Genomic DNA, 72,089 nt, shown 5'->3' with positions numbered 1-72,089 from the left:
TAAAGGGTATACAAGAAAGAGGCGCAGCCACGGAACTACATGACTCGGCAGGGAACAATATTTGCAGTCATAATAATGTAACATTGATTCTGATTCAATAAAGTTATGATACATGGGAGGGAGCAGAGGGAGGGAAATAAGGGTGCAGTGGAGTTAGAAAGCTAAGCTTTTTCTTGCTAGGACAGGAAGTCAGTAGATAGTGTTAAACATTACGTTGGTTATCATGTCTTTGTTAAAAAATAAGTTTAAAAATTAGGGCAAAACACAAAAAGGCAGATATTTATATCACAACCATCTTACTGAAATCTTGCCCAGCCTGGCCAGTGTGGCTCAGTAGTTGAGCATAGGCCCATGCACCAGGAGGTGAGCAGTTCAATTCCCAGTCGGGGCAATGCCAGGGCTGTGGCTTCATCCCCAGAAGGATACGTGCGGGAGGCAGCCAATTGATGTTGATGTTGATGTTTCTCTCTCATCAAAGTTTTTGTTTTTATCTCTCCTCCCTTCCTCTCTCACTAAAATTGATATAACCATTTTTTTTTAATAGAAAAAAGAAATTTAACCTAAATGTGAAAAAACTTCAAACAAAAAAGGGCATTACTAAGCCAAAGACATTCCTGAATATGCATGTTTGAACATTAGAAAAACAGAAGACATTTAGAAAATCAACAAAAAGAAGTCCATTATATTTTTTAGAAATCATGACAGATGTTGAAATCAAACCACTAATTTCTTAACTTTTCAACTGTTCACTTACATGAATTACATCATTGGTCTTCTTCTTCTCTTGCTCTAAGAATAGAAAAAATGTAACTGATCAATTCTGATACAAATTTCACAGAAAAATAAAAGTTGCTGATTACGACAGATTGATTACTAACATACAAAATGATACAAAATTTTATTCAATTGTTTATGATATCCAACAAAATTTATAATTTAAATTACCTGGAAAGATGAGTTCCATAAAGTAAAATCTAAAAACTAGGTTTTACTTTCTGACCAAACAGATATTCTCTATTAGATGCAAATGAAAGAACATCCAAGTACAGAAGAAAACAGCAAAGCCCATCAGAGCAGGGGAGGGACTTACCTAATAGAAAAGTTTGCCTCTTGCATATCTGGGCCTCACACCAGTAGTGGTTTCTAATCCTACATTGATTTCTACCCACCTCACTTGAGTCACCAGGACCTCACAGTTGGCAGCTCTGAGAACCAGTTTCTGGCCAGGCACTAACCCCTAGATGCACCAGTATCCCTGGCTGCATCCCGAACCACTTATTGGTAATCAACTAAAATACCTTAATAAAAACATAAGAGAGTTTCTGCTCCATTGAAAAGTGACCTCTTTAAATTTGAATTTGAAATGAGTGTGGTCACCTGAGTGAACACGCCTGCAGCACACAAGTCATCCTGCTCTCACAAAGGCCAGAAGAGTAAAAGCGCCACGAGGGTCTGGGCTGATCTTTGTTTCCCATGCTCCTCCTGTAACGTGGGCTGGGCATCGCAGGCGCACATCCCTCATGACTGCAGAGAGGGGGCATGGGGTAGCTTTCCCTGCCCTGTCTCCCCTCTCTCAATGAGTTGGCTGTTGTCATGTGTTTAATTTGGCAATATAAGGGAAAAGAGGTCAATGTCCCATCTAAATAGTCAGGTACTGCAAGTTTGAAAAGTTCTTGCAGCACACGAGTTGAAAATTGCCAGTTAGGCTAATTCTAACTATATTCAACAAACAAGCTTATTTGGTGAGCCATGGTTTACTTTGGGGCTATTCAACATGGCACATTTAAATGCTAGCATGGAACCTCACTTCTAATCCACAGCACACTTCCAAGATAGTGATTTTTAATACTTTCGAAGAAGTGGTTTTTAACTCTTGCCTTGTATTTCCAAAGCTAAGGTGTCACTTCTTTCTTCCATGCCACATGATTAATTTGGGGCTTCAAATAGAAGGCTTTCTGGAGCTAATCATAGGGCTATGTGTAAAAAGTGTTTGCTATACCAATGTAGAGGGTGGTCAGCCTGCAGCCCACCTTACACCCAGGTGGGATAATCTTCTGTTTAGGCAGAAATAAAAAGCAGGCAGATATATGTTCATAAAACAAAGTATAGACCATGTGGAATAATAAAGGTGTAATTTTAAAAAATAACCCTCTCTAATGATTAGCGAAGTAGAGCATTTTCTCATGTGTCTCTTGGCCATCCGTATGGCCTCTTTGGAGAAGTGTGTATTTAAGTCTTTGCCCATTTCTTAACTGGGCTGTTTGTCTTCCTCTTGCTGAGTGCTATGAGTTCTTTGTACACTTTGGAAATTAGCCCCTTATCAGATACATCCTTGGAAAGTATGTTTTCCCAGACCATGGGGTTCCTTTGTATTTTGAGGCTGTTTTCTTTTGCTGTGCAAAAGCTTTTTAGTTTGATGTAGTCCCATATGTTTATTTTTTCATTTGTTTCTCTTGCCCTAGGAGATGTATCAGTGAAAACTCCACCACGTGGGGTGTCTGTGACTTTACTGCCTATGTTTTCTTCCAGGGTTTTTGTGGTTTCATAACTTACATTTAAGTCTTTTATCCATTTTGGGTTTATTTTTGTGCATGGAGAAAGTTGGTGGTCTAGTTTCATTCTTTTGTATGTATCTGTCCAATTTTCCCAGCACCACTTACTGAAGAGACTGTCCTTACTCCATTGGATGCTCTTGCCTCCTTTGTCAAATATTAACTGACCATAGTGTCGTGGGTCTATTTCTGGGGTCTTTGTTCTGTTCCATCAATCTATATGCCTGTTGTTGTACCAATACCAAGCCGTTTTGATTACAGTGTCTTTTTAATATAGTTTGAAGTCTGGTAATGTGATCCCTCCCACAATGAGGTATCACTTCACACCTGTGAGAATGGCTGCCATCAACAAATCAACAAACATGTGCTGGCGAGGGTGTGGAGAAAGGGGAACCCTAGTACACTGCTGGTGGGAATGCAGATTGGTGCAGCCACTATGGAAAACAGTATGGAGGTTCCTCAAAAAATTAAAAATGGAGCTGCCGTTTGACCCAGTGATTCCACTCCTAGGAATGTATCCTAAGAATCCTGAAACATATATCAGAAAAGATATATGTACCCCGATGTTCATAGCAGCACAGTTTACAATAGCTAAGATCTGGAAACAGCCCAAGTGCCCGTCAGTAGGTGAGTGGATAAAAAAGCTGTGGGACACTGACACCATGGAATACTATGCAGTTGTAAAGAAGAAGAACCTCATAGCCTTTGGGACAGTATGGATGGACCTGGAGAATATTACGCTAAGTGAAGTAAGCCAGGCAATGAAAGACAAATATCGCATGATCTCGCTTATACATGGAATCTAAAGAACTTAACAAACTGATGAACAAATAGATTCAGTGACATGGAGGCATAGATGAGACTGATGAATGTCAGAGGGATGGACAAGGGAGGGTGGGTGGAGGGGGAGAGAGTAACCAAAGAATTTATTTGCATATATGCACAACCCAAGGACTCGGACAATGGTGGGGAGAGGGACTGGGGAGGGGGAAGGGATGGGGTAAATGGGTCACTGGGGAGAAAAAGGGACATTTGTAATATTTTAAACAAAAGTAAAATTATAAAATAATAATAATAATAAATAAAATAAAATAGCCCTATGATTCTCCTCAGTAATCTCCATCTCAAACCACTTAGCCCATCTTTAAGAAAGCGGAGCAACACCCTGCTAGATTAATGGCTAAGGCACTATTTTCCAGACCACACAATAATGCTTCTATTTTTCAAAGGGAATTTGCCCGACTGGGCATGGTTCAGCAGTTGAGCATCAACCTAGGAACCAGGAGATCGAGGTTCAATTCCCACATACCCGGGCTGGGGGCTCGATCCCCATTTGGGAGCATGCAGGAGGCAGTCGATCAATGACTCTCCCATCATTGATGTTTCTATCTCTCTCTCTCTTCCTGTCCCTTTCTTTCTATGAAATCAATAAAAATATATTTTTAAAAAGGGGGGTTGTTGGTCAAATCTAAATATGCTCTATCTCTGGTTCTTATCGGACCTAAATGCACCCTGATGTTAAAAATTAATCAATCAAGTAATGAATAATATCTACCAGCACTTCACAAATTTATCTACCTAGAATCCTTTTTTTCCTCCAAGTAATAGTTAGATTCCTGCACAAACCTAATGGGTGGCTCTCTGGTTCACAAGAATCTGAATGATTCATTTGAACAGAATCACCAGCATTAGATATGTACACACCAAACCAACTGCTTTGCTCTCCAAGGAAATCCCTGCACTGAATTTCAACTTTTTTAAACTGCTTGTGGAGAAATTTTTCTAGTCAAAATTTTTATGTAAAAGTCACAGAAAATTATTTTAAAGGTTCTTCCCACATACTTGAAAAGTGAAACCATGTAATCTATTTTGCAAATGGAATTAATTCAGTTGTACAAAAAGTGACAGCTGCCTTCTAAGTTCAGACTAATGAAGGGACTCAAGAATATTCCCTATAGAAAATAAAGCCAATATATTGCATTTGAATCTAAAAGAGATCTAGCAGAATCCTTGCCATTGCAGCCATATTATGGATCAGTGCCTATGCATGAAAAAGTTTCATTAAAATTCTTCAATGGGAAGTGCAGGAAAAGTAAGTATGAAAATCCAAAAAGAAGTAGGCCTGCCCCTAGCAAGTTTGGCTCAGTGAGTAGAGTGGCTGCCCATGGACTCAGGGGTCTTGGGTTCAATTCCAGCCAAGGGCACATGCCTGGGTTGCAGGTTTGATCTGATCCGTTCTCTGACACGTTTGGGAAACAACATATCAATATGTCCCTCTCACATCTATGTTTTGTTCTTTTTCTCCCCCTCCTTCCTCCCTTCCTCTCTCTCTAAAACAAAACAAAACAAAACAAGACAAGACAAGACAAAACAAAACAAAACAAAACAAAACAAAACAAGACAAGACAAGACAAGACAAAACAAAACAAAACAAAACAACCTCTAAGGAAAAAGTATCCTCAGGTGAGTGTTAACAAAATACCTTGAAAATCAGATGACTAAACCAAAAGGTTAAATCATTTTTTGTGGCTGAATATATAATACTAACGTGCTTCCTAACTAAGGTGCAGGCATATTAGTGTAAAATACAACCTATCATACCAGTTTCAGGTTCTACTCCAGCTTTGGATCGTGAAAAAATGTCCTAGTGACATGAATCAGGAACCTGACAATACCTGCATTTGTGACTCTTTGATCACAGTTTGACCACAGCTCACAGTGCGTTTCCCCTTTGGTGAGTTGCCTGTCACTTGTATACAGCGGATGTATCCCACCCACTAGTGTCCTAGTATCTTCAGGTCACATGAGGCTTTCAGGAAATATTTTTTGTTTAAAGCCTACAGCAATCTTATCTATAACTGGCACTCTTTGCTAAGGACAAATATTGCACCATCACTTTTTATAGAATGGATTTAAGAAGCATATTTCAGAAAGACACTGATTTCAACATCGATTCTAATATATTCCCATTGAAATGTCAGCATGTCCTGGGGCAACAGCTGAGCCCCTTTTTAAGGTCCCTGCCTTTACTGAACGGCTCAATCATCCCCATACTATTCATGGTATGGACTATACATTGTATTAGTTTCATGACCCATAACACAAAATTCAGAATCTAAAGATTACCATATACACTGATGATTTTATCTGAGTCCACACTTTTGGCCCAGCCAGTTAATTTCCACTTGATGGCCTTGAGCTGGCCTCTGCCTCAGCAGAGGGGCACAGCTCACTCCTGCAGCCCCCAGGCTGCTGCTGCTCCAGCCTCCACTCTGCTCTCCTGGCCTCTGACCATCCCGACTCTGGCTTTGCTCTGAGGGCAGATGCTCAGGCAGACTGAGGACCTGATGCAGATTTTTCCATCTTGTAAACAGACATAACCCTACAGTATCTATAGGTACGTACAGTGCTGTGTGTTGTTCCTTCCTTGTGATGTTTTTAAGATTTTTTAAATTCATTTTTACAGAGAGGAAGGGAGATGGAGAGGGGGAGAGAGAAACTCTAATCGATCAGCTGCCTCCTGCACAGCACCTGCCAGGGATCCAGCCGCAGCCGGGTCTGCGCCTGACCAGGAACAGAACCCGCAACCCTCTGTGCGTGGGCGGTGCCCAACCCACTGAGCGGCCCTGCCAGGGCTGACTTTCATAATGTGTTCTTTTCTCTAGCTTACTTTATTGCGAGAATATAGTATGTAATACATATAACATACAAAATATGAGTTAATTGACTGTATATGTTCTTGGTGAAGGCTTCTGGTCAACAGTAGGCTATTAGTAGTTAAATCTGAGAGAGTAAAAAGTTGTATGTCAATATTTGGCTGCAGGGGGCTGGGGGTTCCCTAACCTCTGCACTGTTCAAGAGTCAAGTGCATATTCAAACACCAAATCATGATGTTGTACCCCTGAAAGTAATATACTGCTGTATGTCAATATTTACTCAATAAAACAAAAATATAAATAAATACAATAAGAACAACGATTTAAAAAATAGTCAATCGGTTAATTAGACATTAGTGGTAAATATTAAGAAAGGTGTGATAAAGATAAAAAGTTAAGAAAACAGAAGCATATATCAGGTTGTACATATTTTAGGGTCCTGTTGGGAAGTATTTTAGTTAGATTGAGACTTTCTTGGTGAACTCACAGAAGAGAATCGATCACAACAAAGGGAACAAGTGAAAACTGGTTGCTTTAAAGGAATGGTTTTAGAACTGTAATCATTTGATCTACAGAGGGGAAAGCTAACAATGCTAGTTATTATAAGTAGGTTTAATTATAATAACATAAAAGCCCCAATGATTTCCTTCTTTTACAAATTTCTCTTAGTCAAAGTAAAATATTTACTTAGTTTCTAACGGAAAAAAAAAAACAAAAAACCTAAAAAAAACCCTCAAGAAGCCCTGTTAAAACAGGGAATACATTCATTACCTGGTAGTAGAGCACACTGGTCAACAGCAGCTACTCACAGTTCAGTAGGAAGCAGATCACAGACCCACCAGGAAGCCGCTTCAGGGCTCCCTGGAAACAAGCCAGGGTGAGTCTTTTCCACAGGGAAGGCTGCGAGGGCAGTGGCAAAGATGGCAAAGGTCTGGCAGCAGGGCTCTGCCCAGCAGGGCATTCCTGGGGGCAGAGAGGGAACAGTGAGATGCTGCAGACCAGTGCCCAGGAAAGGGGGCCTCTGGCAAAGTATACTCTCCTCACCTACCAAGGTAAGGCCTTGACTCATCTGCAGCATCACTGTTTCCCCTCCTGCCCAGCTGCCTGGGGACAGCTGCACAGGATGGAAGCACTAGGCTGGGAGTGGGCTTGAAAAAATTCTACTTCCCATTCTTTCCTAAGATAAACCCAAGGCAACAGTCCTCAAAGGGATGATGCCAACCTATTCTTTGACATTGCGGTGTAGTGTTCCTAGAATGCTCTTTTACTCAAGCCAGGAGGTGCCTGGAGCCCAAGGGAGAACTTCATTGTGTCTTTTCCAACTTGGTCTTGAGATTTCTGGCAGGGCTGTGGTCCCATACAAGCTGCCTTCTGGAACAGTGACGCTTTAGATGTCAACACGGGGCTCTCTTGGAGAGATGAGGGGCCAGTCAGCCTGCACATGGCATCTGGGCATCTGGAAATGCCTTTGCAGATACTGCTAAGCTTTCTGGATGCCTTTATTTTTAGTAAGACATTTCTCAGTCATCCCGGTGTGCAAATTCCAACTAAACTTTCATCCACTACCTACCCTCAGAACCCAGGCTCAGGCATTCAAAAGAGCGCATCCTTAGTTGTAAGGCAGTGAGATAACAGTGCCTGACTCCCAGAGACAGGACGAGATGAGGTGCGGTTTCCAGAAATCTACAACCCGGGAGTCTGCTCTCTATGGCTCTCATGGTACATGGCCTTTGAGTAACCATTTCTGGCTCACTTTTCTCAAAGGCAAAGTAATAACAATAATTCAAGGGGATGCCATTTTGCTTTATTTCATTTTTCAATGCTTATGTTTATGTACTGTTTCCAAGCCCCTCAATGTTGAGGGAAACAAGTGCATTAAAATGAGAATTGCAATGATAATAAAACCTTGTTCAATAACACATGGAAAATAGAAGGGTGTAGGCAATTGGTGAGGCTTCCTCATAGCTCATCAGGGTGCAGCCCACACCCATTCAACACGTAATAAGACCAGGCCTTTGAACATTTGTACCAAATCTCTGTCTCTGTCCATGTACAAATTCCAGACTAGTGCGGGGCAATCTCTGCAAAGTGACTGTGCTTTTCTCATAATTTATGTTATCTTTTCACTCTGTGTGGGATGAACACAGATGTTTGCAGGAGTATGAGTTTGATGAAGTCACTACAGACTCTGGCCTGTGTGGGTGGCTCTGTGCGGTTCCTGCCTGGGCTGGTGTTTCCAGATCCCGCTGGTCAGAAGGGCTGAAGGAGGGAAGCTCTCAGTCTGTGCACCAAAAAGAGTGTGACAGCCCAGCTCCCAACCCCAATAACCAGGGATAAGAGTGATCCTACATTCCCTTAACCACAGCAAGCTCTTTTATATTCCTCTGTATGTCTCCATCTCTCTCTCTCTCTTCTGTACATACAAGCATTGTTCAAACAGAGCAATGTTTGAAAAGCTACTTACCAAATGTTAACTTTTGGTAATTTCCAGGTAGTAGGATTTTGAGTGTTAATTATTATCTTGGACTTTAAATTTTTTATATGAGCAGATATCATTTTTATAAACATAAACTTTTACTTCTAAAAAGGCAATGAACTCTGTTAGTACCAATTTCACATATGTCATATATAGCTACAGAGTAATAAAAACTTCATTCTATTGAGTGTGTATGTCAGTCTGTAAAGAATAATTAAAATCCATTCAACATGCTCAACTCACCAGGAAGTGCCGCATTACTGATAAGACTCCGTGAGCAGAGCCAGTTCCTGGCAGACCCGGCGCTGACATCCTCGCAACACAGAATGGCTTGTGTGGCATCGGAATGTGAAATGATAACTGCAACACCTGAGCCAAGAACAAAGGAGGAGCAAAGACACAGAGGCAAGAGAGTAGAACATTATAAATTCTGAAGCAAGAAATTCAATGTAATGAAGACGAATATTAGACAAGCAATTGTCTTTTGTGCTCACATAGTTCATTTCTTCAAGTAGCAAACATTTACCTAAAATTCTTAAGGGGTTATTTCAGAGTCAAATAATTTAGCGTAGCTCAGTTGGTTAGAGTGTCGTCCCAATATGCCGAGGTTGTGGGTTTGATCCCGTTAGAGCACACATGGGATCAAATGAACACGTAAATAAGTGCAATCACAAATCAATGTCTCACTCCCCCCATCTCTCTAAAAGTCAATCAATAAATTTTAAAAATTGATATAGAGGCTACTATATAAGAATATAACTTAGAGCTAGTATATGAAAAATATCATTTGACCCTTATTTATTTTTGTCCAAATGGAACTAGAACATGAGTTTTAAATAAGCAGATACTAAAATGAGTTATTGAAGTTGCTCTATGACAGCCTGACTAGTGCGACCTGTGGACAATCACATAAAAGCTTTTGTTTACTTCTCCTTTGGATAAAGGGACTGCAATAAAAACTCTGACCTTTGAACTCTGCCCTTCCACCTGGCATTCACAGTGAACCACCATGGAGGATGCCAGTTGTTTTCACATACTAGTCTCAACTTTTTCATAAATGCTTCACAGAGATGATGACCAAACAAGCTGAACATCTGAATCACTCAGGAATTGTGGCCCCTTTATTTTTTAAATTCAGAGTCCTGGTCTTGGCTGATAATTACTGGACGTGGAACACATTAATCTGTATTTTTCAAAGACGCTCCTTAGGAGATTATGCTATAGTCAGTAAAAAACTGGTATTAGGGAACCAATGTCTTATACCGCAATGGCTAACTTCTACTAAAACATGTTAATCTTAGAATAGAAGGCAAGGGAAGTCTTTGAGTTTCAAAGAACTGGCTTGAAAGCCCGGTATGAAAGGGGAAGGCTGCCACCTAGACTGATGGAGTATAAAATAAAGTGCCATGTCAGACACAGCAGCGCTCCATCTTGGCGAGGTCAGCCTCACCTAATGGCAGGAGAAGCAGACAAAACTACCATAAATTACTCAGAGACATTTGCTGAGAGTATCACAGTTATAGAGCAATAAACTAAGGCTGTAGGTTCATAATGATGAGCCTAATTAATCTGTGAAAGGCTAAAAGAGATATTGTATTATTAGTTTAAAGAAATAAAGAAATACAGGTGTCCCCCAAAAATGTATACACACTGGAATAGCTGAGAGCTCAATTTTAAAAATGAAATGCATTTAAAAAAACACCTCCCTTTATACTTATTCAAAGTGTGTGTATATAGATTTTGGAGGGATACCCTATATATGTATTTTTGAAGGTTTCACCAAAAAACAATGAAAATAAAACTAATATCTGGTGCTCAAAACTTTTTCATGAGTTCAAAAATTCACTTACTTAAATCCGTTCAATCTCTAAATAACAAAATGTGGTGTATCATCTATCTTTTGTATTTTCTGCCAGGCCTAACGTAGTGTATAGCCTCCTATCAATAAATACTGGTTAAATTACATTTTAGAAGCCAACTTATTCCTATAACGGCAACAGCTCCCTTTTACTGAAGAACAAATTCAGATCTCCTGCTTTCTATCTAACTGCTCTATTTATTAGCTGTGGTGTTCCATTCAAACGGAAGTATAAAAACAGGCTGATGAAGTGCAGAGTAAAGTACAGCAGCCTGCTTTCGATACCGGGGTGGGCCACAAACAGGTAACTATGGTAAATTCACTCCTGCTGCCTAGGTCTAGGCTTTCTGCATTTGCAACATGAGGATTTGGCACAAGCCTATTTCTATGCTAAGGTTCCCCTTACCTGCTCGGCTGCCTGCAAGTGCTGGGCCATGCTAGACGTGAGGACGACCTGGCACAAGCAGAGAGCTGGAAGAAGAACCTGATGGTACCGGTCAACCGGAGTTGAGCTGAACACGGGGGGGGGGGGGGCAAACATGCTTCATTCCTTTCCAACAAACAAGAAGAGAGCAACAGTGCAAGGGTTAAGGCACACTCAAACGTCGCTGACCGTCATCTCCATGGTAAACCATCGCAGGTGGCTGGTTAAGGTACAGAGCTACTGATGAGTACTCTGCATCCCATAGACACACAAAAAGCACAGAAGTTACTTACATTTTGAAAAATCTTAGGAAGAAAATCTGCTTAATTTTTAAAGACAATGCTTGAAATTTCCTAAAAATATTTATCCTATTCTAAATGTTCCTTTGGGCCATACAGACTACAAGTAAGAAATGGATAAAAACAAGTCCTTCCCCAAATTCCCCTCTCCTGTACCCAAAGCTACAAAGGAATCTACATTTGTAGTCCATTTTATTTTATTTTAAAAAAACTTTAAGTTAAAATGTGGTTGTAAAAATCACTTAGCTTTTAAGATTAAGTCTCAGGTCATTCTATTAGTAAAACTATTACTTACTGTAAATGTTTACATTTGGAGTTTTAGACTAAAGAAATTGGTTGCCTGCTGAAGAGAAGGGAATAATAGAAGCAGAATATGAAAATAAAGGGAAATAAAATAAGAGAAAGGCTTTGCACAGACAAGTGCCATGATCTCAGCAATAAAATGAACTCAATGCTCTTCACATAAGGTAAAAATAATAACTCTCATGTTTAAAACTTAAAAGCAATATTAAAAAAATTTTGGAGGTAAAATAGTTCTACAGTTAATCCTGAAAACCTCAAATATTCAACTTGACACTGGATTTTTTGAAGAAAATTAGCGAAACTGACCTAAGCATTGTTTGCTATAAGGAGGGCAGGCTATTTGCCTAGTAATGTTGCAGCCACATAGACAAAAAATAAAACCCATATTCAAACTGAACTGGGAAGTCTGCTAAGCAGCCTGAAACTTAAAATAATTTGATCGGAAGCTTTCAAATTAGCAAGCAGCTGGTAAAATGAGAAGATGAGAAAAATATAAACTGCTATTCCAGTCATCAGGAATACAAAATCCACAACAAATTATAATTTCATGATGGTACTTTAAAACTGAAAACATGTATTTCTACTGAGCAAAACAAAGTTGGGGGGCATTTACTAACAAAATTGTCTCCCATTTCCCTCTTACATCACTGCTCTGAAATGGAAAGCTTTTAGGTCCCGGACCACTTTTACCCTCATTAGCAACTTGCATTCATTAGTAAATGGCAGGGATGTATGATCCCCCAGCCCACCCAAAAGTCATGAAGATAAAAGAGCACTGCTCAGACAGAATTATAAACCAGTAGTAATTACAGATGCTGTAAATCGGTACAACCTACAATTTGGAAAATGATTTGGCACCACATGGCCAAGGTGAATATGCATGTACTCGAGAGGCTGGGGGACATACATAAGGATTTCTTTAAAGTGTTGTTTACTAGAAGAACAGCAGAAACAACACAAACAACCTTAGTGACTGGTAAATAGTAAAGGTTTTGGTATCACTAGACAATGTAATACCATGTAGCAGTGAGTGAGGAAACAAGAGCCTCACATCCACAAAGGTAAATCTACATGGTGTCCTTTACATCAAAATTCAAAACAAGGAAAAACCAAACAATTCGCTCTTCAGTGATACATACAAAATTGTAAAACAATGAGTAATAAAAATAAGAGACTGATTTACTGCAAAAACCTGGACCGTGTCTATCTGGGAGAGGTGGGGATATGAAGATACAGTCAGGAAAGAACACCCAGGACAGAAAGGGGACTAGCAGCACCTATTTTTTAACCTGGGTCCAGCTAACATGAATATTCTAATCATTATTCCTCACACTGTGTCTATGTGTTTAAATTTCATAATTTAAATTTATGACACTTACATTACTCTTATATAAATTTCACAACTGATAAAAGAGTCAGCCAACACAGTACACATTTAATATAATGAAACTTTACAAAAATTTGAGACTTAACTAAGCTACGACTATATAAAATTCAAAAGTACATCATTTGTAAAACTTTAGATTCACCCTTTTTTAAATCTATCTACCCCTACTCATTAAAGGTTCCCCATCTGTGCTGGGTTCCCAGTGGCAATCAACAGAATGGCAGTGAGTCCTAGACCTCCAACTTAGGGCCACCAACCTAAACTGGAGACTTCATTTTCAACTCTTAGAAAAAACCTTCTGCCAAAGCCTACAGACAAGAAGTAATAAATATTAAATATCAAACTAAAGCAACATTACAAAATCGTACCTAAGGAGGCAGCCCTACAAAAGCACCAAAGGCTGCTTCTTACTTATCCGAACCGCTCCTGTGTCCAGCACCAGGTTTCCACTGCCTTCCAGGACAGCATGGTGTCTATCTTCTAAAACAGGGCACAGATTTTATTTTACAGTCTGTGCAATTTACAAAGTGTAACGATTTTCAATTTCTCAAAAAAAGTGATTGCATTTACCTCCACTGGTGCTGCATCCTTTGCCTGTATGTTGGTGATGGAGCCAAAAATGACCTGGGTCTTATCATTACTCTCTTGAAAGTTTACACAGCTAAAAATTAAATTGAAAAAAACACCAAATATTGACACATGCAACAACTTGTACTGATCTCAAGGGTATTGTGCTGACTGCAAAAAGCCCATCCTAAAAGGTTTCATACTGTAGCATTCCACTTATATAACACCTTCAAATGACAAAATTATAGAAATGGAGAATAGATTAGTGGTTGTGAAGAATTAGTGATGGAGTGGGTGTGGTGTATGTGACTATAAAGAAGCGCAAGGGAGATCCTTGAGGAATAAAGTAGTTTTGTACCTTGATTGTGATGCATGCAGAAATCTATACACATGAGAAAACTTCCTGGAATCAATCAATCAATCAATCAATCTCTCTCTCTCTCTCTCTCTCACACACACACACACACACACACACACACACACGAGTACATGTAAAACTGATAAAACCTGAATAATGTGTGTAGATTGTAATGGTGTCTATTTCCTAGTTTTTCTTATGTACTAAATCATTTGCTAAAGTTATGTAAGATGTTACCTCTGGAGCAAAGAGTGCAGGGTACACAGGACGCTCAACTATGTTGCAATTTCCTCTGATTTATAATTATTTCAAAATAAAATGAAAAATAATTGGGCAAAAACATAAATACATATTTCACCTAAAAAGATGAATAAATGGACAGTAAGAACGTGAGAAAACGTTTAACTTCGTAAGTCATTAATGCAATGCACATTAAAACCCCTTCACACCTAGGAGAATGGCTATAACCAGAGACTGACAATATCCAAACTTGTCCCTCAAACGTGGCTGGTGGGAATGTAAAATAGTTCAACCTATTTTGAAATCATCTGGCAATTCATTAAAAAGTTAAAAATGAATTTACCACTGACCCAACCATTCCACTCCTAAGTATCTACCCAAGGACAAAAAAGTCATGTATGTCTATACAAAGATTTTAGACCCAAGGTTCATAGCACAGCAACTCACAATGGTCAAAAAGTGGAAACAGACCAAATATCCATCAACTGCTGAGGGATAAACCACACATGGTGCATCTGCACAATGGACGACACACAGAGAGGACTATAGCATTAACACATGTGATGACATGGTGGGTCCTAGCAAACATTATGCTAAGTGAAAGAAGCCAGCCACAAAATGCTACATTTTGTATGATTCTATAAAATGTCCAGGAAAGGCAAATCCACAAAGGCCAAAAGCCCACAAAGCAGATGCCTGAGTTCGGGAATGAGACTGACTGCACATCATGCACAAGGGATCTTTTTAAGATGAGAGAAATTTTAAAAACTGGATTGTGGTGGCCCTGACCAGTGTGGCTCAGTTGGTTAGAGCATCATCCCATGAACCAAAAGGTTGCTGGTTCAATTTCCAGTCAGGGCACATGCCCGAATTCCAAACTCGATCCCTAATAGGAGGCATCCAGGAGACAGCAGATCAATGTTCTGCTCTCACATTGATGTTTCTCTTTCTCTCTCACTCTCCCTTCCAGTCTCTCTAAAAAAATCAATAAAATATTTTTTTAAAAACTTGGACTGTGATGATGGCTGCACTCTTCTGTAAATTTACTAAAAGTTGTTTAATTTTACACTTAAACATCTCAACTTTACGGTATGCATATTATTGCAATAAAGCTGGGAATGAATAAAGGGAGGGAGAGAGAGAGAGAGGGAGGGAGGGTGGGAGGGAGGGAGGGAGGGAGGGAGGGTGGGAGGGTGGGAGCGAGGGAGGATGATTGAGCAGCCCTACATTTATGCAGTATCAATGGGAATATGCACTTACCTTTAACCGGAGATAGGTCTCTACTAAAAAGCAGAATTTTTGCTCACAGAGGTCAGATGTAATGAACACTTTTGAGGCCTGTGAATTTTTCTCCCTGCAATAGATACATAAATGCAGTAACTGTCAGCACTGGTTCAAAAATCTACCAAGGTAACTATCAGAAGTATTACAGTATTCTGTAAAAAAACCCTAAAAACTACATGGGCCAAGCAATAACCTTGAAGACCCAAAAACACTTCTAGGATTTCAATTTCATGATGCTGAGATTCCTTTCAGCTATTTGCATCTGAGTCCACTCCACAGCTTTTGGGGGATGAAAATCACAATAAATTTAATCAACATTAATCCACTTTCCACTTCCATAGTACGAAAGTCACCTGCTGCTCAAGTAACACAGATGTGAATTCCTATCCCTTCAAGGAATCAGACCTTCCCCAGCATGCCCTTCCTATCTCTCCTCTCTCTCAGATTGGGTTCTACTTCCTTACTCTTTGTCAAGCCATACCTCTAACTGCCAAAGATGTCTTCCTAGAATGGTGCAGAAAGCCAGAAATCTGTAAAATAGGGATCTGCAGTATATTCAACTTACCAATAGGTCTTAAAAGGTTGGAAATTTTTATTTTATATATGAGGACCGAAACAGAGAATCTACTTCAACAGTGTATTCTCACCTCTACTTTCATCCAAATCCCCTCTAAGAACATGCATTTGCCTCTGTCTCAGACAAGAGGCTCAGCCCCTGCCTGTCTGATAAACATTGCCTTTTCTCCCCAGGCCAACCTCTCCACCTGTGCCCCTTGCTGGTTCCTTACCCATCGGCCATTTCCTCTCCTCTGTATGTTCAATGCTTTCCCTACTTTGGGTATGCTCCTTAAAAGCTACTCTCTCATATTCAGATAAAAGTCTTAAAATATGAAGATGGGCTATTAGATGACATGAAGGACTTACTGTTAATTCACTAGGTGTAACAATGGTATTATGGTTGGGTAAGGAATTGTCCTTACATTTTAGACACACACACGGAGGTACCTAGTCATCAAGACAAACTTTCTGTAAGTTGGTCAGCATAAACAAAGCTCTCCCTTGACCCAAAGACTCTGGCTGGCTGGTTTTGTATCCCCATGGCCATTCAAAGGCAATCTCCTTAAAACAGTACCTACGTCTATGTTCACTTCCTCAGCCCCACTTACTTCCTCCACCCCATTCAACTCTACCACCTTGCTCCCCAAGTGTTCTAGCCAAAGTCACCAGTGAAATCACTGCCCTCCAGGTATGTCTTAAGCCACACTTCACCAGCAACAAGCAATATTGGCACTTTCTTTGTAAAGCCTCTTTTCTTGGGTTCCATGACATTTCTCTCCTGCTGCTTCTCCCACCTGACCTCTCTTGCTTTGCTCTCTGCAACAACTCTCTCTTTTCTTTTTTTCATCTCCAGAAGTTTAAGTCTCTAAGCCTTCAGTCCCTAGCTCTCTTCTGATTCCACATCACCAGGTTTTAACTATATGGAGGTCACAGACCCACTATGAGATTCTAATGAATGTGAAACTCTATCCTTAGGAAAAGGCCTACACACTACACATACACACAACTACTATGCACAGTTCTAGGGGTTTACCAGACCTTCTGCAACCCCAACCTCATCCACAGGCCCCCAGGAACCTGACCCCTACAAGTAGCCTCCATCCCCAGTAGGGGGCATGCAGGAGGCAGCCTGCCAATCAATGACTCTCACCATTGATGTTTTTCTCTCTCTCTCTCTCTCTGAAATCAACAAAAACTTTTTTTTTTTTTTTTTAAAAAACACCTTCCTACAGCTCTTATCAAAGGGAACAGCCCTAAAGGGAATCTCTTTCTGAGTATCTCCTCTTTCTCTCGGCGCTGGCACAAGCAGCGTGAACACATCTGTGGTTTCCTGAACATTCCAAACACTCCTCCTTCTGAACTTCTGTTCTGATGCCCTCTGACCTCTGTGCCTTCTCCATCTTTCCAAAGCCCTACCTGCAGAATAGGGAATGTCTCCTGTGTCACCAACCTTCCATGTCTGAGGACATGGACAGTGACTAATCTGCCTGCTAACCCACAGCCACTAGCACACACACTGAGACTGGCAGAATTAAAAAATGCATAGTTAACGAGAACATAAAAAGAGAAAGGTCACACGGAACAGAGATCTGAACTGTGTTTCCTAAAAGGAACAGCCAATTCTCAACTAACATATTTTTGTTTTTAATGCTTTTTAACTGCCAATAATAAAAAAAATGTTTAATGTATTGTTCAGTCATAGCCAATGTTTTCAAATGATGCTGTTTTGCTGTGCCCACCAAACATCAGAAAATGAGGAAGCATTTTCCAAAGGGAGACTTTTGGTTCTGAATTTCTATAAACCTTGCTGCCTTTTTTGCCCCTGTGTTTTCTCAAAGGTGCTTTCATATCCCTACATTCCTTGGTCTGTATCTGATTCTTGTGAACTCAGCAAAGATTCTTGAGCAGTGCTAGGATTTAAAAGGGGCCTTAAATAGCTGAATATAACATAGCCTCCTACTTGAAGGGGCTTAGGCTTCAGAAAGTATGGATAAAACAAGCACATTATATCTATGGCAGAAATATAAATTATGGAAGACATGAGCATGGCCCAGTGTGGTGTTGGGAATTTGGAACTAAAATGACAGCACACCTATTTGGGGAAGATTGCAGAGAACTTTGTGGAGGAAAAAAAAAACATTTGAGACGGGCTTTGAATGACAGTGTGTCGTGGCTTGTTAATAAATGCTTAGTGAATGTCTAAAAAAAAAAATGTTACCAAAACCCCAAGTTCCCTACTCTACAGAAATTAGTTGGTTCTCCCTATACCATCAAACACCTCCATCTGAGAGATTATCACTAAGTTAAAAAAATAACAAAAAAAATTATTTTTAAGATCACTTTAATATAATTTATGACCTCTACTGAAAAAGAGGTGACTTCAATACATGTCTATATGTTTTTAAAAGTATTAATAACTGAATATACTAAGAGAGAGTTTAAGCAAAATACCAAGTATGTTCTAAAACTTTTAGCAACATTTTTCTTTGAATATAAAAATATGTACTCCAAACCTTGTATTAGTAATCGCCTCTGTCCATAAATGGTCAATACAAAGTTCAGGGACAATTCGCTCAGTTTCTGGTGCAAGAAGAGAGCTATTTGAATTACCATCTAGAGAACGAGAAATACTGTGTCTCCATGGAGATTGATTGTCTTGAAAGGTTGAAGCTTTGCACCCTGGTGAAAGAGTGGACTCCTAAGGCAGGGGAATGATCACAACTACAAAACAAACAGAGAGAGAGCATCACAGCCAATATAAAAATATTTCTGCAACCAATATTCATCAAACTGCTGCCACTTAGTACAAATGAGATAACCAATTTTATGACAAACGCAGGCAGCCTCCAAATATGACTCCTTGAAAAAGAGTAACAGTACAGACCTGGAAGTCTTACTAATACAACTGGAGTAACAGGTATCTTCCCCATAAGCTACCCAAGGGCAAGCTACAGAAATTTCAAATCCCTCAAATCTAAGAGAAAGTTTCAAAAAGGTTATCTTCTTCTTGGGCTATCTTGGTAAAACTAGGAAACACCCCACACTGGATTCCCACATTGGAGCCACCATGTTGTAGATAGAAGGAGAGAGAGAGTGCAGACGGGGAGAGGAGGTGGAGCGACTCTGACTGGATGTTGGAGTCATTCTGGAAAGGGGAGGTCACGGGGAATCTCCTTTGAAGAGGCTGCTGAGGTTCCCTGTAAGGGAGCTACTCAGGGCCACATTCTGAGGAGTTCACCCAGGTTCAGAGAATTTTAAAACAGCATTCTCCTCAAGACAAAATGATAAGGGAGAAAAGATAATAATTAGATAAAAAGGGCAATTTCCTTGTGAAAGTTACAGGTAGATTCGAGTTGTTACAGACGCAATATTTCTTTTTCCCTAAGAAGCTCTATTTCAAAAAAATATGCCAAGGGTTTCAGTATTAACTACCATTTATCCTTACCTCTGCTTTGACTCTCCGGAGAACCCACGCAGAATGCAGACTCTAAACAGTGTCATAGGTCATTACAATGGAGGGGTCAGTGCTGAGATAAACTATTTTCATCGCATGGTCTACAACATATCGCACCCGTGATGAACCAAAAAGACCTTAAAGATAAAATAGAAATGGTCAGATTTTGAACAATGGACTTTACAAAACTTTCTTTATAAGAAGACTTCTTGCAATTCCTAAAGATCAAGAGAAACCAGGCCAATGAAGGCACAATATCCACTACTATATTAATTCATTAACCCTGTATTGTTAATATATGTACTTTGGACATCAACTTCTTCAGAATACACTAAAGATGAGAGTGCTACCAGTTTCAATTTCACATACACGCTATTAAAAGGTGAAGATGTGTGCTCATCCACCATCAAATTTATGAGCCATGGGTAAACGATCCACAACTCCAATAACCAACTTATTTACCAATTTCAATCAACTATTCTTCAAATTTTGACTTCCTTTACTGGTTCTCTTCTTCTGTATGAAGTCTGTCCTCTATAATCACCATTCGAACAGTGCTGAATAGTACACCTGTTCCTGCTTTTGTGACTATACACGCAAAATAAGGCTTTCCTAGTGAGCTCAGTTTATCCCTCTATAGTACCATGAATTGACTTCTCTGTCCCTATCTGACAACCTAAATGTTCCCCTTTTAGTTAAATTAGAAAATAAAAATATACAATTATTTTATAAAACTAAGTATTTCATTAAAAAGCTTAAAATCACTCATAATCCCACCATCTCAAAATAGCCACTTCTTAGGTCTTTACAAAATCAAAATCGATTTGTATTGTTTTATATCCTACTTAACATTATGAATAAGCAATTCCTAAGGATATTAAATGTTATTCAAAAACATGATCAATAATGGCTACATACAATTCAGTCACAGGTGCTAACATGTTTATTTAGTTTGTCTATAACAGTTAGCAATATAATATAGAATTATCAAACTATTTTCTTTAAAAGACCAAAGAGTGATAACTAGTTTAGGCTTTGTGGACCACATACTGACTCTGCTGCAGAATCTTTTCTGTTGTTTTCTACACCCTTTAAAAAGGCAAAAAACAATCTCAGCTCTTAAGCCTTACAGGCCACGGTTTGCAAGCCCTGACATAGAAGACAAACACCTCTGTCATATTCCAGAATATGTGCTTGGGATAAAGTCCTAAAAGTAAGAGTAAAAACATGAATTTTTTTTAGCTTTCTATCCTTGTTAGCCATGATTATCTATCATATTTGGCAACAATGAAAATTTTAAAATACACATCCAAAAATACCTGCAGCAAATATTGAAAGTTCTGAGCCCTAGGAAATCAGGGTATTATGAGCAGGGAAAATGAAGTATTAACATTTACACACTATAGGCCTAAGAATCTATTTCTTCAAAAAAAGTAACAAAGAATTTTAATTTGTCTAAGTATCATTCATTCACTTATTAATCACTGAAGAACTGAGTCTAGCAATCAGAAACCTTCCCTCTCAAAAAGAAAACCTCTATACTTTCTACATACTGTTTTTCACAGTCTCTTCTACTTCATTCCTAGAAATCCCTCTTATGCAAGAGATTCTACACATACACACACCCAGGGGAATCAATGCAGCCCAGGGAACAGCAGAACCAATGGGGTAATGGGCATAAGGCCGTCTGTTTTTTGTAACTTCTCTTAGGAGCACTGTGTGTTTGGAAGCTAAGAGACCAATTTTGTCTCCTATACCTATTTACACAGGAGTGCATTTAAAAAGAAAAAAAAAAAAATTCAAGTCAATAAAGAGTGTGCATGTTTTTAAGGAGTGGTTGAAAAAGGGAAAGGGGCAGGCCTTCTACCTAAACACAGAAAGAAATTAAAGTCTGTAAGCAATTTTGTAAAAATATAGCATGACACTGTTAATGAGGCACTGTATGCCCCTCCCTTCAGTGACCTCATAACTGATTCCAGAGGCAGGAAAACATACCATCAATGAGCACCTACCATTTCTTGTGCTTATAATGCCTACTAAGCCCCGTATCAAAGGTTATACACATTAGCTCATTGAATCCTTCATAAATTCTAAGAGTTGAGTGATAGTATTTCTTCTTTTTTTTTAATCCTCACCCAAGGACCTTTGTCCATTTACTTTTTAGAGTGTGGAAGCAAGGAAGGGGGCGGGGGAGAGACATCAATATGAGAGACACTGTGCCAAACAGGCCAAGACAATGATAGTATTTCTGTAACAGATAATGAAACTAAAGCCAACAAAGCTCTAATGTTTTACTCAAAGCAGCACAAGATGGCAGAACAAGAACTGAGTATTGTTACCTTTAAGCCTTATGCTTGTTCAATTTTGCAACTTGTTGGGAAAAGCTGTAGATGGCTCAGTATCAAGTGAGGAATAGAACTCAAGAGTGTGCATCACTGAGATGAGGGAAAATGGCATAGGTCTACTTTGGTACCATGGAAATTATCATCATCTCACACTCATAGGGAAGCATTTTCACCTCAAAACCAACACAAAAAAGCCCAAGTAATAATACTGAGAAATGAGTAAACTGGATACCTGGGTGGACCTGGAGGTACCTCGTGTGCAGAATTGCTTCGTTCGAACAACAATCCATATCTGGTGGGTCAAACATTTGCAACCTGCCAGGTAAAAGGGTGGGAAAAACAGAAGTAAAGAAAGTTACTCTTTGTAACATGTTTTCAGGAAACAATATAGAACATTAAATGTTCTTCCAATTTAATAAGAGCTTCACAAAATAACATGACCATTAACTATAGCATTTTTAAAAAGTAATTCTAATGAGCAAATGTAAGACAAAATCAAATCTAAGGAAAAATTCAATCTAAATTTCCTGCCAGAGTCAGCAAGTATCAGAAACAAAGTGACAATGTGATAAAACTTCAACATTAGCCCTAGGTATGAAAAAGGTGATGAGAAAGAGGAAAAAGACGAATACTGTCATGTGCTTACTATAACCAAACTTATTTCCTATGAATCACTTCAGATGAAAAGAAACCTCAGAAAAGACTTCATAATTCACACCACTAAATTACTTTTTCTGCAAATGGAAAAATGGTAAGCACTAAATCTGCTAAATTTCGTTAGAGAAAAATTACATTCTTGATAAGACATAATACTAGCAAAACTTCTGAAATCAATTAATTCAAGAATATTCTCCAACCAAACACAAAAACATGGAAACACTCAAGTTTACCTGAAAACGTAAAGAAGCTACGTAATCCTTTCCTTCTATGCTATGCATGTTGATACATGAGCTTTGCAATACACATATACATTTTTCTACTTCAGCACTACCTGCAAGAAAGGATATAACAAGGTGTATGCTTTTTCCCCCCTCACAAAATCCCAGCAATCACAAAATACACTTCCCAATAACACAAATTCTTTAATAAGCAATAAAAAATGCTTTGGCAAAACCACTATTATTAGTGGCTACTTATTTTGAACAAACAAATAAAAAAATGAGATACACATTGGGAATCAAAAAGTACAATAAAATTTCAAAAAGAAACTTACTGTAGGCTTTTTCAGACTTATCCAGTGATATAATGAAGTAACACCACAATGCCTAAAATTAAAACAAAATTCTTACCTAAGAAATCTGTATATAAATAATAACCTATTAATGAATGATATCTAAATAATAATGACAACTACATAAAAACTGTCTCCTCATCAGCTCAACACATGCACATAGGAACAAAAAAGAGCAAGATTAAATAAAGTTAGACTAATTAATAATAATATAAGGAAAGATAAACTATGTGTGCAATAAATTTTATGAAAAGGGAAGGCTTCTGTGTAGTAGATAAAAATCTACAAATGTGACCTCAAACAGTGGATCAACCTGTATTAGACTGTATGTCTTATATAAAACTAAAGATTATCAGATGAGCTATTTTATAATCTCCAGACTTACTTAATGGTCTTATCATTCTTAGACATTCCTAGGCTCACTTTAGAAAAATATTTAGAGAAACTAACCTTTCCCTTTCACCTTACAAAATATAAACTGGGAGATGCCATTCACTTTCACTGGCATGCCTGACAAGCAATTACTAGTTATTTCATGGCATTTTATGGGGGGTTTTTAATTGTGGTTAAAGATACATAACATAAAATTTACCATTTTAACCATTTAGGTGTACAAATTCAGTAGCATTAAGTACATTCACGAAGTTGTGCAACCTGTTTGCTATCCATTTCCAGAACTTTTGACTGGCTGAAAATACTAATAAAATAATAAAAGCCTTTTAAACATTGATTCCTCTCTAGAAGAGTTCTGATCAATGATTTAATGGACCACTTTGTCTCATTCCCTGGAGACTCCTCCACCAGGAAGCAGTAACCTTCTCTAGAAGGACAAGCATAGTAAAAGGCAATGCAAATGAGCATCTCACTTTGTTTCTACCAAGTAACAGCAGTCTGACACCGGGTAGTTTACCTAACCCTTCTCAGGGTTACATCTGGTTCCCAGCCATATATAACCAACAGCCTTACCTCCTGAGGACCAGATGGCTTATACCATGGAAACGGATTTGCCCAAAGTAGTTTAGCTGGTTCCATAATCGCCTATGCTATGGTTTACAGACAGAATTAACCTAGTTATTGCTAGAAGTAGGACACTTTGGCCCTGTAGCTTCTTTGAGCATCCATCCTTCAGCATCCTCCAGCTTAGATCAAGGACCCTGAGCTGAAAACCACAGGGAGCAAGTTGTCACCTCCCTGTGAGGAAGGGGTCTGTAACAGGGCCAACTTAAAGTCCACGGGTGCTGGTTGATCCCGAGTTTACAAGAATGAACCCAAAACCTAAAGACCTTCTAGGGGCTCTTACTGAAGGCTGTTGCTGTCAATCAGTTTCTAAGACATCCCGACATATTCATTCTTTGGATGAGATACTTGAGGTTCCTGTCCTTCCCCAACAAATCCCCTACTGTCTGGATCGTCCCCTTTCCAATAGTTGCATAACAAATGACCACAACTAGTGGCTTAAAACATTTACTACCTCACAGTCACCCCGGGTGATACGTCCAGCTTGGTTTTACCTGGTTCTCTGCTGGGGGTCTAATACAGCTGAAATATAGGGGTGTCCAGCCAGCTCGTACTGGAGGGTCTATGTCAGAAGCCACCTCCAAGATCCTGAGCTGCGGGCAGGGTTCAGCTCCCGGTCAGAACTGAGGTCGGCACTGCTGGACCTGACGACTGCCCACCTTTCTCGCCATCATGGCCCCTCCATCTAAAAGACAGCTTCAGGGCCCCCTGGCGTGTCACAGATCCTCATGGCATGGCAACCCCTCCCGGGGTGGCACCTCCCAGTGGGTCAGAGCTCTGACCTCCTCTGGAGCCCGCCAGGGAAACCCCGCTTCTGAAGGCCCCCCGGTCCTGGCTCAGGGCCACCCAGGGAACCCCTGTACCTCAAGCTGAACGCATTTGGGACTTTAAGCTTTCAAAACCTTCCGCAGCAGGTTTCTGTGCAGCGCCGCCTCAAGGACGCCCCCCCTCAGCTCACGGGTGGGGCACGCCGCTCCTTCCCCGGCGTGATTTCGGCCATGCCCTGCCCTGGCCTTTCCTCCTGGAGCTGCCCAGATGTAATTGTTCTCTCCCTGGGAAGTGCCTGAGTCTCCGGAAGACCCCTGTTCCCTCAGGCCCCACCCTCGGGCTCCCCTGACCCCGTTCCCCACAAGCTCTGAAAGGAGCCCCTGAACCAGCAGGTAAGTACACGCGGGACACTTTAGGGACTGTACCTGAGTGGAGTCCTGTGGGTCCGGCTTCAGGACAGAAGCGCCGCTGGGGCCAGGCCGCAGGGCAAGGCCAGGGCGGAAACGGAACCGCAGGGAGTGGGTCAGAGGTCGCGGGAAGTGGGCCTCCGGAAGTGAGCCTGCGGCCCCTGGCGCCAGTCAGGAGAGGGCGGGCGAAGGGTACCCCCGAACAGCCAGCCCCCGCCAGCCGCCCGCAAGCCTCCCTCTAGGGTTAGCGCTGCGCCTCCTCACAGAAAGCCTCAGGCCCTTTCACACGGCGCCTCCGCTCCGGCCCCTGAGGCGCAGGGAGAAGCGTCTCCGTCTCTGTTCCCCGCCAGCCGGGAAGATCCTGCTCCCTCAGGCTCAGCCCCCGGGCTCCCCTGACCCCGTTCCCCACACACTCAGAAGGGACCCACTGAAGCAGAAGGTACGTACATGCGGGACACCTCGCGGTGTGTACCTGGGTGGAGTCCTGTGGGTCTGGTGTCAAGGCGGAAGCTGCGCCGGAGCCGGGACAGGGTAAAAATGGCGCCACCGGAAGTGGGCCAGGGGTTGTGGGAAGTGGGCCTCGGGAAGGGAGCCTGTGGCGCCCGGGCTGCAGTCAGGCCGGGGAGGGCGTGGAGGCGCTTCCAAACCGCAGCCTCCACGCTGGCCCAGGAGGGCGGCCAAGCGCTGCTCCTCCATCCTGAGGCCCTATAACCGGTGGGTTTTTCACAGAAGGGGCCCTTTAAACACCCGGCCCTTTCAGCAGGTGGGCCATTTAAGCCGTGGGCCCCTTAAATGCGGGGCTCTGGATGCTGAGCCTCCCAGCGCCCTGCAGCCCAGCTCGGACTTTTCTCATTTCCTGTGGGCAGAGCCGCAGGCTTTCCGAGCCAGGTGTTTGGTGAGTGCCTGTCTCGGGGGAAGGTCTCACAGGTCTGCTGTTCTACCCTTTGCTCTCCAGGCAGCAGCTCAGCAGGTTGGGACTTGGGTGGGTTCTGGGGAGATCTTACCCCTGCCCCGCAGGCTCCCACGCGGTGTCCTCCCCTCACTCAGGGGCAGGATCCCGGGTGCTGCTGCTGGCCTTTCTCAGGGGACCTTGTTCCCGTTTCAGCAGTGGGTGCGGGGCGGCCTGGGAGCAGGTGAGCTCAGCCGGAGGGGAGCCCCTTGTTATTTGCAGTGTGACTTCGGAGGACAACACCCGTGATGGAAACGGGGTTGACACCTTCTTACTGCACCTAACACTCGTTCTGCAGCAGGTCCACCTAGCGAGGCTTTTGAATGCACGTCAGATACGTTGGTTCGGGGCTAAGTTTGCACTAATCGACTCCTTGGCTTTTGCACACAAGTTGAGAAATCCTGGTCGCAGACCTTGCTCTGCGGACCTTTGTATTTCCAGGCAGTTCCCCTTGTGTCTTCTCCCCACTTTGAGTTCCACAGTTACAGTTGCACACACCTGAGTAGCATCCTCCCCAAACTCAAGGATGCCCCGGAGCTCAGAGGGGGATCCTATTTGAAAGTACAGTGTTTGCAGATGGCATTAGTTAACACTAATTAGCACTGCATTAGGCACAGTCCTCTGTCACTGCCGTCCTTAAGAGAAGGCCTCCTGGGGACACTTAGACTTGGGGAAGTTTAGGTGCTGCACTTGGCTTTGCTGACAGGGCTGAGAGGCGGAGCCCAGGCTTCTCCGTGTGTTTGTGTGGAGGAGGTCGGTTATTGTCTAAAAGGTTTCTCCCTTGTTAGGCTATCCCCTTCCTGATCCTTTGCTCAGGGAGAGCAGTATTTCTTGGGCCTAGTTTTTTGGCTGTTCCTATGATGAGATTGTGCCTGAACTTACCTGAAACCCAGAGCCCAGTCTGAAACCCGAATGGTGTTACAGAGCAGTGTTTAGTTCTCATATCTTTTACTGTGTCCTTGTTGTTAGTTTCACACAAGGAACTTGGGCCTGCCCAGGATTTCATGCACATATTTAGAAACTCCTTTTGTCCATTTCCTTCCCTCCATTTCCCCCTTATGCCCTTCAGCACGCAGGTTGATGCTCTTAACTACTGAGCTAAATTGCCAAGGCATGGTACAGAGGTTTTTGTTGTAGTAATTAGTGGGAAGAATAGCATGGAATGTTCTTACTCCATATTTTCATTAGTGGAGTTCTCTGATAGCTTGTTAAAAACATTATATGTATACACTGTGGGACAAAAGTAGACTTACAGTTGTTCGTACAGAAAATAATACAATAATAAATAAAAATACAAAAATAAACTTTATGTAATCACAGGTGTAAATGTACTTTTACAGCATCCTGTATGCATGAGTTTTCATCGTAATTTTGTTTTTTAATTCTATGGATTTTCTTTGGGCACTTTTGGAATTTTATTAGCTTTGGGGAAGCATATTGACATAGATATGTATATTGATAAAATTTCTCTTTAGTTTTGAGTATTTTCCCCTAATTCAAAAACATATGTGAGCATAGCTGGTTTAACTCAGTGGTTAGACCCTTGGCCCCAAAACTCAAGGGTTCCGGGTTCGATTCCAGCCAAGGGCACATCCTTCAGTTGCAGGCTTCACTCAGTGCGAGGTGTGTGAGGGAAGCAACCAATTGGTGTGCATCTCTCACATCAATGGTTCACTCTCTCTTTCTGTCTCCTTCCCTCTCTTCCACTCTTTCTAAAAAGAAAGGAAAAGAAATCCTTAGTTGAGCATTTAAAAATACAAAATAGATATATGTATCCCTGTGTTTACTGCAACGTTATTTACAATAACAAATATGTAGAAGCAACCTAAGTGTCCATTGATAGACAACTGGATAAATAAGATGTGGTACATACACAATAGAATATTATCCATCCACGAAAAAGAATGGCATTTTGATATTTGGAACAAAATAGGTGGTCTTTGAGGGCATGATGCTGAGTGAAATAAGTCAGATAGAGAAAGGCAAATACCGTATGATCTTGCTTCTATGGGGAGCCTCAAAAATAAACAACCTCATAGATACAGAGAAGAGATTAGTGGCTGCCAGGGGTGAGGGGTGGTAAAAATGGGGAAGAGGGGGGAAAAGGGAAAAAAGTACAGGGCACTACTGAGCAAGAGCAGAAAATCTTACTATTGGCTAGTGATTTGTGACAAAACCCAAAAAATCTGTCAAAGAAGAAAAACAAACTCAAATGTGGTGTCAGTTACTTATATTCTGAAACTAAGCAGTGGCACCAGAGCCAGACCTCAAGTCCTAAAGGTACCTGCCAGGAAATACATAAGTTATCCCCAGCAGTTTCCCTCCGTCCTAGAGTCAGAGGGCACGTAACCGCCTGAATGAGGGTTCTAAGGAAGGGCCCTGGCAGGGTGATGATTTTTTAAAGGGAACACAGGAAACTTGGATTAACTTCACATCATATAAACTATTGAACCAGTGGGTGTGGGTCTCTGATAGTAATTATCTCTCTCCATAGTCCAATAGCTTGAAAGCTGTAGCATACATACTGGGCCTCATGGAAACCCAGAGAGCCCCCTGTTCCTGCACTGATGGCAGTGTGCCATCCTTTCATTTCTCTAAGGCAGATTCATCCATCTGTGTAGTGTGGGAAGGACAGGAGAGGAGCAGGGCCCCCAGGTGGGCCCCAGTGGCCACTGACAGTTGACAGTTGGACAAAGTTCTGAGCAGGAAAAACCATGGAACAATTGAACTTGTTCATTTATCTGCTTATCTATCAGGGAGACAAGGCTTCCTGAGCTGTGCTGTGGACGTGACATGGCTCTTTCCATCACACGTATCACTCAGGGGACTCAGCACCAGCTGCCACATCCTCAGCCCGGTGAAGGGAATTTCAGGAGCAATTTAACTGGATGGGGTTGCACGTCACCAGGAGCTCTGTGAGTACAAAGGAACCCCTGTGCTTCACTTTATTTTCTGTGAGAAGTGTTTAGTCTAAAGTGAACACTAACTTTGTTCCTGTAAAAGGACCTGGTATGTGCTTATAAAGGTGGCTGTTTCTGAGGCTGTTCTATCTAAGTTTTCATTTCCCAGTCAGCAGGTGAAAAGGAGAATGAAGCTGTGGGTGTTCCTTAAACATTTTGATGCCAGAGGGACTCCTGATCCTGTAAAGTAAGTTGGCTATATGTTCCTTCCAAGTGGGTAACTTGGTAGAAATTCAGTCTTTAGGATCTAGATACCTCATCTTTGCCAAACATGCTCTGTTAGCATTTCAGTAACTTGCGGGGAGAGGGCTTTCAATGCTGATTTTATGGCCCCTTAGGCAGTGTGTGAAAACAGCATGTACAGTCTCATGCTAGGGCAGAGAAGTGCCACATGAAAAAGGGATGTAGAGAGATGTTTGCACCACTGTCTGCTGAGAATATTCTCAGTGGGATTAGCAATTTCCATGGCACTGAAACAGCCCAGTTCCCTCCAAAGAGAGGGAAAGCTAAGTTGGAGTCCCGAGGGCCTCTGTGACTCTGCCTTTCTTCTGTAGGTGGGATGGTGACATTGTCATGGCAGCCACTGTAAGCATATTTAAAAGTTAGGCCTGAAATTCAAACTTGTAGCAAAAATTTTGCAATTTGTACATTACAGAAGATTTCAATCCCTGATATAAAAAGAGCCCTCAAATATTGAAGAGACAATCTAAATTCTAAAATAAGCACACACAGAGACATCTATCTGTAAAGTGGGCACACACACAGACATCTAAGTCTAGGATATGAACAGGAAACTCAAAGGGATATAGGTGGGCACATGGGAAGAGAGTGATGAAGATCCAGATTTGCATAAAATTCAGGGCTCTAGTTCCCCTGGGTGTTTTTATCTCAATCCCCAAGCCCCAGTTTTCCCAATTACAGAATGGGGATTATCATAGTCTCTAACCCAAAGGTTTAATTCAGGTCATTCCCTCCCTTCACCACTGCTGAGGTCACAGGGTGGATGGGACCTCATTCATAAATGATCCTGTTTAGTCATCTCTTGCTGTGGAGCAATATCACCACTAACCTAGTGACAATACACACTCCTGCCTATCTGACAGCCTCTACAGCCAGGAGGAGGGCATGGCATCAGTGGTTCCACTGACTCGTGTCACACAAGACCATGATTTGGCTGAGAATGTGCTCCCTTCTCAGGTCTACGAGGCAATGTCCCTACGGGTGTGGACACAATCCAGTTTCCTGCAGGTGGAGGACTGAGAGTTTGGATTTTTTGCTGGCTGGGGCTACAGGCCGCCCTCAGCTCCCAGAGTCCACAGGAAGCTTCATGACTCATGGGGCTCCCCAATATGGCCACTTGCTACTCCACAGTCCACAAAGGATGGGGCCAGCAACCCAGCAAAATGGGCTCTGCAGGGTTTGTGAGTGAACCTCGTCACTGTGTCAGTGCCATCATGGGGCACATGTGCTTTCCTGCTGGCTTCAGATGTGTTCCTGGGCAGGGTGAATGGGTTCAGGTAACTGGGGTGGGTTCTAAGGTATCTTATCAGGAGCCACCATTGGGGTTGAGTGACAGTGTTTGAGGAGGGTGCGAGCATGAGGTGCCCGTGGACTTTGAAGCTTGAGGAGTAGCTGCCCAGTTGTCATTTGGATGATCTCACTGGGTCTGTCTCTGTCCTGGAGCTGACCCAATGCTCTGAAAGTTGGCAAGTAGAGCAGGGTCCCAGGACAGGAAACACTTACTGAGCTTTCTCCCCAAAGGCCTTGGATGCGATCCCAGTGTCACAGTCCATGGAAGCACTAGGGAGAAGGTGTGTTCTCCTGAGATCTGGGGCTGCATCTTGAATTGTTGGGGGCAGGAGTCCTGTAGCTGGTCGGTACATAGTTTGGGCTTCCTCCAGGTCACACTCTAACGCCCAGAAGAACTGTCCCTGACCCAGGCCTTCATGGACGTCAGCCCTCTGCTTTGTCCACAGATGCATACCCAGGCCCAGTGCAGCCCACTCCAGGTCCCTGGAGCCACCCCAGGGAAGTTCCTGTGCCTTGGAGAGCAATGGGTGAAATATTTCTGCCTCAGCTCCAGGGGCCAGGGATGTCTAGGACATGTCCTCCCAGATGGGTATCCATGTGGCTACAGCTTCTGAGAGGTCCAGATCATTAGTTTTAATAAAAAATAATTGTGGGGAGACAAGAAGATGGCAGCTAGGTAACTGCAGAACCCACCGCCTCTCGCAACCACATCAAGATTACAAGTAAAATACAGAACCACCCTCACTCAGAATCTCCTGCTATCTAGCTGAACAGAAGTCCTACAACCAGGGAACTGAAGAAGCATTGAGAACAGTCAGAGGGGGGAGACGCGGGCAGATTGGGGCTGAATCCGAGAGAGGTGCCACAGGCCCACGCAGGATGCCTTGGTTTAAAACCAGGAGGGACAACTCAGTTGTGGAAGTTTCCTGGATGAGTGGGGATCACAGCCCCATGCCAGGTTTCCAGCCCAGGGTTCCAGGGCTGAAAAGAGGAGTCCCACAACTTCGGTCTGTGAAAACCAGGGGGGATTGTGGCTGAGGGAGCAGAGGCTGCGGGAGTCCCAGACAGTTCTTCTTAAGGGGCCTAAACACTAACTCGGACATGCTCCCTCTGAGCTCCAGTGTCATGCAGAAGCTGGAAAGAAATCTGGGACATTCAGGGAGGAACTAACTTGCCTGGAGCCAGGGGGAGAGGTGGAGGGGCAGCTTGCCCCCAGGCAGAACAGCTGGCAGAGGCCATTGCTCCTTTGGCAAGCCCTCCCCCCACAGAGCCAGCAGGCAGTCAGGCAGGCAAGCACTTCTCTGAATCTCCAGCACCTGACTCACAACTTTGGCCCCACTCTGGTGATTCCCAGAGACCCCGCCCCTCCCTACTTGCAAGCTCATCCAAGCCATTTCCAGTGGCTTTTCTATGCAAGTGACCTCTCTAGCCTCATTTTTATGACTTTCTTAAAATCTCTCAAACAAGCAACAGTGGGCCTTTGTGTACCCCATACCTCTCAATAAGTGACACCAGGCCTGGCACTAGTGGAAGCCTGCACTAGTTCATAGCTTGGACTCTCTTGGACACCTCCAAGCCCAGCACAATAGCAGCCATCTACAGCTTGCTGTGTAGCTCAAGTTGAGTGGCCCTGGTCAAGACTCAGGCAGAGGCTAACTTTGCATCTCTCAGGAGGCCCCAGAGACAATGCACCTGGTGGTCAGCTTTGACCATGCTACAGTACAACCCTACCACATTTATGAGTGACACATTCAAGGGGTGGACTCGGTGAACACCAAAGGTCCACTGAAGTAAATCCTGCTCTATAGGTGTGTGTTCAGCACACCAGCTCTTCAGCTGTAGCTGCAGATTGTTCTCAAGGTCGATTGGCCTGAGGGTGAATTCCTCCCAGGGACGCCAATAGCAACCAAGGATCAACTACAGCAGGAAATTGCACAGAGCCCACACAAGAAAGCACCTAGAAGGGCCAGCTTAGGTAGCTGGGGAGGCTAAGCCACTGGACCCTACAGAACATCTACTACACAAAGCCATTCTACCAATTTCGGGGGATATAGCAGCTCTTCCTAAGACATAGAAACAAACACCAGGAAGTAGCTCAAATGGGGAGGAAAGAAACATGTCGCAAAGGAAAGAAGCGAAGAAATCTCCAGAAAGAGAACTAATTGGAGCCAAGCAAGCTACTAGGGTTCAAAATAATAGTTAGAAGGATGTTCAGGGATCTTAGTAAGACTATTAAGAAAACCACTGAGATCATCAATGACATAATAAAGAACCAGTCAGAAAGGAAGGCTACACAAAATGAAATGAAGAATAATTTATAGGGAATCAACAGTAGGGTAGAGGACACTGAATATCAAATCAGCAATTTGGAATATGAGAAAGAAAAAACCACCCAACCAAAAGGGCAAAAATGAAGACCATTGACCCTTTCCGCCTGCCTCCCACACCCACCCAAGGCCTTCACCACATATGAAGATAGTCTAAGGAATCTGGGAGAACTTTAAGTAGCCCAACATTCACATTATGGGGAAGTTAGAAGGAGAAGAAAGAGAGCAAGAAATCATATAGCTATTTGAAAAGATAATAACAGAAAACTTCCCTTAACTGGCAAGAATGAAATAGACTTACAAGTCCAGGAAGCACAGAGAGTCCCAAAACGAGGAAACCAAAGAAGCCCATACCAAGACACATGAGGAAAATACTAAAGTTTAAAGACAAAGAGAATGTTAAAAGCAACAAGAAAAAAGTAGTTAGTTACCTACATGGGAGCTCCCATAAGACTGTCACCTGATTTCTTAACAAACGTTGCAGGCCAGAAGGGAGTAGCAAGAAATATTCAAAGTGATGAAAAGCAAGAACATACAACCAAAATTACTCTACCCAGCAAAACTATCATTTAGAGCTGAAGGTCAGATAAAGAGCTTCAAAGATAAGAAAAAGCTAAAGGAGCCCATTACCACCAAAGCAGTATTACATGAAAAGTTAAAGTGTCTTCTTTAAGAAGAAGGCAAGGAACAAAAGAATCTGACAAACAAAATAGATCCAGAGATATTGAAGCATGCAACAGATGTTTATATCTCAGAGGGAAGAGGGAACGTGCTTGGGAGGTGGTAACACATTAATCAAAGAAATTATATGCATATATGCATAACTCATGGACACACAGACAATAATGGGATGAAGGCCTGGGGTGGGGGTGGGAGTGAGGTGTTGGGGTAAATGGGGGGGGGATGGGACACATAATACTTTTAACAATGAAGTTAAATTAAGAAATAATAATAATTGTAGCCCAGCTGGCACTGCTCAGTGGTAAGCACCGACCTTTGATCCAGGAGATCATGATTCGATCCCCAGTCAGGGCACATACCCAAGCTGTGGGCTAGATCCTCAGCAGAGGGAGTACAGGAGGCAGCTGATCAATGACTTGCTCTTATCATTGATGTTTCTTGTTCTCTCTCCCTCTCCCTTCCTCTCTCTGTGACCAATAAAAGCATATTTTAAACATAATACTTGGGGTTAAATACATGTAATACAAAACTGATCATCTTAGTCATTTTTAAGTCTACAATTCACTGGTATGCAGTATATTCAATCTGCTGTGCAGCCATCATGACCCCCACCTGCACAAATCTTTTCATCTTGCAAAATGAAACACTAACTACCCATTCCTTCTCCTCCCATCTTCTGGCAGCTTCCCTTCCACTTTTCATGCCTGGGACTGTGATGCAAATAGGATGCCATGAAAGTAGGATCATCTGTATTTGTCCTTTTGTGGTAGGTTCACTTCCCTTAGCATAGTGTCCTCCAGATGCATGCATTCGGTCCTGGCGTCTATCCGAATTCCACTCCTTTTAGGGCTTAGTAATACTGTGGGAGAAAGTAGTTTTAAGGTGGAGAGGGTGAAGGGGCTGGCAGCTGCCTCCCCACTGAACCTGTTTTGGGCTCCTTCCTTGGGGGCTTCGGTTTGCTCCTGCAGGGATTCAGGTTCCCATCCAGCAGATAAAGATCCTGGTCTGGGTATTAGGAACAGAGCTCCCGCTCCCCTGGGAGAGGAGGTCCTTGCTCTGGGCCCCCTGACAGCCCTGCAGCTTTCACTCAGCTAGTTTAAATATTAGGCACATGTGTAATTTTAAACAAAAGTTGAATTTCTAGCATCAAAGGGGGTCATTTAAATATCTCTGCCCAGGTCCTTCCATGTGGCAGGAGTAGCTGGTGAAATGGAACCCAAAAGTCTCCTCCTAGCCACTACCTGTTCCATCTGAGCATCCTGGGCAGTGTCTGATTCCTTTCTTGGTTTCCAGGCCCAGGGCTGGGGCAGGTTCTGTCTTCAGCTCAGTGCTCCTGCCCTCCCCCAAGAAGGCTTGGTTGACCCTGATGACCACCCCCACCCCCACCCAGGGGGTCCCACCTTTCTCCATAGGTCCTTGGGACCCTGAGAAGTTCTGGCCTCAAACCATGAACAGACACACACAGATCTGTGGTCTGACCCAGCTGTTCACATGGGCGATGTGAAGCCAGGGCAGGAGGGAACGTTTGCAAGGCTTCCAAAGTGTCTCCCATTCATGTATTCATTGTATGTTGAGGAGTGCTTCCTACCTTGGGCCAGGCGCTAGTCCCCACCCTAGGGTGCTTCCAGACACTGGAAGAGGAATGTTCAAACTGATTTATAACATGTAACCACCACCCTTGTGATTTGCCAGGTGTTCCCACCATTAATTCTTAACACTTTCCATAACCTCAGAGAGTGTAAAGTTTTTATTATTGCTGAGTTCAGATGGGAAACCGAGGCACAAATAAGACTGCTCTCAAATTTGCATCTGTAAAGTACAAGTATTGACACCTCATAACTGCTATGGACCAGGCTTCTGGGCACGGTTTGGTGGGGTACCTCTGCCTCAAGGTCTCTGTGAGTCAGGAGATGGGTTTCAACTGCAGTTCGACTGGGGAGAGATCTCCCAGGATCACTCGCCTGGTGTTCATCAGGGTGCAGTTTGGACTGAGAGCCCGGGTTCCTGCCTGTTGGCCTGGACCCTCCCTTGATTCTCTCCTAAGGGGCCTCTACATAGGGCAGCTCAAACCATGGGTGCTTTCTCTCCCTGTTCCAGAGATATGACAGACAGAGACAGAGAGACAGAGAGACACATCCAGAGAGGAAGTGAAATAGAGGCTGAGAGAAAGGAAGGTAACTCAAGGATGAGAGTACAAGAGAAGTGACAGGACCTCACATCCCATCACCTGGGTTGTGCTGTATGTTGTTCAGAAGCCAGTTACTGAGCCCTCAGCTGATACACAAGGGTGTTCCTAGCAAGAGGCTGGAATCACTAGAAGCCGCTGTGAAGGCTCCACCACATGAGAGCCTCCGAGTAAGTCATGAGGCACTTGGTCTGATTCTGGGCCTAACAAGAGGCCACTGGAAGGTTTTAAGACAGTGAATGACAATGTCTGAATTTCCTGTCATTTCAGCCTCTTAAAGGAGCAGACTTGAAAGTGAGGCCAAAGTGGGCAGTGACTCCCCCAAAACCACAAGCTAGACCCAAGGCTGTTTGGCGAGGAGTTCCGTTCCATGTCCCCTCATTCATGTCCCTCTTCCACCTCTCCACTTTGCAGCAGATTCATGGGAGACCAGCCCACAGGTATTAAGGACATTATGTCATCCACACCTGATGGTGTCCTTGGGACATGGTGTTTAGCGCCATCCTCACTGTGTGGGTTGGGAGACTGGGGAGGCCCTGAGAGGCAAAGAGGCTTCCCCAGGACACGGAACTTGGGGGGAAAGGAGCTGCGAGCTAAGATTTCTCCTCCCAGCCAGGCCCTGGCCCATCCCCAGGGAGCTGTGGGAGGGCTGGGTAGGTGCTGGTGTGCAGGTGTGGACATGACATGTGCGAGGAAGGTGAGTGGTCAGAAGCCCAGAGGTTCTTTGGATGGCTCTGATTGGAGGAAGGGGCCCAGGTCACGGAACCTTGAGAGGTGACCTCACTTCCTTGGTGACAGGTCCCCAATAGTATGTAGGGCTCTGGTAACCAGGTACCCACATTCTGGAGACAACTGCCTTTCCTACTCACTTGACTGGAGCAGTCAGGAGACTAGGATGTCTCTCTGTTGTTTCCCGTGCTTCCGAGGCTCTGGGCACAAAAATGCCCAGAGTAAGAGATGTTTCCATTGCTGTAGAAATTGGTGCAACTGCCACTGCGAACACTCCTCACCCTCTGGCCTGAGGCACCCTCAGGTAGCCAGGGACAGCCCAGGGCAGGCCCATCCAGGCCAGTCCCCAAGTGGGTTCCCACCTTGGGCCCCACAAATCTTACCCCTCATCCTGGGTATGTGTGTGTTTCGGGGGTGGTGACGGGTGCTCATCCTAAGCAGTAGCAGGTTGTTGGGTGTTAGAAGCCTCGAGGGTCTGTCATGTTCATGGCCCAGGTCATGGCTGACAGGAAGGGAAGCTGAGAGCTGTGGACCAAGCTCCTCTACCCACTTGTTACTCAGAAGTCCTCCAGGGGTCATCGTGCTCCCTCCCATCCTGGAGGCCTTTGCAGATGGCACTCTGTGCCTGATCTGGGGAGCAGCTTTTGTGGTAGGCATGTCCCCCACTGGCAGTGCCCTGGGAGGCCCCTCATGCCCCTGGTCCGGGACCGGCCTCTGTCTCAGCAGAGCTTCACGGAGGGTGCCATAGAAGAGCTGGCTGATGGGTTCACTTATGCCATCAACTGGTACCAGGTTCAGGAGCACCAGGCTAGGAAAACCATCCAGTGCCAGTGCTGGTCTGAGGTGAGAGCTGGCCCACACCCAGGGCCTCCAGGTGGCTGGGGTGGGACCAGAACCCAGGCTCAAATCTGGGGCCTCAGTGTTTCCACAGGCCCACTCCCAAAGACATCTGTACCTCCAGCCCTCCCAATCACGTCTCTGGTAGGGTAGAAATTCAGGCTTCACGTATTTCCTGGAGTAGTGGAGAAAATATTCTTCTGTCCTTGCTTTTTGCTCCTTTCATTGTTTAACTGCCTGCCCCAGGGATCCTGGGGAGCAGTCAGCACGACTGTCCTTGGAGACTGTCTCTGAGCCTCACACATCATCACACTGACAGATGCTGTGTATTTAAACAAATGGAAAGGGATGCAGGCACTGCATAGATTTCTCTGCCATTTGTCATCTCAGAGAGCACGGCCAACCAGTGGAGGAGGCCAGGTCAGGAGCTGTGGCCTCACTCACTGCCCTCACATCCCATTAGGAGGGAGTTTTCCTCAGTGACCCAGCCTTTCACTGCTGTTAGACCTTGACGGGATTCAGTTCTTGCTAGTGCAGCAGGGCTGTCAGGAACATCCTCACTGTGTCCTACAGACTGTGTTAGTTTGCCAGGACTGCCGTTACACAGGACCACAGATGGGGCTGGAGGTTCCTGATGCCTCCTGGCTCAGTTCCCGCTCTGTCTTTGCAGAGCTCCGAGGATGACACCATCGAAGTGCTGGACCACGGGCCCCACTACACCACCAACTGGGTCAGGGTGCAGGTGCACCAGGCTGACAACCATGTCCAGTGCTGGTCTGAGGTGAGAGTTGGCCCAGGTTGGTCTCCACATTCAGGACCCCAAGATGACCAGGGAGGGCCTAGAACCCAGACTCACATCTGGGGGTCTCCAGGGCTTTTCCTCCAGAGTGTCCTTAGTCCCATGACAAAAGAATCTGGACCTACACTCCTCCCTCCAGCAACATGGGAGAGTGAAAAATCTCTCCTCACATATTTGTAGGAATATTAGAGAGAGAAAATCTGTAGTTTCATTTGCCAGTAGGCCACAAGCACATTTACATTTGCTGTTTTCTTGTTTGAACTCTCTGCCCGAGTACCCTAGGGAGCAGTCAGCTCCAATGTCCAAGGAGACCTCTGAGCCTCACACATCATCACACTTGACTGGGTGGTTTGTCAAAAAGATGGGAGGAACAAAGTATTGGATACCTTTCTCTGCAACTTGTCTTCTCCCAGAGCTCAGCAAAGTTCTGTAGGCCGGCTGGTCAGGAGCCGTCACCTCACTCATCTCCCTATCACCCCATAAAGGTCATAGTTTTCCTCAGTGACCCAGCCTTTCACTGCTGTAGACCTTGATGTGATTCAGTTCTTCCAAGTTAAGCAGGGCTGAGGGGAGCATCCTCACTGTGTCCTAATGGACTGTATCAGGTTGCCAGGGCTGCTGTGAGATAGAACCACAGAGGGGCTGGAGGGTTCCTGATGCCTCCTGGCTCGGTACCGGGCTCTGTCTCTGTAGGTCTCCAACAAGGACATTGTCAAAAAGATGCTCCATGGGTTCAACTACTCCACCTCCCTAGACCAGGGGAAGGTGCATCAGGCCACAGACACCATCCAGTGCTTGACTCAGGTGAGAACTCACCTCAAAGGTCTCTGCACCCACAACCCCGAAATGACCTGGCAGTGCCCAGAACCCAGACCCAAGTGTTGGGACTCCCAGGAGCCCAACCAGTGCTCTCCCTAGAGTGTCCACAGTCCTATGACAAAGGAATCCGGACCTCCACTCCTCCCTCCAGCTACATGGGAGGCTAGAAAGACACTCCTCACATATTTGTAGGAATATTAAAAAAGAAAAAAACACTGTTTCACTTCATAGTAGACCATGAGCCCATTTGTGTTTTGCTGATTGTGTTGTATAAACTACCTGCCCCAATATCCCATGGAGCAGTCAGCTCCACTGTCCTTGTCCAGTGATGGAGGTCGTTTGTCACAGGGATGCAGCCTTTCAGTGCTGTGGACATCGCCCTAATTCAGGTCAGCTGCCACGTCGGCAGTGCTGCCAGGGACACTTCAGTGTGTCCCTGTGGACTGTGCTAGGTGCTCGGGCTGCCAGGACACAGGACCACACTGGGTGGTGTGAACAGCAGACATTCATTTTCTCACAGTTCAAGAGGCTAGAAGTTAGGGCTGAGGACATCAGCAGGGCTGTTTCCCTGAGGGGTCTCTCCTGGGCTTGTCATCAGCCACCTTCTCTCTCTGTCACATGGGCTCCCCTCTGTGCTTCCACGTGTCCCCCCTCCTCTTCCAAAGACACTGGTCCTATTGGATTAAGACCCACCCCACTGAACCCACTTAACCTTAACTACGTGCTTAAATTCAGGCATGTTCTGAAGTTCCAAGGGTTCCAAAGTCATGGAATTTGGGGGACATAAGTCAGAGCACCATGTCTACTTTGCCCCGCTGGAGATAGACGCCCCCTGCTGGTGGAAGAACATGCACATGTAAAACCTGCCCAGCTGCAGGCCGATTCCAAATCCAAAGGGCTGTGGCAGTGAGGTTGTCAACAGCACTCTGTGATGATGGCTGCTGCCTTGCTCGCAGATGGCCCAGGGATTTCTCACTCACTGAAATTTTTATCTATCCCATAACAAGTTGTCCAAGGCCATTGCAGTGCTCCTTCATTGGCAATGGCCTCCCGGGGACTTTGGCTCACCTGGCAGCTTTGCACTGGCCACCTGGATTTGTGCCTTCCTGAGTCACCTGCTCAGACTCCTACCTGGTGATCGCCTTTCTGCAGTCTGGGGTCTCCATAATGAGGGTCCCAAAATGCCCCTGAATGTAAAATGAGGGGAAATAAGTGTCTTTTTGGAAGTCAGTGCTTTTCATAGGCCATGTCTAGCGTGTACACTTTCCCCAAAGTGGGGGGGACAATATTCCCAGGTGCTTTTTATCCATGTGAGGAGTAGGTAAGTCTCAGCTAGCTGAGTGGGGATGTCACCCAGGGCATTTCTCAGTTCTGACCTGCATGATCTTGGGACAGTTGACATCCCTAAGCCTCTGTGACCTCATCTCTATAATGGGGATGTTTCTTGAGGACTCACAGGGACAATGCTCTTCGTACAGCTATTAATGCGAGGAGGTCTGATGTTCCTCAGCTAAAAAAATGAAAACATGCCTAGAAGGTAACAGTTGTATGAAAATCCCCCCACACACCAAACTTAAGTGGTGCTTTGAAAACCTAGAACCTCGTTCAGCCTGGGCACTGCTGTCCCTCCTCTTGCTCACATACCTGATGGGCTGGGACTTCCTGGGGAGCTCCAGACCTCCATCCTACTGGGATTCATGGTGATGTCACTGACTGAATCTCCCTCCTTGTCCCACTCAGTGTGCGGCTGAGTTAACTCTTAACCTACATGAGGCCTGCAGGATGTGGGCCTTCCAGGAAAACATCCTGGAGAAGTTGACGACATCCACGGCACAAGTTTTCCCAGGTGGAAACATCCCCCACTTCTGCAGCTTCATGCCCGTGCACCCGGCCTTCTCCAGAGCCCAGCAGTTCCTGGATGATCTGTTTGCTAGGTAAGCATGTGCCCCGTCTTTGGCAGAGCGGTGATTCTGCCCACTGCTAGCTGTGTGTCTTGAAAATATCACCACATCTGTCTGAGCCTCAGTTTGTTCCTCTGACAAGTGGGGTCATAGAGGATGAACCTCGTAAGGTGCTTGTAGGGACTACTGTGGGAGAATCCATGGCTGGTCTTACCTGCTGTCAGCTCTGCAGAAAGGGCTGCTGGACATGCTGCAGTTGTTCATGGCAATTTCTTTCCTGTCCCATGAATAGTCCCCTGACTCACCCATTGGCAGCCTGTGGCATCTGAGTTTGGAAAAGCACATAGAAAAGAGCCTGCCAAGCAGTTTGAGATTTTGCCTAGCTGGTCCTTGTCCTGGTCCTTGGTGAAGTCAGATTAGGGACCTCTAGGGGCAGATAGTAGGGGGCCCCAGGCCCACTCAGACATTTGGGATGGTTCTGGTTAGAGTTCATTTACTGGACAATGTGTATTAGGCTCTTACTATCAGCAGGCACTTTTAGAGACACTTAGCCTAACTCAGTGAATGAATCAGACACAATCCCTGGGCCTTAGTCCAAGTCAGCGAGTCAGACAGTCACACTGCACATCATTCACAGGTCCCGTCCACCATCCGTCAGATCGGATGTCATCAAGGTGTTCACCAGATGTGGAGATAAAGAACCATATTACAACCAGAGTGACACACCAGAGGAACAAATCAAAAAGTGAGTGGCCCTTGGGTCCAGAAGAAGGAGGCCTCCTGTGTCTATGGGATTGGGGCTTAGGGTGAACAGTCCTGGCAGAGCCCTGATCTTCCACATCAGCTGATTCCCAAGGGAGGGCTGAGGTCTGGAGGCTTCTACTCCAGGAGGACAGGGGTCAAAGAGAACTGTGAATTGGGTCTCAGCTTCCCTAGAAGGCGAGGTTGGAATGAGTTGTCCCCTGGACTCCGATCCCAAACACAGGCCCATCCAGCTCTGCCTGTCCCTCTCCACATGCATCTCTCCTGAGGGCCATGGCCAGGACAGAAGAACACTCTGGTGTGTGGGCTGCTCACATGCCTGTCTGAGTCGTCAGCCAGATGCCCAGGGGCATGGAGGCCTGAGCTGGCAGTGTACAGGAACTTCAACCCAGCTGTCACTGGGAGGAAGGGACTCACAGACTCGGTGTTAAACTTGCTTGGTCACCAGGCTGCTACTCTTAGGACAGTCACACAGGGGTTGGAGTAGCAAGGGGCTGTCCCATGAATGGGTGGGAGCAGCCATAGAGGCTCAGTCCCAAACAACAGTGCCATGGGAGGGCAGTGTGGAAGGAAAAACCAGGACTCTGTCTCTTCTGCCCACCTGACTCTCTGCAGGGCCATAGCTTCTGTGATGGGAACCTGGCCAGACCAGGAGCAATGTTTCAGGCAGCCCCTACATTTTCCTTGGTTGATCCTGAAGCAGGCCTTTGTGCAGGAGAAACATGCTGTATCACACCTGGTGCACAGCACCCAAAGTGACTGTGTAGAGTTGGAGCATCTTGAGCCCACTGAGGCAGAGTTGGAAGGTGAGGGAGCTGCAGTCTGGGAAGATGAACTGGGGGTTGTGGGGTCAGGGTTTCATGGGCTGGAGGACCCTCAAAGGCAGTGGCATCTTTCCTGTCTCTGGGAAGACACTGGAAAGTGAGGCATGTGCATGAACCAGTCTCTCTAACCTGCTTCAGAACCACCTCCAGAGCTCGAGAGTACTCAGGAGCCAGAAAAAGGGCCTTCTCCAGGGCTAGAGCCTGGTCCAGCTGTGCCAGTGCTGGAGCCAGTGACACCTCCATCAACCCCTCCAGACATGGAGCAAGAACCAACCTCAACTTCAGCCCCAGGGCCAGCTGTGGAGGTGGAGCCACCTAGGCCACCAGCTCTAATCTTTGCTCCAACAAGCACTGAGCTAGCTTCAGCCCCAGCACCCAACTTCCCCCGGTCTGTGACCACAGAACACCTGGGAAGGGAGGGGAAGTGTACCATCCTGACCTTCCCTCCAAGGCTGGTGGCAGAACAACTAACAGCTATGGATTTGGTGAGCAGAAGGCTCTCAGGCCGGGGTAGGGGGGACCCTGCCTTTCCCTGATCTGAACTCCTGTGATCTGGATGCAAATCACAGCTCCATCTATTACCACCCATGGGTCCTGGACAACCTTCTAAACCCCCAAGCCTTCGCTGTCCACCTGCGGACGGTGAAGGTAGACACTCAGGAGACCAGTTGCACAGAGGGGCTGTGCAGAGTAGATGAGGGGGATCACAGAGAAAGCTGGGTGTGGCCTGGCCAGGTGGGAGGGGAGCTCACTGTGTGTAGCCAGGTGCGTGGTCGCCCAGCCCTATGCCCATGAGACTCAGCGACCTCAGCACTTATTAGGCACCTGATATGTGCTTTACTACAAGGGAGACAAACAGCCTGTGGTTGTAGCTGCTACAGGGGAATATGCACAGAATGGGGATTTGGATGAGATTGGTGATCAGGTCATGTTTGATGTCCCTTGGGGTGAGCAGACTTAAGCAGCATCCTGCAGCTAGTCATTAGGATGGGCTGGAGGCAGGGGCTCGCGTCCCTTCCCTTCCAGTCTTGGGTCCTGTGCAGGGGGCCCTTTGTGAATAGAGAATGAATCCCAGGGACCCCAAGGCTCAGGGCACATCCTCAGCTTCCTAGCCTTCAGTCCTGACCAGTGGCTCCTGAAAGAGGTTAGGGACCCTGACCTGGGGTGTGGAAGGGCTGGGTGACACTCCCTTTTCTCCCAGGAGCTGTTCAAAAAGGTGCTGCCATACCAGTGCCTGGGCTCCATCTGGTCCCAGAGGGACAAGCCTGGCAACGAACACACGGCATCTACTGTGCGTGCCACAATCACACAGTTCAATTCTGTGACCGCCTGTGTGATCACCACCTGCCTTGGAGACCCAAGCATGAGGGCCCAGGACAGGGCCAAAGTCCTGAACCACTGGATTAAGGTGGCCAGGGTATGTTATGGGAGGCCCAGTGGAGTCCCTACACGGAGCCTTGCAAAAGGCCTCTACTGCTTTGTCAGCTCTCAAGACTGAGGCCTCAGGTCTGAGCCCCAACAGTCTCTAGGTCCTCTCTTCTAGGGGCATGGTGACCTTGACTCTCAGGTCCCAGTGGTGGGAGGCTCACTTCCTACCTGGCTCCTTCCTTGGATTGAGCTAAGACCCTCCTTTCTGTGAGTGTTGGTCTTTGGGTGCTAAACGTGCCTACCCTGAGCATCTGACTCACCCAAGAGGGGGGTGCCAATTGAGGGGGACTGAAACTAGAGCTCCAGTTCCCCACCTCACAGTGCATCTCCCCCCTTCCCAGGAGTGCCGATCCCTGAGGAATTTTTCCTCCCTACATGGGATCCTGTCAGCCCTTCAGAGTGTGTCCATCTATCGTCTGAAGAAGACATGGGAGAAAGTTTCCAGGTGTGTAGGCTTCTCCCATCATAGGCCCAGAGTGGGGGGGGGGGTGTCTCCCATATGTCTCCAAATGTATCCTCATATCCTGGAATGCAGGCAACCCTCAGGGCAGGGATTTGTTGGTGGGCAGAGTCTCTAGGCCTCCCTGGGACCTCAGGCCACCAGCTCTACTTCAGGAGTCAGTTTCCTTCAATGTCAGAGACAGCACTGAGCCAAATAGCAGATTGGCAAGTGTTTCCAGAAACAGAACCCTATGCCCAGCTGAAACCAGAAGTGGTAAAAACTGCTCAGTAGCAATGGGAATGGGGGCCCTGGTGACCAGCATGAGTGTTTCCCAAGTTCCATGGAGACTTTTCTGCTCAGAGGAAGCCATCAAGACCCTCACCTTAGGAGTTTGAAACTTTAGATTGTCAAAAGGAATTTGCCCTCAGTGCCTCTCTCCTATCATTCCTAGACATGTCTTTCTTCTGTCCCTCCCCTCAGGAAAAGCAGAGTCACACTAAAAAAACTATGCAAGGAGGACAATCCAGCGAGCAGGGAGCAGCTTATGAAGGTAGAGCAGGCTGGAGGTCTGGAAAGAGAGGAAGGGGTGAGGGAAGCGGGGATGGTGCAGGATGTGGCTTTGGTAGTTTGTTCCCTAAAGATTCTCTGAAAATTTTCACCCTCTGTCATGATGAACAGGAAGATCTGTTTGGTCCCTGGTCAGGTGGGGGGCAGTTTCAGGGGCAAGAGGCCCAGTCACTGCACAGAGTGGTGGTGGCTGGGCTGCTCCAGGACAGGGTGCAGGGCTGGCAGACTGAGTGCATCTCTGGCTTTCATGCGGGTCCATTTCACTGGGACTTAGTTTCTTCCAGGCTGTGGGGTGAATGGGGTGGGTGGGCACTTTTTCGCCCCAAACCAGCCCAGCCTGTCCTCAGGAAGCCAGGGCCTGCTGCTCCTTCTGTCTTCATCACACCTCCAAGGAGAGCGAGCCTGCCTGCCCCAGGGAGGGGCCCTGCTGGGGATTCCCAAGGGGCAGGTGAACAAAAGGTCTGGCTGGCCTCGGGCCCCAATTGCTGGACTAGAGACAGAGAGGTGTGCATTCTGTGACTTCCCACTGGCCCCTGGAGCACTCACTGCCAGTCAGTCCCTGTCAGGATTTTCACCTGGTGCCTGGTGGGCACTAACACAGGCCAGGGTGCTTCTGAGAAGTGTCTGGGGAACTGGGGCATTGTTAGTGGACCCTTCCTGCACAGACCTCAGATCCTACATGTCAACTAGGAGGCAAAGTGCCCTGACACCCACTACCCTGCCAGTCAGATGGGGCACCTTGAGGGTCCCTATTTGAGGATGGAGAAAGACTGCTGCCCAGGGGAAGGTTTTGGGCATTTGGGGAGGTGAAGGCTAGGCATGGTCTTGGTTCTGGTCTGGTGGACAGAGACTCCAGTGGGGTGGGGCAGGCAGGGCAACTCCGCCAGGTTCCCGAGACACATATTCGTTGACGGCTCGGTCCAGTGGGGACCTGCATAAACCTGAGAGCCAGAGGACTGGGTCTGGACAGTGATGGGGCTGGGGGTGAGATGAGGGCAGAAGGGACAAAGCCTCTGGCTGGGAGAGACAAGTGGTGTCTCCTGTGTGGGCCCTGAGCCAGTCACTGTTCCTCTCTGGGCCCCTTGCCTGCTAGTGAGAGAAAAGGAGGAATGACCATCCTGTGTTGCAGGCATCACGGGGTGCTCACGAGGTTCAGGAAAGAAAGGCCTTTGCAGAGCCCCCTGCACTGCTCCATCTGGAAGGGTAGGGCGAGATCAGTGATGACAGTAATGACACTGAGTCCCTAAGAGGACCTGTGAGTTAGGTGGAGGTCTCACACTTTGAGAGGAGGAAGCAGGTCAGAAAGGCCAGGCCCCTGCCCAAGGTCACACACTGAGTGAGTGTTGTAGCTGGGAGCCATCTAGAATCAGACATGCTGGAGGGACAGTAGCCCTGGTACCAGCTGGGGTGGGTCACATGTCCAGGGTCTGAGGTTGGGGTGGAGGGGGAAGTGGGGTGAAGGGAGTATGACCTCAATGACCCTGTCCTGGACCCTGGCAGAAGCGGCCTTCCAGGCTTGTCACTCTGATGCTGACCCTCTGTGGAGCTCAGAAGAGGCTGCAGCAGAAGGTGAGTGAGCCTTTCTGGTGAGTGCTCCAGGGGCAGAGGACAGGGGGCACTGTCCTCCCAGCTGAAGGCCACCAAGCGAAGAGAGGGAGGTCTTCCTCCTGCATCTGCCCCATTCCCACAGAACCCAAGACCAGTCATTAGAGGTGACCAAGAGGAGGGACTGGGAGAGCTGGGTGCAGCTAGGATATGGGGTGGGGCTGGCCTCTAACCACAGACCTTTGATTTGCTAAATGCAGGCCCTGGCAGGTGATTAGGAGGAGTTCTTGGAGAGTGAGGGAAGGGACCATTGAGGGGAGGCTCTAACGGTCCTTGTGGGATCCCTGGGGTGGGCCAGGAGACTGAGGGTGGCAGGCTCTGAGGGGAGGGTCTGTGAGGACACCTGAGAGCAGGGGTTCATCCCACTTTTACTCTGTTTGCCCAGTGTGTCCCCTTCCTTGGGAAGTTTCTGACTGACCTGCAGATGCTGGACACGGTGATGGAGCATTATATGGAGGTAGGTGATTGGGAGCCAGGCTGGGATCGCCGGGATTGACCTTTGGGGAGAGAGCCCCAGTACTGAGCCCTGAGTTCTCAGCAGAGCCGCCCTTTGAAGCTGGGGTGTCTTCCCCATCATACCGATCCATGTGCCCCTCCTCTGCAGCTCAGAGACTGGGCTGGGTCCAAGTCCAGACTTTCCATGTTTCCCACCCCCTCCTGGGACCTGGCAGTAGTTCAACATAAGAAGGGGTGGGCACAGGGGTAGCCATGGATGGGGAGCTCTTTCTGATGGACTTGGGATCTCTGCCTTACAGGGGAGTCGGATCCACAAAGAAAACCAGAGGAAGGTGAGCAGCTGTGGCACTTCCTGGGGACAGGGGAGGGGTGAAGATCAGGGACGCCCAGGCCAGCACACTCCTGGGCTCCATCCCCTGCATCTTACATCTATTGGGAGGCTTTTATAACAGAGGTGGGAGACCCCTCCAGTTGGTGGCTCAGGTAGGGGGATGGCATCAAGGACAGCTTTCTGGAGGAAGGGCTGTCAATGCTCATCTCTGAGCCCAGGTAGGGCCTGGATGGAATTAGGGGAAGGACAGTGCCCATGTCAGCAAAGACCCAGGACTCTTCCCTTGCCCCATTCCCCGCCCCCAAACAGCACTGTGTCTGCACCCTCTCCCTCTGGACCCAGGAACTGGAGGTAATGCAGGAGATCGTGGAGCTGCAGGAGGCTGCTGAGAATTATGAAATAGAGCCCGAGGAGCAATTCAGGACCTGGTTCCGGACGCTGGAGCAGCTCAGCGAGAAGGAGAGGTGAGGTCTGGCAGGAGTTGGCGAGGGCAGGGGTGGGCTTTCCCTGTGGCCAGTCCAGGGAACCTGTGTCCATGGCTCCCTGGTCAGCCCCATGCCTTGTTGTGTAGCACCTCCTAGGTCACCTGACACTGGGAGGGACACCTGAGGTGTGGCTCCAGGGAGCTCACAGGTGGCACTCTGTCCTGCAGTTACCTCCTGTCCTGCCAGCTGGAGCCCCAGTCCTAGTTGGCCAGCTGAACACTCAGAACTTATTCTGAGACCAAAGGAAGCCAGTGAATGACAGACAGCAAAAGAGGAAATGAATCTTAACAGGATCCCATTTTCATGGGCTTTGCCCTCTCTGAAAGCACAGAAGGATGGAACAGACGCCATGATCACAGAGGGAAGGGGGTGGGGGTGGGGGGTGAGAGATTAAGCAAATAATTTATTTGGAGACGTGTAACCTAAGGATCCAGACAACACTGTGGCGAAGGCCTGGGGGGGATTGGGGGCAGGGGGGGAGGCATCATGGGTGATATAAGGGGACCTCTGTTATAGTGTCAGTAATAAATTGTTTTAAAAAGTAAGAAAACATGTTTGAATACAAAATCTCTCTTCACGGAAACTCTTAGGTCTTAGGTGGAAGTTTATTAAAGTCAGACAACACAAAAATTCCTCTTACGAGCAGCACAACACGTAGCAGACATTTTGCCTGATATGTGTCCATTCCTAGCAGTGAAATTGTACAAAGGAAACGTAAGAACTAAAATAAGTGGGAAGTTGTGACTTTTTATAGGACATGAATTTTTTTTCTCAACTATGTTCCAATGAGATTTAAAGACAAGAAAAACATGAAGAAAGAATAGCAAGAAGCTTAAAAATGGACAGACAAGGTTGGATACAGTGGAGATAGAAATAAATATAAAATAGTAAGTGGAGAGCAAGGCACAGAGGATCCTAAAACTATGCTGAGAACCAAACAAAGCAGACAAACCTGCAGAGAAATGAGAAAGCCTGCGAGGGGGTGAAGGAGGGACCAGAACCCAGGGGTCTGTGTGTCTGTACTTTGCTGCACTCATGTTCTGTCCTACAGTTAGTCGAGTGTATGTACTTCCGAATCGGGTTTCTTGCCACAATGCAATTTGCTTGCTAGGCATGTGATTTATTTCAAGTACAATTTGGTTCAGATAAAATTAAAACAATCCCCAACTTTCAGGCAAAACCGAAGTTGCTTGTCTTCCCAGGTGAGTTGTACTGGACAAAATTTTCTGTCCCCACCTTCAATACACAAATGCACACAATTCATAACCTTTACAATAAAGCAATTGGAACTGATTTTACTTTTCAAAAATAGAGTTTTTATTATAAAAATAACTCAGGGTTATAGGCAGAAAAGGTCAAGGTTTAAAATAAGTAATTATGCACACACTAAATTGGAAATAATAGTACAGATCTTTATATATTCTTTCATATGTGCTAGTCATGTAGGTGAATATACACCTATCCATATTTGTAATATATCCGTTATATTTTTATGTGACAATATATTCTAATATTAAAAATATTTCTAAAAAGAATACCTCCTAGTGTCTTTTCTCCTGCTGCGTCATGAATTACGTTATTTGGCTCTAGTTAATGGACTTAATGTTATTTAGCTTTCTGCTTTAGGAATAATTCTCTGATGATCATCACTGTATAGGTGTCGCTGAACAGGTATTCAATCATTTTTTAATAACTTCTTGCAAATAAAATTTGTTTAAAAAATACACACATTCTAAATTTTAGTATGTATGAACTTTGAATCACTTGAACGAGTTCCCTTGGAATTCCAATTGGGATCTCCTTGAATTTGTAGATTGTGTTAAGAGGACGTGGTGCACTCCCTCCCCTAACAGGTGTGTGCAGAGCGCCTCCTATGGTCAGGCTCTAGAAGCTCAGTGCTCAACCCAAAGGGCTTGTGAGGATGGCGAGTTTGCAGGAAAGAGTCACAGCAGCCAGCACATACATAACGTGAAATAAGGACATGCCGGGGGCTCTGAACAAAAGGTACAGAGAGAGACAAGTGGGATGAGTCCATGCTGGATATAAGATGATGTGAAGGTTTGTGTGGTCGAGGTGATCGTTGGGGCCAACCTGGGGATGCGCACAGATGACCAGCAAGATATAAACATCCCCAGTTGAGCCCCCTTTTGGGTTCCGGGTCTGAAGTGTTCTAGGCAAGTCCCGACTGAGAGGGAAAGTGTCCCCAGTGTCCTTACAGAAGGGAAGTCAAAGACCCAGCCCCGGGCCTCTCTGGAGCCCTTACCATGAAACATCTTTCACTGTGCTGCACATTCTCACCTTACTGCTGGCGCCATTGTGTCCCCCTCCTGTAACTAACTGGGCAGCATGTGTCCCTGTATAACTGGCCTTAGTTAATCAAGTGCAGCGCACCGTGTTCATTCCATGCTCTAAAGGGGCCACCTGCCTGCAACAGGGCCATGCACCTGTCCACCCAGGACCCAGGCCAGCACTGCGAATGGGGGCTCTTCCAGACACCGCCTGTGCTGCCCAGGAAACTACAATTGTTGTGCTTCCCTTGAGATCGGGGCATTTGAGTGGACTCTCCCACGGGCACCATCCCAGTCCCCCAGCTGGGCAGGAGCTGGGCACTTGCATTTCCATCGTGTTGCCCTTCACTGAATGGAGGCCACGAGGCTCAGGGGCTTAGAATCTGTAAGTGCTGGAGGGTCATGACAGGCACTGAACCAAGGGTTATGACGAAGACGGGGTAAAGGGGGTGCCAGCGATGCAAGTACTGAAATCGTCAAAGACGAGAGAGACCTCGGGTTCTGTGGGTGCCCGCAGCAGGCAGGGCTGGTACAGTCTGGGAACATAAGATTTAAAGATGGAGACATTGGGGTGGAGGGACACGGAATGGTCTTAGGCAGCAAGGAGAACCCAAACTCCAGGCTCTGGGGCAGGAGGGCATGTGAATGCGGGAGTCACGGTTCAGGTGAAGGACACCAGAGTGCTTGACTGCAGAGCCCTGCCGTGGCTCCTGGGTGGCTGAGAGCCAAAGTGGTCAGACCCTTGACTGGCACTAGGGTCCTTGACGGAGGTGCCATGCATTGGCTCAGCGACATGTCCCGGGTCCTGGTCTCATGTGTGGATTCCAGCACATGCTGTCAGTCTCTGCAGAATGGGAAATGAACGCATGGCCCTCTGGCCCTGAAACTGGGATGAGGCCACTTCACGGCACACTGTCCGTCACAGGGTATCCTGGGGCCAACCAGGTGTCTGAATATTGGGCAGTCTGTGTGAAGTCAGAGTGGATGGGAGGGGGCCAGGTCTGAAGTGGGTCTGGGTGGTGGACTGGGGGCAGGAGGGGGAAGCATATTATAAACCACTGCTGGGGACAAGGCTGAAAGGGGCAAAAGGGGCGGGGTGGTAGGAGAAGAAAGCGTGATGGATGTGGGTTAAAATGGGGTCACTGAGGACACTCTACACATTTCACGTGTGCTCATAGGGCCTGCAATGGGAAGTCTTAAATCCTGTCACTGGTATGTTGAACCGGATGGACTGTAAAAACAATGCCATTTGGTTTGGGCATAAGCCCTTCTGCACTTGAATCAGTGGGCGTCGTGTTCCTGAGCCACTGCAGGCCCTGGACAGTCCCTCTTTTTGTTAAAAGTGAACAGTATCTAACAGTGTCTTGGCAGGTCCTGGAGAGGAAGCGTGGTGGTCCTCTCAGCATGGGCTCTAGGTCACTGTTGCCCTGCTGAAGTTGAATAAATGTAGCCTTTTGGGGTGGAGGTCTTACCAGCATGGAAAGAGATGTAGAACAAGGGATCTGAGGAGGGCGTGTTTTTGCTCACATTTTTCTTCCCATATTTTGATCACATAAATAATTAAGATATTAAGTTTCAATGTTGCCAACCGATACGGTTCAGTGGTTGCTCATCAACCTATGAACCAAGAGGTCACTGTTCAACTCCCAGGCAGGGGGAACATGCCCAGGTTGAGGGCTCCATCCTCAGCAGGAGGAGTGTGGGAGGCAGCGAATAGATGACTCTCGTCCTTGATGTGTGTCTCTCTCTCTGTCTCTCTGAAATCAATAAAAACATATTTCTAAAATAATTACAATGTTATTTTGACACAGGTCAAATATGAAATTAATACAGTGGAGCTGATACCCTTAATTTTAGCTAAGTTTTATTGTTTGTGGAAGTTATAAAACATAACTACAAATTCTTTGACACATCCATCAACAAGAAACAAAGATGAAATAAGAAATACCTTGAGACAAAAGGAAATTCAAATGTAAAGCTCGAAAATCTATGAAATACAGCAAAAGCAGCTCTAAAGAGGAATTTTATAACCCATACAGCCGACCTGAAGAAGCAAAAAGAAGTCTCAAGTAAACAATGTAACTTTAAACCAAAAGAAACTTGAAAAAGAAGAACAAAGTAGAAGAAAGGAAATAAAGATCAGCATGGAAAAAAGACAATTAAAAATTCAATGAAACTAAGAGCTGCTGCTTTCCAAAAAGTTTACAAACCTTTTTCTAGACTAACTAAAAGAAAGACACAAATAAATAAAATCATAAAAGTTACAACTGATATCAAAGAAATACAAAGAATCATACAATGCCACCATGACCAATTATACACCAACAAACTGAACAACTATAAAGAAAATGCTAAATACCTAAAAACATATATTTTCTTAGGCTGAATCATGAAAAACACAGAAAACCTGATCAGACTAATTACTAGTAAGGAGACTGAATCAGTAATAAAAAAATCTGTTACCAAAAATATATCCAGGAAGAGATTCAAAATGGTGTTAGAGTAGGTGGAAGCTACACTCATCTTAAATAATGAACTGAAGACTAGATGAGGAGAACTCTTATAACCAAGGGTTTACAGAAAAACCATATCGAGACTGTTAGAAGTGTGGAGACAAAAATGGGCTGGCCCCATTCCCATGGGTGGTGGCTGAGGTTCTGGAGGGATATCTCAGTAGCAGGAGTGCCCCTGAGAAGCATGCAGTCTCAACCCCATGCCGGGTACCCCGGCTATAATACCTGAGCTAGGAAAAGTCACCGGCATAACCTCTGGCTGTGAAAAGCATGGGGTTTCTGTCCTTCAGACAGAGAAAGGAGCCCACCAGAGACACAAATACCCTCTAAAAGGGCAAATGCACAAAATCTCATTCACAGGCACTCACCCTAGGCTCTGGAAGAGGAAGAGGCAAAGCAGACTTGAATCCCATGAGGCAAGACTGGAATTTGTAGCTCTGCGGAGAGAGCTGGAGGAACAGCCACCAGAAGAGTTCCCTGAGAAGAGTTCCTCTCCCACACTGCAGACTCCATCTGCTTGGGAGGAACACTCTCTACCATATGACATCAGCCACATGGAATGCAACAGCCCTACTCTCTGGACTCCACATTGGCCCACTCTGAGGAGCTTGTGGCCTGCTGAGTAGTCAACCCCATGGGCTGGGGTGTAGATGTCTGGGCAGACTCAGGGAGTGTCAGTGATTGAGTTGTGTGGGTCTGAGGCAGGGGCCATTCAATCCACTTTCCCGTGAACCTGACTGGTACTTACCTTCATGGGAGATCCACGAGCCTCACTCTATGGGCTCCTAGTGGCCTCACTTTCTAGATTCCTGCTGGCTCTGCCCTGCCTAGATCTGGACAGGATCTTTGCAGAGTGACTTCTGTGGCTCTGGCAAGCAGGCCACTCCCCTCACCTTCCCCATCCTGATCAGCACTTCTCAGACATAAGAAATCCAGTGGCCCCATCCTCCCAACCCACAACAGCTGCTTCTAGCTCAGTATCTACCCAGCACAAGTTGTGACGTGCTGAGTGTATGGCTCTAGCATATGGGCCATTTTTCCCTTGCAATGCAACTGGAGCAGAGCCTTCCATTCGCATGGCCAAATCGTGGTCTCTTTGGGCCTGAAAAACTCTGCTGGCCTCACCCTGATCACTCTGAGACCTTTCCCCAACACAAAGGCGTGTAAGCACCCAGCAGGTGGCAGCTGGGTATAGTATACTCTAGGACATTTGCTGAGTGGCCTGAGACCCAGCACTGGAACCAAGTTTGATCCTGAATCAATCTGGTGAACACCATTCACCCCTACCTGGTAACTCACTGAGAACCTAACTCATGCAACTCAAGTAGTACCAGAGGCTCTTTCAATGTCTAAAGCTTAATAGGCAGCCGAAGGCAGAGGCAGGTGGAGGTGAATCTCAGGGTGCCTTAAGTCTTTTGATAACCTGCCCTCAGGCCTAGTTCTGATAAAAGCTTGCCTTGGTGCAAAATTTGGTCCTTCCTGCACACATTCAGGCCAATCAGAGGCCAGAACAAACTACATCATTTGTTGTTCCAAAACGTTGTCCATGGCTCGTCATAGGTGGCATCTAACATTGGCATGCAATACAGTCCATCCCAAGAGGCCCCGGAACCAACACAACCAGTGGCCAGATTCAGATGACATCAGAACAGCATCCAATTAGTTTCACAAGTGACAAATCCAAAGGGAGATCTCTGCAGGCAACAGACCCTGCTGAGGTGAATTCTGCTACATGGAATCAGTACCTGCACAGCATGTCCTAACTGTGGTCAAGGCTGATCCTCAGTCATCCAGACTCAGGGCTGACACCACACATGAATGAGCCAATAGCAATCAAGACTCAATTACAACAGGAGGGCTCACATAACCTACAAAAGGGACATTCCTGGAGCAGCTAAGGTGATCAAGAAAACTGCGCCACTAGACCCACAGCATACCTACAAAGTAAGACCACCCTCCCAAGACTAAAATATAGAAACAAACACAAAGATCCAGCCAAAATGGGAGACAAAGAAGCATGCCACAAATGAAAGAATAGGAAAAATCACCCCAAAAAGAGCTAAATAAAATGTAGGTAAACAATTTATCAGGTATAGAGTAATAAAAAATAGTTATGAGGATATTTAAGAAACTTAGTGGAACTGCAACAACATGAAAAAGGACATAAAAACCATAAAAAAAGAACCAGTCAGATATTAGGAACACAATATATAAAATGAAGAATTAATTTCACATTCATTCTAATACTAGAAGAAATTCAGATTAATTCGTAACACTGGAGGGAATGAACAGTAAGTTGATGAAGCAGACAATCAAGTCACTGATTTGAAAGAGAAGAAAAACCAGCCAATCAGAGGAACAACAACAACAACAACAAAATTTTTTAAATAAAACTAGTTTATCCTGGTCGGGTGTGGCTCAGCAGTTGAACATCAACATAGGTTCCAGGAGATCAAGGTTCAATTCCTGGTCAGGGCACAGGCCTGGGTGTGGGCTTGAGCCCCAGTTGGGGGCGTGAAGGAGGCAGCCAATCAACGACTTTCTCATCATTGATTTTTCTCTCACTCCCCCACTCCCTTCCTCTCTCTGAAATTAATAAAGATATATTTAAAAAAAAAAGTTTAATGATTCTTAGAGACAACATGAAGTGTAACAACATTCACATCATGCTGGTGGCAGAAGGAAAATACAGAGAGCACAGAAGGGAGAAACTATTAGAATAAATGACTGAAAATCATCTTTCCTGGTGAAAGAAAAAGACACACAAGTCTAGGAAGCACAGACAATCCCAACAAGGTGAACCTAATGAGGCCAACACCACCACCACATCATAATTAAAATGGCAAGCTTAAAGACAAAGACAGAATCTTAAAAGTAGCAAGAGAATAAAAGTTACTTACCTACCAAGGAGCTCCCATAATACTGTTAGCTCATTTCTAAACTGAAACAAGTCAGGCCAGAAGGGAGTGGAGTGGTATATTCAAAGTGATGAAAGGGAAGGACCTACAAAACCTACAAAAAGACTACTTTACCCAGCAAAACTAGCATATAAAATAGAAGAAACACAGAGCTTCCAAAACAAATGAAACCTAAATATTGCTTTGTTATGACCAAACCCGTATTACAAGAAAGGTTAAAAGGCAAAGAAAGAGAATGAGAAAAAAGCAAAACGCAAAGACTCATAGTTTAAAAAAGAAATTGGCAATAAATACATACCTACCAATAATTATTTTAAATGTATATAGTGTAAGTTCTTCAATGAAAAGACATAGGGTAGCTGAATGAATAAGAAAACAAGACCCATATATATGCTGTCTACAAGAGATGCACCTGAGAACGAAAGATACACATAGACTAAAGGCAAAGGAACAGAAAAAGATATGTCATGCAAATGGAAAGAGAAAAAAAAGCTGGGATACCGATATATCTGACAAACTGGAGTTCATTTTTACTTTTATTTGTTTTGGTTGATTTCAGAGAGAGGAAGGCAGAGGGAGATAGAGAGACAGAAACATTGATGAGAAGAAACATCAACTGGCTGCCTCAAGCATGCCCCATACTGACGATCAAACGCACAACCAGAATGTGCCCAGAATGGGAATGAACCGGCAACCGCCAGGTACATTGGACAGCACTCAACCAACCGAGACAAACCAGCATGGCTGACTTTAAAACAAAGGCTATAATAAGAGACGAAGAAGGACATTACATAATGATAAAGGTAGCAATCCAACAGGAGGATACAGTCCTTGTAAACACGTATGAAGGCAACATAGGAGACCTTAAGTATTTAAAGCAAATACTGATGGACATAAAAGGACAGCGTTATACTAGGGAATTTTAACACCCCACTTATTTCAATGGCTAACTCTGCCCAGACAGGAAATCCACAGGGAAATGGAGGCTTTAAATGACACCACAGATCAGATGGATTTTACTGATATCTCTTGAGCACTTCACCCTAAAGTAGAACATACAGTCTTTCCAAGAGCTCATGGGATGTTTTCTAGTATAGATCACATGTTATGACACAAAATAAGCATCAATAAGTTTAAGAACACTGAAATCATACCAAGCATCTTCACCGACTGTAACAGTATAACGTAGAAATCAGCCTGGCCAGCATGTCTCAGCGGTTGAGCAGCAACCTAGCAACTAGGAGAACGCAGTTCAATTGTCGGTCAGGGCACATGCCCAGGCTGTGGGATCCATTCCCAGTACGGAGTGTGCCGGAGGCAGCCAATCAATGACTCTCTCATCAGTGATGTTTCTATCTCCCTCCTTCTCTCTGAAATCAATAAAAATATATATTGTTTAAAAACATAGAAATCAATGAAAAAAAATGTTGAAAAATACAAAGACATGGAGACTAAATAACATGTTACTAAACAATGAATGGGTTAACAAAGAGATCAAAAAAGGAATCTAAGGATATGCTGAAACAATAAAAGTTAGAATAAAACAACACAAAATCTATGAGACTCAGTGAAAGCAGTCCTCAGCAGGGGGCAATTCATAGCATTACAGGCCTACCTCAAGAAACAAGAAAAATCACAAACAAACAATCTAACTTTTCATGTTAAGGAACTAGAAAAACGACAACTGGCAAAGTGAGTAGAAGAAAAGAAATAACAAAGATCAAAGCAGAAAAAAAGAAAATAGAGTTTAACAATACAAAAGATCAATGAAACCAAAGGCTGGTTCTTTGAAAAGATAAACAAGATTGCCCTAGCTAGTGTGGGCGTCGTCTTGTGCACCAAAGGGTTGCAGATTTGATTACCAGTCAGAGTACATGTCTGGGTTGGAGACTCAATCACCATGTTAGCGGGAGTGTAGAAGGCAGCTCATCAACATCCAACACTATTCAGCTCTCACATTAATGTTTCTCTTTCTCTTCCCCTCTCCGTTTTTCTCTCTCTCTAAAAATCAATAAAAATATTTTTTCAAAAAAGACTGACACACCTATATAACCAGAGTCATCAAGAAAAAAAGAGGACCCAAATAAATAAAATTAGATATAAAAGAGGAGAAGTAACAACTAACTCCAAAGAAATACAAAGGATTTCATAAAAACACATTATGAAAAACTATATGCCAACAAATTGGACAAACTGGAAGAAATGGATAAATTCCTAAGAGGATACAATCTTACAAGACTGAATCAAGAAGAAACAGAAAATCTGGATATAGCGATTACTGCTAACAAAACAGAATCAGTAATCAAAAACCTCCCAACAAACAAGAGTCCTGGACCAAATAGCTTCACAGGAAAATCTTACGGAACCGCAAAAGAACTAACACCTACCCTTCTGAAACTAGTTGAAATATTCAAGAAGAAAAAAGGCTCCTAAGCTCTTTTTACAAGACCAGCATTATCCTGATTCCAAAATCATATAAGATACTACAAAAAAGAAAATTACAGGCCAATATCCTTGATGAACACAGATACTAAGATCCTCAACAAAATATTAGCAAATTGGATCCAGCAATACATTAGGAACATGCAACATGACCAAGTGGGATTTACTCCAGGGACACAAAGCTGGTACAATATTCACAAATCAATAAACACGATAAATCATTTAAAAAATAAAGGATAAAAATCATATCATATCATTAGATAGCAGAAAAAGCATTCAACAAAATCTAGCACCCATTTATGATAAACACTCTCAACAAAGTGGGAACAGAGAGATCACACCTCAACATAATAAAGGTCATATATGACATACCTATAACCTACATCATACTCAATTGGCAAAACCAGAAAGTGTCTCCCTTAAGATCAAGAACAAGACAGGAATGTCCACTTTCATGACTCTTATTCAACATATTACTGGAAGTCCTAGTCATGGCATTTAGAAAACAAAAAGAAAAGTCATCCAAATTGGAAAGGAGGAAGAAAATCAGTCATTATTCGCAGATGACATGATACTCTATACAAAAAACCCTAAAGACTGCACCAAAAGACTGCTAGATTTAATAAATAAATTCGGCAAAATAGCTGAATACAAAATTAACATCCAGAAATCAATGGCATATTTATACACCAATAATGAACTCTCAGAAAGAGAAACTAAAAAATAATCCCATTTACCACTGCAACAACAACAACAAAAGATACCTGGGAATCAATCAAGGATTTAAGAGAACTGTACTTGGAAAAGCATAGGACTTTGAAAAGGGAAACAGAGGAAGATACAAACGAGTGGATGCATATACAATGTTCATGGGTTGGAAGAACTAACATCATTACAATGTCGATACTACACAAAGCAATCTACAGATTTAATGCTATTCTTATTAAAATACCAACAGCATATATCACAGACCTAGAACTATTATTTCAAAAACTTATATCGAAATTAAAAAGGCCCCAAAGAGCTACAGCAATCTTGGGAAAGAAGAAGTTGGAAGGAATCATAGTACTGGATATCAAGTTATACCACAAAGCCACTGTCATCAAAATAGCCTGGTAACTGGCACAAAATAGGCATATAGACCAATGGAACAGAACAGAGCACCCAGAAATCAACCCATGCCAGTATGGTCAATTAATATTTGACAAAGAAGGCAAGAGCACACAATGGAGTAAAAACAGTCTCTTTAATAAATGGTGCTAGGAAAACTGAACAGGCACATGCAAAAAAATAAAACTAGACCACCAACTTACCCCATACAGAAGAATAAAATCAAAATGGATAAAAGACTTAAATGTAAGTGATGAAACCATAAAAATCCTAGAAGAAAATGTAGACAGTCAAATCTTAGACATCACTTAGAGTAGAATTTTCACTGATAGATCACCAAGGGCAAGAGAAACAAAGGGAAAAACAAACAGATGGGGCTACATCCAACTAAAAATCTTCTACACAGCAAAAGAGACTACCAACAAAATGAAAAAGGAACCCACTGTACGGAAGAATATATTTTACAATGATACATCTGGTTACGGGTTAATTTCCAAAATATACAAAGAACACATACAACACAACATCAGGAAACAATCCAGTTAAAAAATGGGCAAGGGAACTGAATAGATACTTCTCCAAAGAGGATAAACAGATGCCAGGAGACGTATGAAAAAATGCTCAATGTCACTAATCATCAGAAAGACTCAAATTAAAACTACAATGAGGTATCACCATACACCTGTCAGAATGGCTACCATCAATAAATCAACAAACAACAAGTGCTGTCAAGGATGTGGAGAAAAGGCAACCCTACTACTCTGCTGGTTGGAATGAAGACTGGTACAGCCACTGTAAAAACAGTGTGGAGTTTCCTCAAAAAATTAAACATGAACTGCCATTTGACCCGTGATCCCACTTCTGAAAATATATACAAAGAAACCTGAAACACCAAGAACTTATGCACCCCTAAGGTCATAGAAGCGCTATTTACACTAGCTGAGATCTGGAAGCAGCCCAAATGCCCATCAGTAGATGAGTGAATAAGAAAGCTGTGGTACATTTACAGATGGAATATGACTTGGCCATAAACAAGACAGAAATCTTACCCTTTGCAGCAGCATGGATGGAGGTGGAGAGCATTATGCTAAGTGAAATAACACAGTTAGAGAAAGACAACTACCATATGATTCCACTCACACGTGGAATCTAATGAACAAAATAAACAAACAAAATAGAAACAGACTCAGAGAATGGACTGTAAGCTGTCAGGGTTGAGGAGAGGGATGAAATGTGTACAGATATTAAGGGGGGAAAATACAACTTATAGCCCCAGCCAGTGTCGCTCTGTTGGTTGAGTGTTTTCCTGTGCACAACAAGGTCACCAGTTCGACTCCCAGTCAGGGTACATAGCCCATTTATGGGTTTGATTCCTGACTGAGGTGCATATGGAAAGCAACTGATCAATGTTTCTCTCTCACATTGATGTTTCTCTCTCTCCTTTCCTCTATCTTTAAGAAAAATATCAATGAGAAGAAAAACATAAATTTTAAAAACACACACAACGGAGCTTATACTCAAAGAAGACATTACTGTGAATATCAGGGGGAAAGTGTAGTAGGGGGAAGTAGAAGAGGGTGCAGGGGGGTAAATGGTGTTGGAAGGAGACACTGTCTAGGATGGTGAACACACAATACAATATACAGATAATGTATTATATAATCATACACCTGAAACATGTATTTTTAATAACCAATGTCACCCCAATATATCCCAAAAACATTTTAATAACTTTTTTAAAAGTCCAGAAACAGCTGTGGCTGGTGGCTCAGTGGTTACAGCGTGGGCCACACAATGAAGGGCCTCGGGTTCAAGTCCCAGTCTAAGGCACTTAACCTGGGTTGCAGGTTCCACCTCTGGCCCCAGTGGGGGCTCATGCGGGAGGCAACCAATCAATGTGTCTCCCTCATATTGATGTTTCTCTCTCTCTCCCATCCCCATCCTTTCCTCCCTTCCACTCTCTAATAATCAATGGAAAAATATCCTCAGGTGAGGATTAACAAAAAATGAAAATAAAATAAAAAATAAGAAGTCTAGGAAGAGATGGCTTCACTGATGAACTCTCTCAAACATTCAAAAAAGATTTAACACCCATGTTCCTCAAGCTCTTCTAAAAAATTGGAGAATAGAAAGTTTACAAAGTCATTTTAGGAGGCCTAAATTACTCCGATTATAAAACCTGAAAAGGACACCACAAAAAAGAAAAGTACAGGCCAATATACCTGATGAATACATTTGTAAAAATCCTCAGCAAAATAATAGCAAACTTAGTTTAACAATACATTAAAATGATCACTCATCATGATGAAGTGGAAATTCCAGGGAATCCAGGATGGGTCCACACCCACAAATTAATCAACATGATCCACCACATTAACAAAATAAAAGACAAAAATCACATGATGATATCAAGCATTTGATAAAATTCAACATCCATTTACAAAGAAAATGTCTTAATAAAGTGGGCACAGTTGAAACTCACCTCTACATAATAAAGGCCTCAAATGGCAAGCCCACACCTACATCAGAGTCAATGCTGGAAGGGTGAAAGCTGTTTCTGTAATACAAGGAACAGGACAAGGATGCCCACTCTTCCCAGTTTCATTCAACATAGTGTTGGATGTTCTAGACAGCAATTGGGTACAAAAAAGAAATAAAATGCACATAGACAGGGAAGGAAGATGTAAAACTGTCACTATTTATAGATGACATGTTTTATAAATACAAAACCCTAAACACCACTATAAACTGTTAGAATAAATAAATTTGGTAAAGTTGCAGGGAACAAATTAAAAATGCAAAAATCTCTTCCTTTTTTATACATTAACAATGAATAGTAGCCAGAAAGAGAAACTCAGAAAACAAGCCCATTTACAACTCCAATAAAAGAATAAAATAACAAGGAATAAATTTAATCAAGGAGGTGAAAGACATGTACTCTGAAAACTGTAACACAATGATGAAAGAAACTGAAGACACGAATAAATGGAAAGATATTCCATGTGCATGGACTGAAAGACTTCATAGTGTTAAAATAGCCATATTACCCCAAACAAGCTACAGTCAATGTAATCTCTATCAAAATTTCAATGACATTTATCACAGAAATAAAACAATCCAAAATTTTATGGATCCACAAAAGGTCACAAGTAGCCAAAGCAATCTTGAAAAAGAACAAAGGTGGAGGCATCATGCTCCCTAATAATTAAACTATACTACAACGCTATAATAATTAAAACAGTATGGCACTGGCATAAAAACAGACACAAATAAATGGAACACAATAGAGGCAAGAAATAAACACAAGAATATATGGTCAATCAATTTAGGACAAGGAGGAAAGAATATACAATGAAAAACAGACAATCTTTTCAATAAATGGTATTGGGGAAACTGAAGTGCAACATGTAAAAAAGAAAAAAAAAAAAGGAAAAAGGACCACTATCTAACACCACAGACAAAAACCAACTCAAAATGGACTGAAGACTTGAAGGAAAACCTGGACCCTTAAAACTCCTAGAAGAAAATACAGGCAGTAAGCTCTCTAATATTGGTCTTGGCAATTATTTCTGGGATCTGACTCCAAAATCAATGGCAACTAAAGCAAAAATAAATAAAATAGGGTTTCAAACTAAAAAGCTTCTGTACAGCAAATGAATCCAACAATAAAATGAAAAGGATACCAACAAAAGGGGAGCTATTTGCAAATCATATCTCTGATAGGGGATTAAATACAAAATATAAAAAGAATTCATACAACTCAGTAAAAAAACACACCAACCAATTAAAAAATCTGCAGAGTATATGAAAATGAATAGTTATTTTTCAAGAGAAGACCTACAGATGGCCAGCAGGGACATGAAAATATGCTCAATGTCACTAGTCATCAGAGGAATGAAACTCAAAGGCACAATGAGGTTTCACCCATACCTGTCAGAATGGCTATTCTCAAAAAGACTGATAAGTGTTGGGGAGGGTATGGAGAATGGTTGTGCACTGTTGATGGAAAAGTAAACTGGAGCGGCCACTGTGGAAAATAGTATGGAGCTGCTCCCAAAATTAAAAGTAGAAACACTATGTGATTAAGCAATTCCACTTCTAGGTATTTATCCTAAAACAATGAAAAACACGAATTAAAAGATATATGCACCCCTATGTTCACTGCAGCATTATTTCCAATAGCCATGATATGAAAACAATAGATGAATATAAAAAGAAGTTGCGGTGCATATATACAATGCAATACTACTCAGCCATAAGAAAGAGTGAAATCTCACCATCTGTGACAACAGGAATGGGCCCTGAGAGTATTATGCTAAGTGAAATAAGTCAAGCAGAGAAAGGTAAATACTGTGTGATTTCACTGATATGTGGAATCTAAAAAAACAGAACAAAAGTCATACATAGAACGCACTGATGTCTGACAGACGGGAAGGGGGTTTGGGCTTGGGTGTAATGGGGGCAGGGGTTCAATTGCACATGGGATAGATGTTAACTACATTCACTGTGGTGATCACTCTGTAGTGTACATAAACACTGAATTATTAAGTTGTGCACCTAAACTGATAAAATATTATGTGCCAAGTTTATCACAATTTTTTAAAATTACAAAGAATATCAAGAAAGTATCAAAGAGAATTCTATAATTCTCAAACTTAAAGATATCATGTGTGTAAGCCATTGCCTTATAAGGAAATAATCTAATTCATTCACTTTTCACAGATAAATAAATATTATTCTCTAAATAAAATGATTGCTTGTGGACAGATTATTTTTTTAGGGGGGACAAACATAAAGCCTGTAGTGGGTTATTTCTATTTTTTTAAGCTTCAATTAAAATCTCAAATTATGCCAGTCATTGAAGACAGAAATTCTGGCTCTCATCCCATGGAATTATACAAGCAGCATAATTCCAGCACCAAATCATGGCAAAAGTGATTTAAAGCACAAATAAGAGTATTTTGTAACTAACTGAATCTGTTAAAAATACAATTTTTATTCCAGTAAAAGCTGACATTAATAGTTTTTCTGACTACATATAAGCTACCGATTAAAGACAAGAAGGAAATGAATAAACACATTTTGATTATAAAAAAAAAAAATACAGAAACTTTAATGAATGTTATCAATTTTCTTTTGTAAACCTCTAAGACCCAACTGTTACTCCAGAAACATAGTTCTCCAAATACAGTCAAGGAAAAAGTCATAGTGCCTGAAGCTCAACTGTTTAAGACAGAGAGGAAAATTGCAACAGAACCACCAACGCAAAGGGTGAGGAGAAATCTTCTTTGCAATCTGATTTAAATCAAGTTCCCACCATAGGACACAATTCTTCACTGCCTCGCTCATTACCTGGACTGAATTCTGAAAACTTCCTGATGTATTTTGGTGATAAAAGCAAATAAATGGCTCAACATGATATCACAGACCATAACTTCTTATAGAACTTAACATATGGTACTTGGTTTTATACCCTCTAAAATATTTTCTTGTTTTGGAAATAATTCTCTTAGAATAATTAATATAGGCTAGAAACCATCTGACCGCCTTGCAAAAGTTAAGACACAGGCTCAGCCTCACTTAAATGTAATTAAATTGCAGGAATTTAGGAATGCACAGGGTTTAGAAAAGAAGGATTTCAACAGACCCAGACTGTCTCTTCTACCAATGTTCTGACTACTTGGGTATTACTCAAATGGGGAAAAACAAAAACATTTATATAGACATTGGCTTAGATCATCATAGTTTGTAAGAATCAAACTCACAGAGTCTTTGGAGGAAGAACTTTTTAGATAGGATCTTTGGTTGGGCTTCACAAAGACCCCTGAAAAAATAAATTAAAATAAATCCACACATGCATCTACACATACATACATACATACATACATACACCCATGATCTTCCGCGATGGAGAGAATCCATAGCTTTCATCATAAATCGTTCTTGACAGCCCTGGCCAGGTGGCTCAGTTGGTGGGAGCATCGTCCTGATGCAAGAGCGTTGTGGGTTGGCTGCCCCGTCAGGGCACATCCAAGAATCAACCAGTGAATGTACACAGAAGTGGAATAACACATCAAGGTTTCTCTCTCCCTCTCTTTCTTCTTTCCTCTCTCTGTCTCTAAAATGATCAATTCAAACAACTTCTAAAAGAAAAACAGTTCTTGACAAGTAAACTATAGAAAAACTGTCATTCACAACAGCCTAAAATCTGACTGAATGGAAATCCTACAATTAAGGAATTAAAAAAGCAGCCACATCAAGACTGGTAGGAGGGGCGAAGATGTAGAACAGGCTGGTTAGACACCCACCTGCAGTGAATAAAAATTGCGAGGGATATCGCAGTTCCACAGGTCCCCCCCTAAAGAATAAAGGGTCCCAGCCCACACCAGGCCCCCCAGCCCAGGGTTCCAATTCCAGGAGAAGTCCCCAGAACTTCTGGCTGTAAAAAACAGTGGGAAGTGTGGTGAGTGAGCCAGACGCTTCAGGAGTCCTAGGCAGTCACTTCCAAAGGGACTAATTCAGACTCACAGCTCTTGAGCTACAGCACTGAGAGACAGCAGCTTGAAAGGAACCAGGGACATATGGGTAGGAACTGAGTTGTCTGGCATCAGGGTGAGAGTTTGGGGGGGGCAGCTTTCTCCCAGACTGAAGTGCTGGGAGAGGCCACTATTCCTTTTCTGAGAACACCCCATAGAGCTGGCAGGCAGGTTCTATATCAGGTTCTATAGCCGTCAACATGGCTAACACTGTTTGCACCTCTTTGGAGATTCCCTGAGGTCCCAACCTGGCCAACTTTCAGGCCCACCCAAGCTGTTTTCAGTGGCTTTTCCATATGAATGGCCTGTCTTGGCTCATGCTTCAGATCATCCTAAAATCTCTCAAACAAGCAGTATCAGCCTCCTATCTCTTGGTAAGAGACAGGCCCAGCAGTAGCAGCAGCCAGTCTTGGCTCACTGGTTTGACTCACCAGGGCACCTCCAAGGCCAGCACAAGTCACAGCCATCTGCAGATCATTTTGTAGCTCATGCTGGATGGCCCCAGGCAGAACACAGGTGACGGCTGACCTTGGCCTGCACCTACAGAGAGGCCACAGAGCAGGTGTACCCAGTGGACAGTTTTATACCATGTTAAAGGACCCCCTCAACCACATCTGTAAGTGACATGCTCAGGGGGCAGACTAAGTGGGCACCAGAGCCTGGCTGAAGTAAGTACTGCTCTGTGGGTGGGCCCCTGTACTGCTGATCCTCCACCACGGTCTGAGGACAGAGGTAGGTGGTTGCAGCCAGTCCTTGCAGCTGATCAGTTCACACGTAAAGGCCTCCCACTGACATGCGAAGAGCAATCCAGGCTCAACAAGAGGAGAGTGTACACAGCCCACACAGAAGGCACACCTTGGATGAGCTCAGCTTGGATGATCAGTTAGTCTCTGTCATTGGACCTTACAGAACATTTATAAGCCTCTCTACCAAGATAGAGACATAGAAGCTCAAGCTAATACATAGAAACAAACAGAGGGACACTGCCAAAATGAGGAGGCAAACATGTTCCAAAAGAAACAACAGAACAAAACTCCAGAAAAATAACTAAAAAAATGGTGACAAGTAATTTACTAGATGCAGAGTTCAAAACGCTGGTTATAAGGATGCTCAATGAACTTAGTGACAACCTCAACAGCACAAAAAAGGACCAGTCAGAAATGAAGGATAAACTAACTGAAATGAAGGATAATTTACAGGAAATCAACAGTATAGTAAATGAAGCCATGAAGCAAATCAGTGACTTGCAATATAAGGAAAAAGCACCCAATCAGAACAGTAAAAGGAGAAAGGAATCCAAAAAAAATGAGAATACTTTAAGAGCCTTGGGACAGCTTCAAGCAAACCAACGTTCACATCATGGGAATGCCAGAAGCAGAAAAGAGAAAGCAAAAAAATCAAAACCTATTTGTAAAAACAATGACAGAAAACTTTCTTATCAAGGTGAAGGCAATAGACATCCAAGTCCAGGAAGTGCAGAGTGTCTCAAACAAGATGAACCCAAAGAGCCCCACACCAAAACACATCATAATTAAAATGCCGAAGTTTAAAGACAGAGAATCTTAAAAGCAGCAGGAGAAAAGCAGTTACCCTGTAGTTACCTAAAAGGGAGCTCCCATAATTATGTCAGCTGATTTCTCAACAGAAATTTTGCAGGTCAAAAGGGAATGGCAAGAAATATTCAAAGTGATGAAAAGCAAGGACCTATAACCAAGGTTATTCTACCCAGCAAAGCTATTACTTACAATCAAAGGACATATAATGAGCTTCCTAGACAAAAAAAATCTAAAGGAGGTCATCACCACCAAACCAGATTATATGAAGTGTTAAAGGGTATTCTTTAAGAAGAAATAAGATTACAAAAATGAACAATAAAATAGCAATAAATACATGCCTATCAACAGTTGAATCTAAAAAACAAAATAAGCAAACAAGCAGAGATATAGAATATTTTGATGACTGCCAGATGGGAGGAGGTTCGGAGATGGGTGCAAAAGGTGAAGAGATTAAGAAATACAAATTGGCTGTTACAGAATAGTCATGGGGATGTAAAATACAGCATAAGGAATATAGTCAATAATATATATATATATATTTTTAATCCTCACCTAAGGCTGTTTTATCCATTGCTTTTCAGAGAGAGTAGAAGGGGGGAGGGAGACAGAGAGGAGAGAGAGAGAGGAACATTAATGTGAGAGAGACACATCGATTGGTTCCCTCCCGTGCCCTGGGGATCAAGCCTGCAACCAACTGGCTAGGACTAGTCAATAATATTCTAATAACTACGTACAGTGTCAGATGGGTGCTATATTTATCAGGATGATCACTTAGTAAGCTATGTGATGTCTTATTGCTGGGGTGTACATCTGAAACTAATATAATAATGTATATGAGCTGTAATAAAAAATAAAAAATAATAATTTAAAATAAAATAGTTCTTAATTGCAAAAGAAAAAAAGGTTTAAAAAACACTGCATCCAAAGTTTAGAGTAAAAATTTACCTTGTGGTAAAAAGGTTCTTGTCTTGACAGTGCCGTATATTTATCATACTAAGGAATTACTCAGCTGAGATAAACATATAAGACATAAACCTTTTCCTAAAGCAAAACAAAAAGTATACATACCTTTTTTCCCAACCTCTTATTTTCAAAGTGGTTCAACAATCTAAAACAAAAATAACCGGTATCAGTTCTAAAGCAAAAACACAGTGCTCCACCACTTTCCCCTCACTCTGATGTTCCAGATAGGCATGGCGGATTTCAATTCCTCCTATAATTTGCTTCTTGTCTGAAATTAAGTTATAACACTTCAATCACAACTCTAAAATCAAGAGAGTTAAATGCACATTGGAATTATTCTCCACAGATGCATAAGTCTCTGAGAAAAATAACCTTTTTACTTTCCCAACTTACTATGAACAATATTAAAGGTGGTTCAGGCTCAAAAAATAGGCAGCTCACCACCACTGGTCTCTTTTCAGAAATGAAAAAACCCCTAATGGCTGCCCACAAAAGCTTAACATCTTGCTTCTGCATATTATCTCCAAGGGATCAGCTCCAGCAGAGAAATCACAGGCTATGAGGCAATCCCCATCTATGTGTGTTAACACCATGAGCTTGGACAGAACAAGGGCTTCCCCAGGAATCCAGCACCTGGCTTCAAATGAAAATGAGGAACTCCTCATCCCCTCCCAGGTGCACGGTACAATGGCCTATCCATATCTACACTTACTTGACTAAAACATAAGAAATTACTTTAAAATAGAAGGTGTATTGCCAACCAGAGGAGCTAGCTATCAGTGAGGGAGGTGTGTGACTTTCCCATCTGTGCCTATGGACACCCTGAGTCTGAGCATCTGAGATGGGCATTTTTCCTTATAGCATCTGCTCACGTGAGTGAATGCTGGCACTGGCCTCCATCCCTTGAACAGGTAGGTAATCACTTCCCTTGCTCTAAGAAATTCTGGAAAGGTTCACCCAAAAAAATCACATAAAAGTTTAAACTCCTTTTCCCTTTAAGACTTATAAAATGGACAAAGACTGACACAAAGATGTATCTGTAGCATAACAAGAATTATTAACCCTCCTATTAAATAAGGGAGCAGCCCGGCCGACATGGCTCAGTGGCTGAGCACAGACCTATGAACCAGGAGGTGACAGTTGGATTCCTGGTCAGGACACATTCCTGGGTTGTGGGCTAGATCCCCAGTAGGGGGACTGTAGGAGGCAGCCGATCAATGATTCTCTCTCATCAGTGATGTTTGTAGCTCTCTCTCCCTCTCCCTTCCTCTGAGAGGAAAAAAAAATCCATAAATAAGGGATCTTTTCTTTTAACCCTTACCTGAGGACACGTTAGAGAGTGGAAGGGGAGAGACAGAAACATCGCTATGAAAGAGAATCACTGATCAGTTGCCTTCTGTGTGTGCCCCAACTGGGGATCGAACCAGTAACCCACGTATGTGCCCTGACTAGGAATAGAACTGGCAACCTTTTGGTGCACAGGATGACACTCAACCAACTGAGCCACTATGGCTGGGCAGGGATCATTTTTGAGAGATTGTCTCAAAATTGTGGATAAGCATCAAGCTGCTACAATAAACACATCAGTACAAGGAAAGCAACAAAAGTAGATAAATATATAGAAAAAATAGAATCAAAATATGGACGAGACTAACCTCTTCAATCTTCCTTTCAATTTTTATTTCACCATTTTCCTGGATGGACCTGTTGAATAGAAAGCTACAAAGCTGAGATTAATTGAAAGGCTTTATGACTTTAATAGTTATTTCTGAACAAATTTCCACAACACAAATCAAAGGCTGCAGGCCACCTCCCTATCCTTCCCAAATATCAGTCATATGTGCCAGTTCCCTCAGGAAGGGGGTGCACTAGTGGAAAATAGGTCAACCAGGGAAAGGAAATACCCTAAATCCATCTCGCATGCTCACTACTGCCTTAGTGTTATTTCTATTAAATAAAATAATCTTGCTTTCACATAATACCCTACAAGGGATTTCAAAACAGGGGTGTGTCTACAGGAGTACAATTCTGACTGCTGGGCTTTCCTGGGATTTAATACAAAATGGAGTTTTTCCAATTAAATAAACAGAGAGCCTTTAAATGGGGTGGGAACAACCCACCTAGCCACACACAGAAGCCTTAGGAGACAAACACAAGCCCTGGTACATGGATCAGCTCAACAAGGCCCTGTCTGCAAAACCAACCCAGTATGAAAGGCGTGGCCTTGTTGAGCTGATCCATGCACCAGGGCTCACCAACTTGCCATAGTGATGTTAGTGTTTACTGAATGGGGGAACCCATGGGGGACTCGCCTTCTTTTTTCTGTGTTTCCTAAAATCCGTCCTCACTCATCTACCAGCCATCCACCTAATAAAGTTGGTGCCTACGGATGCACGCAGGGTAAGACCCTGAGCAAAAAACATCATGCTTGTGGTAAGCAACGTGCATGTAAGGTACAGGGAGGACCCCAAGAGCAGTTGCCAGAAAAGACTGATCCCAAAGGAGGTAAGGCGTGGGTGACTAGAAACAGTAGGGGTCCACCTGGGACTACAGGGAAGAAACAGCTTAACACCCCCACCCCCCAGCAGGAAAAGGTGGGGCACTGGACACCAATGAGACACTAGGGAACTTGACCAGATCACAAAGATACAGTCCTTCCGGATGGGGAGCAACGGCAGGCTGCACAGTGGTGACAGAGACAGTCACCCCCACAAACACAGGTCTCTTTTTCAAAATGGGAACACTTATTATTGAGTCACTGCCAGGGGCCACATAGCCTGTGGTGTTACAGCAAAGGCTCCTAACCCACGGTGCCCTTTAGCTCGAAAAGGCTCTCAGGACCTAACAATGCCAAGAATGAGGTGAGGGTGGAGCAGTGCAGGGGGGTTCTGCATTCTCCAGTCCCAACTGATAAAACCCAGGCAGGCCTCCTCATTCAGAATCCCAGGACAGGGGCCAGGGCTGTCAGTATTCTTTAAGTGTCCCAGGTGACTCTGACACCTGGGGAAGATGAGACCCTTCCACCCTGAGGGATGTAGTAACCAGTCACAGCCACACCTGACTCTCCAGAGCTTATCATCTGTGTAACCATCCATAAATTTTCCCAATTTGTCTCCACTTTAATTTTCTCACTTCTAAATAGGGAATAATCACAGTACCTACTTCCTAGTAGTGTTGAGATAATTAAATGACACAATGAAAGAGACTCATGCCTGCACATACACGGGAAGCACTAAGCAAATTTTGGTATTATTATTGTCATAACAATAATTAGGCAGCTTTAAGTGGTCTTTCCCCTCAGGTGCCAGCTCTTTTAAAATTGAACACACACTTCCTCCCTTGCAAACTCCCCACAGCTAACACCCACCCCAGCCTGAAACCTTGCCTAGCAACCAGAAGCCCTGCTAGAGTCCTCAGCTCCATCTCCCAAGCAGCTGGGCTCCACTAGACAGACAGGGTCTAATCACACAAGTCTTCCTAGTGCTTTCCCAGGTCCCCTCTCACCTCTGGAATCAGATCTTGTAACTCAACCCGTTAGCAGGTGGTTTTATTTCAGTGTGTGTCCCGTGACCAGGATTCAAAGAGCTCACATTGGGAGCTACTTCTGGTTCCATTTTTGTACTTGGTAAGGTATTAATAACAACAATTAAAATATCCTCCAATCAAATAGATGTTTAAAATAAACTCCCATCAAACAGCTCCTAAATTTTAAAAAAACACAACGGTTTCTGCCTCTAAGACACAGGGTCCAACAGCTGCCCTAGCTCGGGTGCCACCCTGAGTGACCACAGCGATGAGAACCGCACATGGGGAAGCGCCTGCGCGCTGGGCAAGGAGAGCCCACAGCGGAGCCCCTGAACCGGCGCCCACACACCTGGGAGCTGCTGCTGGCCGGCGAGGGTCGGCAATACTTGGCTCCCCAACAGTTAAATGCTGAGTAATTTTCCTGCAGAGCAAAGTCT

General features: G+C 44.1%; 1 protein-coding gene and 1 long non-coding RNA gene across 3 annotated transcripts; one reads left to right on the top strand and one right to left on the bottom strand.

Annotated features, from left to right (window-relative positions):
* The first annotated feature begins 37,235 nt into the window (after positions 1 to 37,235).
* LOC148091725 (ral guanine nucleotide dissociation stimulator-like) lies at positions 37,236 to 48,005 on the top strand. The gene is made up of 13 exons (XM_087823784.1): positions 37,236 to 37,388; positions 40,741 to 40,934; positions 41,539 to 41,646; positions 42,279 to 42,469; positions 42,617 to 42,972; positions 43,689 to 43,904; positions 44,257 to 44,360; positions 44,838 to 44,907; positions 46,425 to 46,493; positions 46,915 to 46,986; positions 47,285 to 47,317; positions 47,659 to 47,780; positions 47,969 to 48,005. Exons 1-13 carry the CDS (start codon positions 37,236 to 37,238, stop codon positions 48,003 to 48,005), a joined length of 1,725 nt encoding a protein of 574 aa, XP_087679910.1.
* Positions 48,006 to 57,459: 9,454 nt separating this feature from the next.
* Positions 57,460 to 68,274, bottom strand: LOC148091724 (uncharacterized). Of its 2 annotated transcripts, XR_015715563.1 has the most exons (4): positions 68,233 to 68,274; positions 67,717 to 67,737; positions 61,555 to 61,697; positions 57,460 to 57,517 (listed from the first exon to the last, which is right to left on the bottom strand). It is a non-coding gene; the product is annotated as an uncharacterized LOC148091724 (long non-coding RNA). The 2 variants fall into 2 exon arrangements; XR_015715564.1 differs by lacking the exons at positions 67,717 to 67,737; positions 68,233 to 68,274 and adding an exon at positions 66,040 to 66,127.
* Positions 68,275 to 72,089: the final 3,815 nt, after the last annotated feature.

Source organism: Miniopterus natalensis, chromosome 13 (assembly GCF_054644295.1).
Source record: "Miniopterus natalensis isolate mMinNat1 chromosome 13, mMinNat1.hap1, whole genome shotgun sequence".
Lineage (NCBI taxonomy): Eukaryota > Metazoa > Chordata > Mammalia > Chiroptera > Miniopteridae > Miniopterus > Miniopterus natalensis.
The sequence above is the reverse complement of the archived record's forward strand: the minus strand, read 5'-3'. Positions and strand labels throughout refer to the sequence as shown.

What these genes read in the sequence shown, in the direction of transcription:
- LOC148091725 (XM_087823784.1), top strand. Translation starts at nt 37,236, where the DNA reads ATGCCCCTGGTCCGGGACCGGCCTCTGTCTCAGCAGAGCTTCACGGAG. An exon ending in AGTGCCAGTGCTGGTCTGAG is followed by an intron (nt 37,389 to 40,740) that starts GTGAGAGCTGGC and finishes TGTCCCACTCAG; the next exon opens with TGTGCGGCTGAGTTAACTCT. An exon ending in GCAGGGAGCAGCTTATGAAG is followed by an intron (nt 44,908 to 46,424) that starts GTAGAGCAGGCT and finishes GGACCCTGGCAG; the next exon opens with AAGCGGCCTTCCAGGCTTGT.